The sequence below is a fragment of the Helianthus annuus genome, chromosome 16 (genome assembly GCF_002127325.2).
Source record: "Helianthus annuus cultivar XRQ/B chromosome 16, HanXRQr2.0-SUNRISE, whole genome shotgun sequence".
NCBI lineage: Eukaryota > Viridiplantae > Streptophyta > Magnoliopsida > Asterales > Asteraceae > Helianthus > Helianthus annuus.
In genome coordinates, this window is record NC_035448.2 from 87,711,521 (window position 1) to 87,783,609 (window position 72,089).

General features: G+C 41.1%; 1 protein-coding gene and 2 long non-coding RNA genes across 3 annotated transcripts; 1 reads left to right on the plus strand and 2 right to left on the minus strand.

Annotated features, from left to right (window-relative positions):
• Positions 1-20,348: 20,348 nt before the first annotated feature.
• Positions 20,349-24,132, minus strand: LOC110905876. The gene is made up of 3 exons (XR_002573499.2): positions 22,453-24,132; positions 21,358-21,446; positions 20,349-20,410 (listed from the first exon to the last, which is right to left on the minus strand). It is a non-coding gene; the product is annotated as an uncharacterized LOC110905876 (long non-coding RNA).
• Positions 24,133-26,715: 2,583 nt separating this feature from the next.
• LOC110903674 lies at positions 26,716-29,857 on the minus strand. Its single transcript, XR_002572097.2, has 3 exons — positions 28,812-29,857; positions 27,721-27,809; positions 26,716-26,773 (listed from the first exon to the last, which is right to left on the minus strand). It is a non-coding gene; the product is annotated as an uncharacterized LOC110903674 (long non-coding RNA).
• Positions 29,858-49,756: 19,899 nt separating this feature from the next.
• On the plus strand, positions 49,757-51,109 carry LOC118488401 (protein LURP-one-related 5-like). Its single transcript, XM_035985937.1, has 2 exons — positions 49,757-49,993; positions 50,637-51,109. The coding sequence occupies exons 1-2, from the start codon at positions 49,820-49,822 to the stop codon at positions 51,069-51,071; spliced, it is 609 nt and encodes a 202-aa protein (XP_035841830.1). The 5' UTR covers positions 49,757-49,819; the 3' UTR covers positions 51,072-51,109.
• The last annotated feature ends 20,980 nt before the right edge of the window (positions 51,110-72,089 follow it).

The following is a 72,089-nucleotide window of genomic DNA, read 5'->3' on the forward strand; positions in this document are numbered from 1 at the left end:
TCACCATATGACGGAGAACATCTCAGATCTAGAAGGAAATAAAAAGAGAAGAAGTGAAACCAGGTCTTACCCGAAAACTTTTGTCGAACCATAGCACTACCACCGACGTAGACGGTGCTGCTTCCGTCTTCCGACGCCGGCTTCGCCGCGTCGCTGACCGGCTCCGTCGTTGTTGCTCCTCTCCGACTCCTCTATCTTCGTTTTGTCATCGCACCACCACCGTGACGGTGGTGGTGGCCGGCCGATTAAACAGCTCGATGGAAGGGGGTGGGGTTACAGGTGAGATAGGTGTCGGTGGAGGTGAGAGGGGGCAGCTGGTCGCCAGAATCGGAGGTGAGAGGGAACGAGACCGAGAGGTTAGGTGAGAGTGTGTTGTGATGAGAAGGTGGCTTCATCTATTTGTTTGTTTGTGTGAGTATTAGGGTTTTATTGAAAGGATATTGAAGGAGATGATGATGAGCAGATGAATAAGATGAGGGTGTGCGTGTGATCTGAGTTTTCAACAAAATGAGAGGATAAGTGTATTACTACACTTATATACCTAGGGTTGGGTTAATGGGCTTGGGCCTCAGGCCCACAAGCCCAATCCCGATGGTTAAGTGGCCCAATCACACTAACAAACCCGTTAACAAAGCCCGAACTCTCCGTAACGTCTTAAACTAAAATTTTAGTGTTAAAACGCGTAAAACATGATCGGTAGTCGTTGTTGGTGCGCTCGAACGTCGATTACGGTAAAATCGCGTAACATTGCGTCGTTCGCTGTTTCAATTCGTTTTTCGATTCGGTTTCGACTATGGATATAATATTTAAAAACGAAGCTAAATATATCAAAACATTTCAGTTTTTAAGTTAATACGCGTGTCTGATGCTTTCGTTTCGTCGTTGATTGTCGGTGTGTTACTGTTTCTGCGTTTTCCGTTCTCGTTTGCGTTTTGTATCGTTCGAAAGCATGAAAGTTTCGCAAAACTAAATTTATAAATATAAAATACGTGTATAAAATTCATATTCGTCGGTGTTGTCAGTATTTTGTTCGGTTTCAGCGCGTTATCGTTTAATATTATGTAGTTTCTCCGCGGATCGTCATACGCGCACTGTAAAGTCGAATAGGCGTTCGCAGGCATTCAAATATGTGACAACCCAAGTTTCAAGGTCCTCGCTAGACACGTTACTTGTCTCATAGCTGTGTTTTCACAATCTGTGGCGTCGTAATACATGCACCCTTGCTAATGGATTGATTACTAGACTGTTTAATTGTTTGGTTTAATTGTCAAAATTCTGATATGTGTCAAAGTTATAACACAACCTATGCAACCTTATACCCACTCGACGAAACTTAGAAGTTCGCTATAACCGTACTCGACAAAACCCTTGCGTTTCGTCGGAGTCCTGTTTCGCCAGTCAGGGTCTCGGCCCGGTTAGTCTGCGGCCCAGATCCTTAATTATATATGCAAACTCTTGTTACATAAGACAAACCCTAATTCTCTCACTTGTTTTGGCGACGGCTGTGGACACCTCCTTCCCCAACGGCTCAACCTCCCATTCAAATAACATCTTGTCTAGTCAAGCTCTAGGTGAGTGGATTTATGTTTCGTAATTCTTAGTTCATGGTTAAGGATATTGTCATATGCGATTTGGATTAACAAAAGTGTATGTGAATATATTAAAAAAAAGACATAACGTGATGACCTCGATTACATAGTGTTGATTAGATTACGATTTGTGAATGCTCTGTGACTTGGTAGAATCTAATTATTGCCGATTGTTTTGGGAATTGAATGCATGTGATTTGTACAGAAAGTGCAGCCAATTGAATAGGAATTTATTGAGGTGGTCGGCCATTGTGCCATATGTATGTATATATTCAGTTGCACCACACAATTGTAGGTGATAAAATGTAATTGGACCTCTTATTTGATTTGATCACTCATGGCCGACAAACCCTAGCTATTACCTCACATGCAATAGTGACTTGATGATATATGTTGATTGTTTGCATATGAGTGGGTCGCACATGTTGATATGCATAGGGTTTCTGGTTGTAACTGTTGATGGACATTAGGTCCGACTTTTGTAACAAGGACCCTATGTCCGACTTTTTAATGAAATAAGGGGGTCCGAGCTTATGATACGTAGAGGTACGACATCTAAGAGAGAATGATGAGTCCAAGTTTAAGCTAGGTGGCCTTGTCCGACTTTTGATGTGTTGTGTAGGTCCGATTTTTGTTAAGATTATCTTGTCCGAGTTTTTGCTATGTATACACATGGTCCGAGCTTTGAACCTATGATACCCTTGTCCGAATTTTGAATGCTTAAACATGTCCGAACTATGTAAAGGGTAATCATGGGGTCCGAGGTTGTGGTTGTGTAATCCGAATTGGATGTTTCTACTTGATTGTTATCTGATAATTCGTTGTGATGATTTAATCACTAGATTTACGTTTATGACTTGAGTGTTATGTTGACTGCACGAAGGATAGTACCTGGTTATGTTAACAAGATCGTGATAATTACTGTTCACATAGCACAACTTGGTTCCTTGAGTTTCACACTTAACTGTTTAAGCATTGATATGAGTCGTGCATGGGAATTATGAGTTCTGAATGAGTTTGTACAACTTTTATATACTATGTGATGACTTCTGATTGATTACACATTACACTCTATGACTTTAATTGATACGGAGATATTGTGAATAAAACTGATTTCGTATGTATGAACACAATAGGACTTGATTGTTTGTTTACGAGCGCGTTGTATAGCATACCGAGCAAACCAAGGTGAGTTCACACTCTTACTAAGGCATGGGATTCCCCAGGGCTTGGGAATGGGATTGAAGGAATGAGATTGACTAGATTCGTACATACACTGTTACTAGACTACCATACCAGCGTCCTCGGTTGTGCAGGACACATACGTAAACCTACGTATGCTTATACTACTTACTGTCCTCGGTTGTGCAGGACACGTGCGTAAAGCCCACATATGCATATGCTTCTTACTGTCCTCGGTTGTGCAGGACCCCTACGTAAAATCTACGTATACCTATACTTACTACTATCCTCGGTTGTGAAGGATACTCACGTAAAACCTACGTGTATTTATACTTACTACTATCCTCGGTTGTGAAGGATACTTACGTAATCCTACGTAAAGCTTGTACGTACTACTGTTCTCGGTTGTGAAGAACACTTATGGTTACGAAATGTCTAGTGGTTATACAACATGGGAAGCCCCCACCAATAGAACGTACCATCGGCCCAGTAGAGCCACATGTTACAAACGAACTTACTATTACGCATTTACTTTCTGTGAACTCGCTCAACTAGTTGTTGATCCTCTGTTACATGCCTTGCAGGTCGTTAGATACATGGAGCTTGCACAGGGAGGAGCTGGTCGTTGTGGGCTTGGATCGTGATTGTCTTGTTAAATACTTACGACATTTGATACTTTATTGTGATGGGTTTTAATTATACGCTTCCGCTAAACAACGATAACTTACTTATGTTTTGGAACACCTTTCATATGGATTTGGTTTGGTTTATTGGCAATTACTTTTACTATATATATTGTTCTATATGATTGGTGGCTTGATCCTGGTCAGTCACGCTCCCAAGCGGTGATACTCCGCAGGTGGATTTTGGGGGTGTGACAGATTGGTATCAGAGCCATTGGTTATAGAGAACTTGGTTTTAATATGGGAAAACGTTTTTATTAAAACCAGACTATAACCAGAACAGTGCTCTCAACGATCCACAACGACGCTTCGCTCCACGTGCAAGACTCAACATCTTAGGTAATAAGGTTTATGTTTATTGCCTACTTGCTAGAATTGCATAGAATTTTGCTCGTGGTATGCTTAGATTACATTGCTCACTATTTGTTATTCCTTGAGAACACCTACGTGCTTACACTCTTCTGTCATCGCACTATTCGCGAACCTCTCTCACTTACGTTACATTTGCTATGAAGATCATGGCCGGACATATCAACATGACACAAGCCCAGTTGACGGCTCTCATTAACGAACGAATTGCTGCGGCACTTGCAGCCATACAAGCAGGAGGTCAACACGCTCAGTCACCTGCTTGCACCTTCAAAAATCTCAAGGGTTGCCAACCTAGTACCTTCAGTGGAACTGAGGGGGTTGAAGGCCTCCTCCACTGGTTCGAAAGGCTCGAAACGGACTTCGAGGTGTGTGATTGCCCTGAGTCTCGTAGGGTAAAGTTTGCTTCTAGAACACTCGAAGGTGCTGCATTAACCTGGCGGGAAGCACATGTTTAAATGTTAGGACTGGCAGCTGCTAATGCCACTCCCTGGAACGAGTTCAAGGACCTAATTAAGGAAGAGTTTTGCAGTCGAGATGACATCCACAAACTAGAGGTAGAGTTCCTCAACCTACAGATGGTAGGGTCTGAAATTGAAGTTTATACGAGGAGATCAAACGAGTTAGCCACATTTTGTCCTACTATGGTAGACTCTCCCACCAAACGCATCCAACTGTATCTCAAGGGGCTGGTGCCCGAAATTCAGAGTCATGTGACCGCAGCTAACCTTGGCACTATCCAGCAAGCCACTAGACTGGCTCATCGTCTCACAGACCAGGCTGTAAAACAAAACAAACTACCGAAACGTGTTAAAGCTGATACTACATGCGTTTCTAGTGATAACAAACGCAAGTGGGATGAAAGCTTGAGCAAGGAATTAATTTTGATCCAGCCTGTGACGCAGCAGCAAGAGATAGATAACTACCAGAGCCCCAGACATCAGTTTTCTAGTAGTCATGGGCAGAAAAGATATCGAGGAATTCACCCATGGTGCAACAATTGTAACAGACACCACGGTGGCCAATGCAACAAGGGTCATTGCCAGCGGTGTCTCAAGATTGGTCATGAAGCTAAGGATTGTCGAAACTCACGTCCTGTAACTCAAGAACAACAACGACCGCCTCAATCTTTACAGAACCAGCAACTGCAACTACCAGCTCCACTGAACACACAGCAGCAGCCACAGCGTGGAAACCGGGGATGTTTCCAGTGTGGGGCTGAAGGTCATTTTAAACGCGATTGCCCTCAATTAAACTAGGACCAGACTCAGAACCACGACCATGGGAACAGGGACGACAACGGGGATAGCGTTGGGGAAAGCAATGGAAACAAGGACGCCGGGGCAGCGTGTACATGATTGGTCAGGGTGACGCAAGGAACGATCTTATCGTAATAATGGGTAAATTCCTTCTTGTCGACTTCTATGTTACTATATTGTCTGATTCGGGTGTGAATACCAATTATATGTCTTTGAAAGTTAGTCGAATGTTAAAACGTACACCAACCCCCTTGAACACCCAACGTGTCGTAGTGTTAGTTAATGGTAAAGGTCTAGAGGCCATTCATAGTTCGGGAATGTAATCTTATCCTCGCTGGTCAGACGTATCTTATCGACTTCATTCCTACAGTTCTGGACAGCACTTATATCTCACGCACCATATCGATTAGCTCCAATTGAATTGGAAGAACTTTCAAAGCAACTACAAGAGCTCTTGGATAAGGGCTTTATTCGTCCAAACTCTTCGCCTTGGGGAGCTCCAGTACTATTTGTGAAAAAGAAGAATGGCACTTTCAGGATGTGCATCGATTACCGCGAACTGAACAAGGTCACAGTGAAGAACCGCTATCCTCTACCACGCATAGACGACTTATTCGACCAGTTGCAAGGGTCGAGCTACTACTCCAAGATTGATATAAGGTCTGGTTATCATCAGCTGAGAGTCCGGGATGAGGACGTCTCCAAGACAGCATTCAGAACTCGCTACGGTCACTACGAGTTTCTAGTCATGCCTTTCGGGCTTACGAACGCGCCTGCAGTTTTCATGGATCTTATGAACAGGGTGTGCAAACCCTATCTTGACAAGTTCGTCATTTTTTTCATCGACGACAACCTGATCTACTCCAAGAGCCAGGAGGAACACGAGCAGCACTTACGTCTTATCTTGGAACTCCTTCGGAAGGAACAATTGTACACCAAGTTTTCAAAATGCGACTTCTGGCTTCGTGAAGTCCACTTCTTAGGCCATGTGGTGAACAGGGATGGGATTCATGTCGATCCATCCAAGGTAGATTCGATCAGGAACTGGCCTGCACCGCGTACACCAACAGAAATACGCCAATTCTTGGGTTTGGCGGGGTATTACAGACGATTCATCAAAGACTTCTCGAAGATCGCACAGCCGCTTACAATGCTGACACAGAAAGGTGTTACCTATCGTTGGGGTAATACACAAGAAACTGCTTTTCAGTACCTGAAGGATAGATTATGCAGCGCACCTATTCTCTCATTGCCAGAGGACACGGACGATTTTGTGGTCTATTGTGACGCATCGATACAGGGGCTTGGTTGTGTATTGATGCAGCGGTATAAAGTTATTGCCTACGCTTCTCGTCAACTCAAAGTTCACGAACGGAACTACACGACGCACGATTTAGAGCTGGGAGCTGTTGTTTTTGCGCTTAAGATATGGCGACACTACCTGTACGGTACCAAGTGCACTATTTACACCGATCACAGGAGTCTCGAGCATATCTTCAAGCAGAAGGAATTGAACATGCGTCAACGACGATGAGTCGAGCTACTTAATGATTACGAATGCGCCATCAAGTATCATCCAAGCAAGGCCAATGTTGTGGCGGACGCTCTCAGTCGAAAGGATACTTTGCCTAGGCGTGTGCAAGCTTTGCAGCTCACTATCCAGTCCAGTCTTCCTGCACAGATACGTGATGCTCAGGTGGAAGCATTAAAACCAGAAAACGTTAAGGCTGAAGCCTTGCGCGGCTCAAGGCAACGATTAGAACAGAAGGAAGACGGTGCTTACTATGTAACGGGGCGCATTTGGGTCCCACTTTATGGCGGCTTACGAGAGCTTGTAATGGACGAAGCTCACAAGTCTCGATACTCGGTACATCCAGGGTCGGATAAAATGTACCACGACATCAGAACTACATACTGGTGGCCTAGCATGAAGGCCCACATTGCATCCTACGTCGGCAAATGTTTGACATGTGCAAAAGTCAAAGTGGAGTATCAGAAACCAGCGGGCCTACTTCAGCAACCCAAGATACCGCAATGGAAATGGGAAGAAATTTCCATGGATTTTGTTACAGGCCTACCTAGATCCCAGCGTGGGAATGATACCATATGGGTGATCGTGGATCGACTCACCAAGTCTGCACACTTCCTGGCTATTAAGGAAACGGATAAGTTCTCCACCCTCGCAGATGTTTATCTTAAAGAAGTTGTTTCGAGGCACGTAGTGCCCATCTCCATCAATTCGGATCGGGATGCACGATTCACTTCAGAACTATGGCAAACGATGCAACTTAACTAGCTTCCTCAGTAACCGCATGCTAAATTTCGGGACGAAATTTTTTTCAAGTTGGGGATAATGTGACAACCCAAGTTTCAAGGTCCTCGCTAGACACGTTACTTGTCTCATAGCTGTGTTTTCACAATCTGTGGCGTCGTAATACATGCACCCTTGCTAATGGATTGATTACTAGACTGTTTAATTGTTTGGTTTAATTGTCAAAATTCTGATATGTGTCAAAGTTATAACACAACCTGTGCAACCTTATACCCACTCGACGAAACTTAGAAGTTCGCTATAACCGTACTCGACAAAACCCTTGGCGTTTCGTCGGAGTCCTGTTTCGCCAGTCAGGGTCTCGGCCTGGTTAGTCTGCGGCCCAGATCCTTAATTATATATGCAAACTCTTGTTACGTAAGACAAACCCTAATTCTCTCACTTGTTTTGGCGACGGCTGTGGACACCTCCTTCCCCAACGGCTCAACCTCCCATTCAACGAACATCTTGTCTAATCAAGCTCTAGGTGAGTGGATTTATGTTTCGTAATTCTTAGTTCATGGTTAAGGATATTGTCATATGCGATTTGGATTAACAAAAGTGTATGTGAATATATTAAAAAAAAGACATAACGTGATGACCTCGATTACATAGTGTTGATTAGATTATGATTTGTGAATGCTCTGTGACTTGGTAGAATCTAATTATTGCCGATTGTTTTGGGAATTGAATGCATGTGATTTGTACAGAAAGTGCAGCCAATTGAATAGGAATTTATTGAGGTGGTCGGCCATTGTGCCATATGTATGTATATATTCAGTTGCACCACACAATTGTAGGTGATAAAATGTAATTGGACCTCTTATTTGATTTGACCACTCATGGCCGACAAACCCTAGCTATTACCTCACATGCAATAGTGACTTGATGATATATGTTGATTGTTTGCATATGAGTGGGTCGCACATGTTGATATGCATAGGGTTTCTGGTTGTAACTGTTGATGGACATTAGGTCCGACTTTTGTAACAAGGACCCTATGTCCAACTTTTTAATGAAATAAGGGGGTCCGAGCTTATGATACGTAGAGGTACGACATCTAAGAGAGAATGATGAGTCCGAGTTTAAGCTAGGTGGCCTTGTCCGACTTTTGATGTGTTGTGTAGGTCCGATTTTTGTTAAGATTATCTTGTCCGAGTTTTTGCTACGTATACACATGGTCCGAGCTTTGAACCTATGATACCCTTGTCCGAATTTTGAATGCTTAAACATGTCCGAACTATGTAAAGGGTAATCATGGGGTCCGAGGTTGTGGTTGTGTAATCCGAATTGGATGTTTCTACTTGATTGTTATCTGATAATTCGTTGTGATGAATTAGGTTATTAGTAATGCTTTGACCTAGTCTATAACCTTCCTAGGAACCTAACGCGAGTTTACTTGCGTTTAGTCACAAAACAATACCGTCACCTACCCTTAGGCGACGACCACAACAAGAACATAAATTTCAAAACCGCCTTGAAAGCTAATCATCTGTTCTAGGATGATTGATTACTAGGTTTTGAACCCTCTATTGTAAGGTTTTGAACCCTTTGTTATAAGGTTTTGAACCCCTTTGAATTTTCAAAACTCCCGTCAAAGTTTTGGGTCCTAAATAGTGTGAACACGTGCGAACTGGAAGGGTGAATGCCTGTACCCTGGGTTTTCTGTCTAAGGTTAGAGTGTTCATACAAATCTGCATAATCGGACCAGTCACTCTTACCTGGGAACTCTTGGGGTGAGTGTCCACTTATAGGCGAGCATGTCTTCGCGATACACTATGAGGATCTATTTGCTTTGATTCAGCCCTGGTGTTGTTTGTTTGCTTCATGATTCAAACAAGTGACCATCAACCGTGATTATGGTCAGTGATTGTAACATCCTATTCTTACCCAATACCATTTTATTTGTTTCCTTTCATGTTTTCCTCTTTTAGAATGCCTCCTCGACGCGAACACCAGATAGCAACTGCCGAGCTGGCAGAAATTATTGCGCAGCAGATGGCTGCTCAATTCCCAAATCTCTTTGCTCAATGGAACCAAGCCAACAATAACAACAATGGTACATGCAATTTCAAGAACTTTAACTCGGCTAAACCACTCAAGTTTAGTGGTTCTGAGGGAGCAACTGGGCTTCTCTAATGGTTCGAGAGCATCGAGAATACCTTTCGCCACGTGCAGTGTCCGGAAAATCGCAAGGTCGAGTTTTCTTCGAGTGTGTTTCAGAAGAGGGCTCTTACATGGTGGAACGGGGTAATGAGAGACCGTGGTGCAGATGTTGCTCTAGCACAAACATGGGCTGAACTGAGGGCACTTATGATGAGAGAGTTTTGTCCTCGTCATGAACAACGAGCGTTGGAGAAGGAGTTTGATGATTTGAAACAAGATAGTGGCGAACACAGGGCATATACTGATAGGTTTGAGGAGTTGAGTCTACTTTGCCCGACTATGGTCGCCCCACTCGACAAGGCTATCGAAAGGTACATCGACGGCCTGCCTGACTCGGTACAAGACATTGTCACTGGTAGCAACCCTACCACACTCCGTCAGGCCATTGAGCTATCTGCAACCTTGACTGAATCGCAGATCAGAAAGCATAAACTTTTTCAAAAAGGTGACAAGAAATCAGCCGGGGAATCGAACCCAATCGAGGAATCAAAGACCATGGATGAACAGACTGAATCTCCTAAGAAGTCAAGGAAGCGAAAGGCTTCTCAGAACTTCGCCGTGGTCGCTCACAATGGTCAAGCCGTCCCCAACCAACCAGCTCAACCCCCTGCTAGAAAACCATACAATGGAACTGCACCCTTGTGCAACCAATGTAGCCTCCATCATCACGCCAATGTACAGTGCCGCAAATGCCAAACTTGTGGACTCATAGGCCATACATTACCCCTAAAATTCTCCCATTCTATAATCGCTTGCGTCTTCCACGGAATTCCTAAGTACCCGTTTATCCTAAGGAAACGAAGTACAAGGCGCAGGTTACAACACAAGACGAATACCCAAGGTACCACTATAAATCCTTAATAGGGTACCTAGGAATTTCCCGTAAGTCTTTAATTGTTGTATACCTTCATTCGAATGTGGTGATTCCTTGTAATCAAAAATTGAATTTTGGGAGATCTTTCTATCTTCTTAGATAGATTCCAGTGAACATTGAGATCCGTCGACAGGTTTCCATATCCGTATTCAATCGATAACAAGTTAATAACAAATTATGATCAAATTAAACAATTATGTGACTATGTGCTTATGTGTTTCCTTATGTATTGTTGTGTGATCCAAATTATGTTATCCAAATCTTCGTAGAATCTTACATATCCGTGTACAAGAGATTCATAGTAGGATGCCCAAAGGTATTACTTAAAATCCTCAATGGACTTCTATGTTATAGTTAAGTCCCTCGGATTATAAAGTACTACTTCATAATTAGACCCCTTGAGTGGTCTAGCTAAACAGATTCATCCAAAAATCTGGTTAGGGATATCATGTGATGATATAGCTGAAAGGACTCCTTGGTGGCCTAACCAAGAGGATCCCCTGTCGATCTAACTTAAATAACCTTTACATAACTTAGAAATAAGTTTTGAAGGCTTGGGTATAGCAAAAACAAGTTAATTCGCTTACAGGGACTAAACTTGACAAACTGCGAAAGTATGCCAATTTGAACTGTAACGAACATTCCGGAACATGTTCATAAGTTAAACATACCCTAAATATCCTCTACATAGCTTAGAAATAGGCTTTGAGTTGTTTGGTATGCTAAAACAAACTTTTGGATCATTCAGGGACTAAAAGTGTCAAAAAGTGCACAAGTTTGCACTTTCGTGCATAACTTACGTTCTGAATACATCCGGACATCCAAAAATTTATGTAAGCATCCTTATATTATGCCTTAGTGTTGGGCATGAGAAAAATCCATTCGTCGCGTCATTTGGATCGTCTTTCGCGCTTATGCGCATTCCGTCGTAATTAAGCGAACATCGCAATTGTACGGCCAAACGAACCGACATCCGGAATATTTTTGAGCATATTTCATGTCCCCTACACTTTAACTTCATCTTAGAGCCTTGAAATGAGGTTAACGGGGCTTAAACGTGCCAAAAATGGGCCAAAATACGTGTTTCTGAAGTGCAGGGACCAAAATTGTAAATTCTGATCTGGGAACCTTAGGCGGGGCGCGTAAGGGTTTACCAAATCCTTAAGCGGGGAGCGTGAGACTGTCAGACAGAAAAATCTTTGCATTTAATGCAGTTTGGCCTTTCGTTCGATCAAGGGGCAATGCCCTTTCACCCAATCAGGAGCCAAGGGCCAAGTTCTGACTTACCACAAGAATTTGACAAGTGTACGCTCGAGATCGCGGCACGATATTCGATAAACGATCCTAACGGTTCCACTTTTCCTATAAATACCCCCCCCCTTTGTTCCAAAAACCCACAAAATCTGATCTTAAGGCTCTAAGTTGGAACCATTGTTCCATACCTGAGCTATTTGATCTAGATTAGCACTCGGGGACCTTCCGTAAGTCTTCTTTCGCTCTTTTATCGCTTTTCGAGTCCGAAAGTCAACATTTTGTTGACTTTCTGCATTGACCAGCTTATGGTCGATGCGAAGTTCATGGAACTTCATAACGTGAGCGTGATCACGATGGTTATAGTCCGTAGTGACTATACCTACTGATCACCACGTTAACTAGGCTCAGTGACGGGTCGTAGTTTCGGCCAAAATGTGCATTCTTGCATATTTTGTAACCAAACTACTCGTGAGCATCAAAGCCGTTTGTTTTGATGTCAAACCTGTTTTCTAAACTTAGTTAAGCATGTTCTAACATGCTTAGCTCGTCACTTTTAGTTTAGTGCTTATACAGGGTCGTAAGGTAAGCGATCTAAACCATCGCTTATACTTTCGAACCCGACCCATTTGGTCGATCTTTAGGATCCGACCAAACACTTTAGGTGACCATAGCTATAACCTTCCGAGGTTATACCTTGTGGTCACGATGTTAGGCGTTCCAGACGCGTTCTACGCGAACGACGCGTTAGGGTAGCCTAAGCTACCTAAACGGGTCATGATGGGGCGTAAGCACTTAGGTTAGGTTTCATTTTAGTATGTAGGCTTTGTTAAACCATATTACACGAGTCTCCATACTCGTTTGGTTTACGAACCCGCATACTATCCGACCCTCCGATTTTGGTCTGGTATATTAATATAGCTACCTATTAGGTGCCGTTTGATATCCCGTGACCTCTAGCATTATCTGGTTATTATACAAGGAATTCAAAGCAATCTCAGGTGAGTACATTGAACCCCTCTTTTACTGTTTTCCAAACTGTTTTGGGGTGAAACACATGTGCCTACTTGCTACTTTCATGCTTTCCGGTTTTCACATCATATACTGCTATGTTCGATAGTACATATATAGTACATGATTTCATTGTGTTTATGCTATGTATGCCCATTGTGTGCGTACTTAGTACATTGCTTTACATCACATTTATGCTACGTACGCCCATTGTGTGCATACGTAGTACATTGTTTCACATTGCATTTCTGTTGCATATGCTCATCCAGCATATGAACACAGTATACTACATTTTGAACCGTTGTACTCTACAATACATTTCATGCTACGTACGCCCATTGTGTGCATACGTAGTACATTGTTTCACATTGCATTTCTGATGCATATGCTCATCCAGCATATGAACACATTACCCTACATTTTGAACCGTTGTACTCCACAATACATTTCATGCTACGTACGCCCATTGTGTGCATACGTAGTACATTATTTCACATTGCATATCTGTTGCATATGCTCATCCAGCATATGAACACATTACACTACATTTTGAACCGTTGTAACCATTTGACTATGTGAACCGTCTTACCCCTTTGATTTTATGAACCATCTGTAACCATTGAACCATGTAAACCAGTTGTATCCGTTGATATGAATTACATTTGAGAATAGACATTTGACTATACATGAACATTTCTACCGTTGTTAAACATTTCATCTTGATGGTTTGGTTTGAGTAAGTGATTAAGTAACGAGGCGTGTGTAATATGATACAAGCATGGTGGATACGCCGCTGGTACTTCCTATATATAAGTGTTTGTATGGTATTACATATCGTAGCGTTATTTAAATCATTTCAATTTGAGACATAGAACATTTTATACAAATAACACGCTTTTCACAAGACATTGATTTACAAACAACATATCTTATACAAACTCTTTTTACATGGTTATTCAGTTAACCATGCATTGTTCTCTTATTTATACATATCATTTGATCTTACCGTTTTTCAAATGATTTACAAGACAAAGCAAAATACGAGGTTCATGACTAAACATTTTCTCAAACTCAAGTCATGAATTCCGTTTTCACAAAACCAATGTATCTCACAGGCATTTTTATGCTGACGTACCTATTTTCACATGTGTTTTCAAGAGATGATGCATAGGACTTATCAAGACATACTTAGGCGGACCTGTGCCTTAGTGACTTAAAACGAGACAGGAACTAGTTAAATTATGTTATGTATTCTTTGGTTCTTGTTTAAAGAAATGTAAACTTTCATGTTTGATTAATGAAACGAAACTTTAATTTCCATGGATTTGAAACAATTGATTCTGTTACAACACTCCCCGACGTTTCCGCCACGTTTTGTATGTTCTACGTGGTCAGGGTGTGACAGAAAAGATGGTATCAGAGCCAATGGTTATAGGGAATTAGGTTATTAGTAATGCTTTGACCTAGTCTATAACCTTCCTAGGAACCTAACGCGAGTTTACTTGCGTTTAGTCACAAAACAATACCGTCACCTACCCTTAGGCGACGACCACAACAAGAACATAAATTTCAAAACCGCCTTGAAAGCTAATCATCTGTTCTAGGATGATTGATTACTAGGTTTTGAACCCTCTATTGTAAGGTTTTGAACCCTTTGTTATAAGGTTTTAAACCCCTTTGAATTTTCAAAACTCCCGTCAAAGTTTTGGGTCCTAAATAGTGTGAACACGTGCGAACTGGAAGGGTGAATGCCTGTACCCTGGGTTTTCTGTCTAAGGTTAGAGTGTTCATACAAATCTGCATAATCGGACCAGTCACTCTTACCTGGGAACTCTTGGGGTGAGTGTCCACTTATAGGCGAGCATGTCTTCGCGATACACTATGAGGATCTATTTGCTTTGATTCAGCCCTGGTGTTGTTTGTTTGCTTCATGATTCAAACAAGTGACCATCAACCGTGATTATGGTCAGTGATTGTAACATCCTATTCTTACCCAATACCATTTTATTTGTTTCCTTTCATGTTTTCCTCTTTTAGAATGCCTCCTCGACGCGAACACCAGATAGCAACTGCCGAGCTGGCAGAAATTATTGCGCAGCAGATGGCTGCTCAATTCCCAAATCTCTTTGCTCAATGGAACCAAGCCAACAATAACAACAATGGTACATGCAATTTCAAGAACTTTAACTCGGCTAAACCACTCAAGTTTAGTGGTTCTGAGGGAGCAACTGGGCTTCTCTAATGGTTCGAGAGCATCGAGAATACCTTTCGCCACGTGCAGTGTCCGGAAAATCGCAAGGTCGAGTTTTCTTCGAGTGTGTTTCAGAAGAGGGCTCTTACATGGTGGAACGGGGTAATGAGAGACCGTGGTGCAGATGTTGCTCTAGCACAAACATGGGCTGAACTGAGGGCACTTATGATGAGAGAGTTTTGTCCTCGTCATGAACAACGAGCGTTGGAGAAGGAGTTTGATGATTTGAAACAAGATAGTGGCGAACACAGGGCATATACTGATAGGTTTGAGGAGTTGAGTCTACTTTGCCCGACTATGGTCGCCCCACTCGACAAGGCTATCGAAAGGTACATCGACGGCCTGCCTGACTCGGTACAAGACATTGTCACTGGTAGCAACCCTACCACACTCCGTCAGGCCATTGAGCTATCTGCAACCTTGACTGAATCGCAGATCAGAAAGCATAAACTTTTTCAAAAAGGTGACAAGAAATCAGCCGGGGAATCGAACCCAATCGAGGAATCAAAGACCATGGATGAACAGACTGAATCTCCTAAGAAGTCAAGGAAGCGAAAGGCTTCTCAGAACTTCGCCGTGGTCGCTCACAATGGTCAAGCCGTCCCCAACCAACCAGCTCAACCCCCTGCTAGAAAACCATACAATGGAACTGCACCCTTGTGCAACCAATGTAGCCTCCATCATCACGCCAATGTACAGTGCCGCAAATGCCAAACTTGTGGACTCATAGGCCATACAACAAGAATCTGCCCAGCTGCAGCTGCACCAAACCAAGCTGGCAACAATCCCGCTCAAGGTCGTTTCCTACCAGGTTCTTGTTTCAACTGTGGCGAGATGGGTCATTTCCGAAGAAATTGCCCAAAGCTTGCTAATGCAAATCCAGCACAAGGATGATCACCCGACTGACTAGAAGACAACATCGTTTAGAAATAATCATGTCTTATGTATTAAGTTTCTTTTGTTGTCAAGATCCAAGGAACAGTTGATATCGTTGTTTATAAATAAATCTTTCATTTACATTGCAATGTATTTCGATGGGTGCATGTATAATCGACATATCCCTTGCAATACCGACAATCAAGGAACCGTATTCCTTGAAGAACAAATTACCCCCAAAATTCTCCCATTCTATAATCGCTTGCGTCTTCCACGGAATTCCTAAGTACCCGTTTATCCTAAGGAAACGAAGTACAAGGCGCAGGTTACAACACAAGACGAATACCCAAGGTACCACTATAAATCCTTAATAGGGTACCTAGGAATTTCCCGTAAGTCTTTAATTGTTGTATACCTTCATTCGAATGTGGTGATTCCTTGTAATCAAAAATTGAATTTTGGGAGATCTTTCTATCTTCTCAGATAGATTCCAGTGAACATTGAGATCCGTCGACAGGTTTCCATATCCGTATTCAATCGATAACAAGTTAATAACAAATTATGATCAAATTAAACAATTATGTGACTATGTGCTTATGTGTTTCCTTATGTATTGTTGTGTGATCCAAATTATGTTATCCAAATCTTCGTAGAATCTTACATATCCGTGTACAAGAGATTCATAGTAGGATGCCCAAAGGTATTACTTAAAATCCTCAATGGACTTCTATGTTATAGTTAAGTCCCTCGGATTATAAAGTACTACTTCATAATTAGACCCCTTGAGTGGTCTAGCTAAACAGATTCATCCAAAAATCTGGTTAGGGATATCATGTGATGATATAGCTGAAAGGACTCCTTGGTGGCCTAACCAAGAGGATCCCCTGTCGATCTAATTAAAAGGAACCGATGAAAGTCTAGTCACCCTCGTCACAAGTTTGATATCCTTCCCCAAAACATTACAAAACAAACTGTGCGGACTGTGCAAGGGATTACGTAATTATGGATGCATACATAATTATGGAATTTAGTGCACAGAAATCACAGCAAGTTCTGTCATGTGTCTAGAGTTAACCCTATTCATTTCCAATTCTGATGAAGCATCCGTTGAGGAAAAATGAACTAGCTATTCATTTTTCACTTCTGAAGAATATCCGTTGAGGAAATGAATATCCGTTTATCCTTCATTTCCAAATCTGAAGAATACCCGTCGAGGAAAATGACTCCGTTTGTTCATTTTCGTTCTGAAGATTTATCCGTTGAGGAAATGAATATCCGTTTATCCTTCATTTCCAAATCTGAAGAATACCCGTTGAAGATGACCCCGTTTGCTCATTTTCGTTTCTGAAGATTTATCCGTTGAGGAAATGAATATCCGTTGTGTAATCCTTCATTTCCAATTCTGATGAAGCAACCATTGAAAATGACCCGTCTGTTCATTTTCGTTTCGGAAGAATGACCGTTAAGGAAATGACAAGATATTGCCTTACATATCATTGGTGGTTATTTGGCAAATTCACAAATAGACTCCTACGAATAAATTTCGGGACGAAATTTCCTAAAGTAGGGGAGACTGTGACACCTGTGTCACCGCGACCATCAAACAAATACCAAGCCGATGAAATATTGTATTTCATACTTGGGATCTTGTATAAATATGTGTATGTTTTGCACATATCAATTATTGTTCAATTTCAAACTCTACATTGCTTTCTAGAGCATTATACGCAAACTGGTGCATAAACGTACTCAGTTTAATGCGACAAATACTCCGGAACATCAACATATACTCAACATACCTTAAATAACCTTTACATAACTTAGAAATAAGTTTTGAAGGCTTGGGTATAGCAAAAACAAGTTAATTCGCTTACAGGGACTAAACTTGACAAACTGCGAAAGTATGCCAATTTGAACTGTAACGAACATTCCGGAACATGTTCATAAGTTAAACATACCCTAAATATCCTCTACATAGCTTAGAAATAGGCTTTGAGGTGTTTGGTATGCTAAAACAAACTTTTGGATCATTCAGGGACTAAAAGTGTCAAAAAGTGCACAAGTTTGCACTTTCGTGCATAACTTACGTTCTGAATACATCCGGACATCCAAAAATTTATGTAAGCATCCTTATATTATGCCTTAGTGTTGGGCATGAGAAAAATCCATTCGTCGCGTCATTTGGATCGTCTTTCGCGCTTATGCGCATTCCGTCGTAATTAAGCGAACATCGCAATTGTACGGCCAAACGAACCGACATCCGGAATATTTTTGAGCATATTTCATGTCCCCTACACTTTAACTTCATCTTAGAGCCTTGAAATGAGGTTAACGGGGCTTAAACGTGCCAAAAATGGGCCAAAATACGTGTTTCTGAAGTGCAGGGACCAAAATTGTAAATTCTGATCTGGGAACCTTAGGCGGGGCGCGTAAGGGTTTACCAAATCCTTACGCGGGGAGCGTGAGACTGTCAGACAGAAAAATCTTTGCATTTAATGCAGTTTGGCCTTTCGTTCGATCAAGGGGCAATGCCATTTCACCCAATCAGGAGCCAAGGGCCAAGTTCTGACTTACCACAAGAATTTGACAAGTGTACGCTCGAGATCGCGGCACGATATTCGATAAACGATCCTAACGGTTCCACTTTTCCTATAAATACCCCCCCTTTGTTCCAAAAACCCACAAAATCTGATCTTAAGGCTCTAAGTTGGAACCATTGTTCCATACCTGAGCTATTTGATCTAGATTAGCACTCGGGGACCTTCCGTAAGTCTTCTTTCGCTCTTTTATCGCTTTTCGAGTCCGAAAGTCAACATTTTGTTGACTTTCTGCATTGACCAGCTTATGGTCGATGCGAAGTTCATGGAACTTAATAACGTGAGCGTGATCACGATGGTTATAGTCCGTAGTGACTATACCTACTGATCACCACGTTAACTAGGCTCAGTGACGGGTCGTAGTTTCGGCCAAAATGTGCATTCTTGCATATTTTGTAACCAAACTACTCGTGAGCATCAAAGCCGTTTGTTTTGATGTCAAACCTGTTTTCTAAACTTAGTTAAGCATGTTCTAACATGCTTAGCTCGTCACTTTTAGTTTAGTGCTTATACAGGGTCGTAAGGTAAGCGATCTAAACCATCGCTTATACTTTCGAACCCGACCCATTTGGTCGATCTTTAGGATCCGACCAAACACTTTAGGTGACCATAGCTATAACCTTCCGAGGTTATACCTTGTGGTCACGATGTTAGGCGTTCCAGACGCGTTCTACGCGAACGACGCGTTAGGGTAGCCTAAGCTACCTAAACGGGTCATGATGGGGCGTAAGCACTTAGGTTAGGTTTCATTTTAGTATGTAGGCTTTGTTAAACCATATTACACGAGTCTCCATACTCGTTTGGTTTACGAACCCGCATACTATCCGACCCTCCGATTTTGGTCTGGTATATTAATATAGCTACCTATTAGGTGCCGTTTGATATCCCGTGACCTCTAGCATTATCTGGTTATTATACAAGGAATTCAAAGCAATCTCAGGTGAGTACATTGAACCCCTCTTTTACTGTTTTCCAAACTGTTTTGGGGTGAAACACATGTGCCTACTTGCTACTTTCATGCTTTCCGGTTTTCACATCATATACTGCTATGTTCGATAGTACATATATAGTACATGATTTCATTGTGTTTATGCTATGTATGCCCATTGTGTGCGTACTTAGTACATTGCTTTACATCACATTTATGCTACGTACGCCCATTGTGTGCATACGTAGTACATTGTTTCACATTGCATTTCTGTTGCATATGCTCATCCAGCATATGAACACAGTATACTACATTTTGAACCGTTGTACTCTACAATACATTTCATGCTACGTACGCCCATTGTGTGCATACGTAGTACATTGTTTCACATTGCATTTCTGATGCATATGCTCATCCAGCATATGAACACATTACCCTACATTTTGAACCGTTGTACTCCACAATACATTTCATGCTACGTACGCCCATTGTGTGCATACGTAGTACATTATTTCACATTGCATATCTGTTGCATATGCTCATCCAGCATATGAACACATTACACTACATTTTGAACCGTTGTAACCATTTGACTATGTGAACCGTCTTACCCCTTTGATTTTATGAACCATCTGTAACCATTGAACCATGTAAACCAGTTGTATCCGTTGATATGAATTACATTTGAGAATAGACATTTGACTATACATGAACATTTCTACCGTTGTTAAACATTTCATCTTGATGGTTTGGTTTGAGTAAGTGATTAAGTAACGAGGCGTGTGTAATATGATACAAGCATGGTGGATACGCCGCTGGTACTTCCTATATATAAGTGTTTGTATGGTATTACATATCGTAGCGTTATTTAAATCATTTCAATTTGACTGGACCGGTATCTTCATTGCACCCCGAAATTCTCAGAGCATGGCGTGACTGGACCGGTATCTTCATTGCACAGCGGAAGCAATTAGCTAAGACTTCTAGAAAATGAACGCCGCTAAGTACTTGAATTCCCATGGGTTCTCCTATTCCAACCATTCCATAGTTTTGAAAATGCAACCTGAGAAAGAACATGCGAAAAAGTCAACATAAAGTTGAGCGAGTTCATAGTTTGTTTTGAAAAGATTTAAAATAAATCTTTATGATAACCGGTTTTAAAGTTGCTGAGAAAATATAGTAAAATCATTTTCTTGGCATGATATATGAAAACTGTGAGTCTAGCCCACGAGAGTCTTTGTGCATTGCACGAGAGAGAATGGGCCGAGCCCAAACGAACCTTTGTAAGCAGGATCAGCGTGTCCTCTTACTTAGGTATAGTTTGAAAAACGTTACCAAAGTTTGTAAATCCATGTATTTGTGAGTTTACTTCAAATGAATCTTAAAAACATTTGAAAATCTGAGTATTAAAACTGGTATGTAAGCGTCTATGAACAGATCATTAATGTTTTGCAAGGACATTAATATGTGTGGCGACATAGGAAGCACTCAACCCTAGCGGATTTCCCCCGGTCCAACCGGTTAGAACAACAAAAGCACTACATGGGCCACACAAGGACCCAAGAGTGGGGCTCGCTACACCCGATAGATCTACCACTTTTGCCCTCGGTCTTATACAAGATTAATGGCACTTAAGAGAGATTACTATTCGCTCACCTGATCTAACAGTTCATTCCCTAGCTTAACCATACCCTAGTTAACGTATAATGTGAGAGTTATTCATGTCCTTGGGCCTCTGCCCATGTCCTTGGGCCTTTGCCCACGCCATTCGTGTTATTAAAACTCATGCATGTTTTGAAAAACACTAATGTTTTTATAAACCGGTATGTTTAGCATAATCTTTTCGTAAACCATTTGAGTTTGTTAAAATCATGTCGCAAAATGGTTTATAAATATGCAATATTCATTTATCGAAACCTTGTGTGATTTTGCAAAACTTGCATGTCTTTCCACCCCCGAAAACATTTTATAAAAATGTAAAACAGTAAAAAGTGGGGGTTATGAACTCACCTTGACCTTCCTGTGCAATGCTAGCCTAGCGTGATTCCGTAGTGTCGTTCCAAGAACATGTATTTAGCTAGCGTGCAACTATGACATTCCTACGAAAGAATACTTATGAGTGTCTAAATGAAACAACGTAGCTAAACTACGTGTCCGAGCTCTACCGAGTCGTAAATAAAACGACTCTACGAAGGTGTTGATACTTTGTTTTGGAGTAACCGAACAATGGTTATTTGATCCCATTGATAATCAAGATAAAAGTAATTTTCGAAAACAAATTAGTTCTCGAGTGTTTTAGAAAATATGTACATGTATGTATATAATCATATATATATATATGTGTGTGTGTGTGTGTACGAAGCCGTGTTAGTCGTCGCGAATAGAAAGCGTAAATGAAATGGGATGTATTCGAAATATCGTATATGATACGGTAATATACCGTTGTAGTTTTCGTAGGACGGTAATAAATAAATATATACTCAAAAACTTGGCGGGTGAAATAAATATTCAAATTCACGATATTTAAAATAAATATAAACTATTATACTTATTTTATAAATACGCTCGGATTATAGATGTTCGAAATAACATATCTAATTATAATAGTTTTAGAAAGGAAATTCCGCGTCTTTGTTATTTGAAAATGATTACGAATGATATTTATCTCGTAAAAAGGTTTTCGAGTTTTATGCGTTTGAAATAAATAGAAATAATTATATTTATTTCAACTAAATATCGGTTTTTCGTTACTTATAACGTCGTAAAAATAACTACGAATTTTTATTTATTCTATAAGAAAACTCGGATTTCAAAAAGTGTCGTTTAAACAATAGAATTATGTTTTGTATTTTCGGATTTTTACGGAAAACGGACAAAGTTTCCTTTGTTTTTAGGATAACCTCGACATCCAAAATGTCGATATTTTGATTAAAACACAACAATTTTCCAATAATATAAACACTATATAGATATAATTTTCGCCAAGAATATAATAAGTCGCTAATGTGTAAGCGGGAACTAATCGGGTCGAGCTCGGTTCGCGTAACTAACTAAAATCTATATTAACGTATATATATGAAAGTTCCACGTGTTGTTAAACTTTACCGGGTCTTGCATCGACTGAGTTTGACCGTCTGTTGACCTGTTGACCAACGTTGACTGACTTTGACCGTAGTTGACCACGTTTGACCCGAACCCAAACTCGAACCTGTGACTGGCCAGTTGCTTCTAACACCCATTCTGAACCGAGACCCAAAACCGCACTGCCGTTGACCATTCTTGTCCACTGTTGACCCGGATCTGAACCAGGTTGAACCAGATCTTGCACACACCGACCCGAAGCTCGAACTGAAAGTCAAGATGAACTAAAACTCACACCAAACTACCAAACTTAAAACTGATAGCACATAACCACCTCTTCTACCGCCGCCGGTGTCACCCGCGCCGCTCGCGGCCACCATCAGCCAACATAATCATCGTTATTCTTCGGAAAATAAAGAGAATTAGGAGCGGAACTAGTTTACTGTTCAGAAACCAAAGAGAAAAAAAAACAGATGTTCTTACCCCGGAGTCACGGCTATCGGAGCTGAGGTGTCGCCGTCTCCAACCACCCGAAGCCACCACCGAACCGCCGTTCTCCTCCTCTGTCGCCGCCATCAGCGGCGGCGCCGCTCCACCTCATCTCTCTCACTCTCTCTCTCTCCTCCTGTCTCTCTCTCTCTGCTCGAACCTTCAGCCGGCACCACCCGAGGCGGCGCTGCCATTTCCGTCACCTGACGGTGTAGCAGGGGAGTAGAGGTGGTAGCAGGTCGAGGGGGGGTGTCATCCGCTAAACTGCTGTCAAAATCCATCGCCACCTCCACCGTGAGTAGCGGCGTAGCCGCGTCACCACCACCGGCTGCTGTCGTTGTGGAGATGTCGGTTGTGATGGTCGACCATGTGGCACTCCATCTCGGATCTCTCTCTACGCCCTCTTCTCTCTTCACAAGTGCAGATGGTTTGCAAATTATGAGAACAACTTGATGGGAGCTAGGGTTTTGTGTTAGAGAGGATATGATGAAGATGAAAGGAAAATTATTTGGGAGAGAAAGGTAAAGTGTGTGTGTCGGCTGAAAAGAAATCAAATGGCATTAGGGTTTTGATTTTTTTTTTGTAGGGTATGTATACAAGATTTTTAAGTGGGCTTGGGCCCAGGCCCACAAGCCCGTCTCGCATGGCTTGATAGGTTTACGAAACCTAGTTCTGAACTCGATCGTCGTAAATTGTCGGATAATAAAGTTTTAGAGTCGAAAGTTCGTGAAATTATGTCGTACGTTGTTATTAAACGCATATGTTTTTCAGTCGCATTAAGTCGCGTATAACACTTCATCCGTCGTTTCTAACCCGTTTTCAACTACGGATAATAAAATTTGAAAACAAAGCTAAATAATCACAAAACTTTGGTGTTGTAGGTAATACGCATGTCTGGGGTCTCCGTTTCGTTGTCGGTGCATTCTTACTATTGTATTTTTCGTTCGCGTTTACATTTTGTGGCGTTTGAAAGCGTGTTATTTCCACAAAAATCACATTCACATGTATAAGTTATACGTAAAAACTTTGTACTTGTCGGCGTTGTCAGTATTTTGTGCGGTATTAGTCAGTTATCGCTTATCGTTCAGCAGAATTTCCCAAAATCACCATACGTGCGAATGTCGACTAGGCGCTCCTAGACGCTCCAAGGGCCTAATTAAGTTAATCTACATCTTAAACACTATTTATTATCGCTTTAATCACATGTTAATCACGTAATTAAAGGCCGTTAATTACAGGTTGTCACATTCTCCCCCTGTTACAGAAATTTCGTCCTCGAAATTTAGTCTATGTTATCTCCTTAGAGTTGTGTCGTTCCTAGGTAAGTCCGAATAATACCAAGTGAATGACCGCGTAATCGAATCAAGACTTATTCAAATTACGTGGGTATAAAGACATTTTGCATCAATAAGAACCCAATGGTTTAACTGATTTTGTTCTAGAAATCGATGTCAAGTGAATGAGATGTTGTGATACTATCACCAATGTGACTAGGTTTACTGGGTTCAACAAAAGAGGAAATTCAACCAATGGAATTCCAAATGAACGTTCACAAACTGCAAAATCAATTTTTGAAACAACAGAATTTACTACCAACGGAATCTTGTGTTGGTTGTTGTATAAATGAAACTCGAATTCAACAAACTCAAATAAATAGAATCATAAAAATGTTGAACCAATAATTGTCAACTATTGAACCAATAATTGAATAAGATAAAATCAACGTGTTGACATTGCTGAGTTGCAAGGATACACCGAAATGAAATACAACCGAACCTGGTGTATCATCGTCTTAATACATAGTTGCATTAAGACTGTTTGAATGAGTAGTCAAACCAAAAGCATACGTTGTTTTGCATGAAACAGCTGATTTGATTAGCACAAGCTACAAGTTTATCCCAACACCACAAGGTGTCACAGTGATTGGAATAATACAATAATAGCGGTGACCGAACAAGTTCACCGTGTTTGAAATCAGATGAAAAGTTCAGCGAAGTAAATCCGAATGTCTGTTTCAAACAAATCTCATAGGATTTGCGATTAAAAATGAAACAAATAAATAATGTTTTTGAGCGGAGATGGAAGAGCATTAAATATCACAAAATGTTCGATCGATGCTGAAGGAACCGTTAAGAAGTACACTGGAAAATGAAATAAATTTGTGTACCATTATCTTAACACACGATTGTGTTAAGACTACTTTAATATCATAAACCAACAATGCGGATTTAATATCAATAACAAATAAATAAATAATTAAATCCGTACATAATGTGAGCAACGAGATTAGCGCAAGCTTCAGACTTGTGAAAAACGTCACCACAAGGTGATCGTGATCAAAGAAACGATACAATGAAGTCGAAGACCAAACAAGCATGTTATGGTTCAAAGCAAATGAAGTGCTTGTCGGGATTATTTCGAATATGATGGCCTCAATCCATCATATGGAATCTTAAATCAAATATATATTACGAGCAAGTTCAACAATTGAACTTGGTTTAGTCACATTCCAACGATGAATGCATGTGTTAAAGAGAGATTTCGACATGGCTACAATGAACAAACCATGTAATGTATTCAAAATAAAAGAGTTTCAACTAGTTCGTTGACTCGATATCAAAAAGTCAACACTTTGCAATAAGGCGGGTCGTCTAGATTACAATGCAAAGATCAAGTATAGCGAAATGATATTTGAGCTTTGATAAAACAACAATTTTAAGTGAAACCACATGCGTAACAAACAAAGCATGTGTAGCGTACGAATTTGTCAAGAAATAAGCAATGAGTATTCGCTATCATGAAATAAATTCTTGGTGATGCAATGACCATTAGGCGGAGTAGAAATGCAAAAATCTACTCACTATATGCAAGAAGTTGAAATTTCAACAAAAGAAATTTAAGGACTTTACCTGGAAGTTCGTGTGAGGACTAGTTGTTAGGTGACATTACCATGGAATGTCGAACATAGCGTATTTGCTATAGATGAAATAGGGGGAATGCGAAGATGTGTAACTTCTTTTGCAGCGCCAACCATTGTAAGTCTCTTCAGACTAAGCATCGATCGTTATGAAGTCTTGTTTAAGCGTACCTCAGCGTGATTCGTGTCATTAGCAGGGTCACTTGCAAATTTGCCGCTTTCGACCAGTAGTTCTCCCGCTGACGGGGTTAGCATCGTTATTGGCATGCTCAATCATGTTTTCCAAAGGCCTTGCCTCGAAAGTTGCGTGTGATGTATTTCAACGTCCGTTGACATTTAGTTTAAGTTTCACGTATAGTTGTGCAATAGCGTTTCCTTCCACGTAGGTTATCTGCTCGGGTATTTAAAATAGCAATAATGGTGTTTGCCCGAGTTGTTAGTCACGGTTTCTAAGTGAGGACCTTTAATGAGTTTCGACATAAGTTTCTCATCAAGAGTTTTCCAAAGGTCCTATATGCGTGTTATCAAAACTCTCAAAGTTTTGATTTTCGTGTGTAATCGCTTCGTGTATCGTGTATCAACTCAACACTAGTGTATGTTTAAAATCAAAACAGTTGACTCACTGTTCTTGGAAACGGTTGGAACCCATATTCGAGTCTTAGGCGTTCTGTATGTGCTCAAGTCTTAATAATCTAAGTCCCCAGAGAAAAGTGAGGTTAAAGCCTAGGTATCTCTACAGAAACCTAATTCGCTGAAACCTATAGCTCTGATACCAATCTGTCACACCCCGAAATTATCAGAGCATGGCGTGACTGGACCGGTATCTTCATTGCACAGCGGAAGCAATTAGCTAAGACTTCTAGAAAATGAACGCCGCTAAGTACTTGAATTCCCATGGGTTCTCCTATTCCAACCGTTCCATAGTTTTGAAAATGCAACCTGAGAAAGAACATGCGAAAAAGTCAACATAAAGTTGAGCGAGTTCATAGTTTGTTTTGAAAAGATTTAAAATAAATCTTTTTGATAACCGGTTTTAAAGTTGCTGAGAAAATATAGTAAAATCATTTTCTTGGCATGATATATGAAAACTGTGAGTCTAGCCCACGAGAGTCTTTGTGCATTGCACGAGAGAGAATGGGCCGAGCCCAAACGAACCTTTGTAAGCAGGATCAGCGTGTCCTCTTACTTAGGTATAGTTTGAAAAACGTTACCAAAGTTTGTAAATCCATGTATTTGTGAGTTTACTTCAAATGAATCTTAAAAACATTTGAAAATCTGAGTATTAAAACTGGTATGTAAGCGTCTATGAACAGATCATTAATGTTTTGCAAGGACATTAATATGTGTGGCGACATAGGAAGCACTCAACCCTAGCGGATTTTCCCCGGTCCAACCGGTTAGAACAACAAAAGCACTACATGGGCCACACAAGGACCCAAGAGTGGGGCTCGCTACACCCGATAGATCTACCACTTTCGCCCTCGGTCTTATACAAGATTAATGGCACTTAAGAGAGATTACTATTCGCTCACCTGATCTAACAGTTCATTCCCTAGCTTAACCATACCCTAGTTAACGTATAATGTGAGAGTTATTCATGTCCTTGGGCCTCTGCCCATGTCCTTGGGCCTTTGCCCACGCCATTCGTGTTATTAAAACTCATGCATGTTTCGAAAAACACTAATGTTTTTATAAACCGGTATGTTTAGCATAATCTTTTTGTAAACCATTTGAGTTTGTTAAAATCATGTCGCAAAATGGTTTATAAATATGCAATATTCATTTATCGAAACCTTGTGTGATTTTGCAAAACTTGCATGTCTTTCCACCCCCGAAAACATTTTATAAAAATGTAAAACAGTAAAAAGTGGGGGTTATGAACTCACCTTGACCTTCCTGTGCAATGCTAGCCTAGCGTGATTCCGTAGTGTCGTTCCAAGAACATGTATTTAGCTAGCGTGCAACTATGACATTCCTACGAAAGAATACTTATGAGTGTCTAAATGAAACAACGTAGCTAAACTACGTGTCCGAGCTCTACCGAGTCGTAAATAAAACGACTCTACGAAGGTGTTGATACTTTGTTTTGGAGTAACCGAACAATGGTTATTTGATCCCATTGATAATCAAGATAAAAGTAATTTTCGAAAACAAATTAGTTCTCGAGTGTTTTAGAAAATATGTACATGTATGTATATAATCATATATATATATATATGTGTGTGTGTACGAAGCCGTGTTAGTCGTCGCGAATAGAAAGCGTAAATGAAATGGAATGTATTCGAAATATCGTATATGATACGGTAATATACCGTTGTAGTTTTCGTAGGACGGTAATAAATAAATATATACTCAAAAACTTGGCGTGTGAAATAAATATTCAAATTCACGATATTTAAAATAAATATAAACTATTATACTTATTTTATAAATACGCTCGGATTATAGATGTTCGAAATAACATATCTAATTATAATAGTTTTAGAAAGGAAATTCCGCGTCTTTGTTATTTGAAAATGATTACGAATGATATTTATCTCGTAAAAAGGTTTTCGAGTTTTATGCGTTTGAAATAAATAGAAATAATTATATTTATTTCAACTAAATATCGGTTTTTCGTTACTTATAACGTCGTAAAAATAACTACGAATTTTTATTTATTCTATAAGAAAACTCGGATTTCAAAAAGTGTCGTTTAAACAATAGAATTATGTTTTGTATTTTCGGATTTTTACGGAAAACGGACAAAGTTTCCTTTGTTTTTAGGATAACCTCGACATCCAAAATGTCGATATTTTGATTAAAACACAACAATTTTCCAATAATATAAACACTATATAGATATAATTTTCGCCAAGAATATAATAAGTCGCTAATGTGTAAGCGGGAACTAATCGGGTCAAGCTCGGTTCGCGTAACTAACTAAAATCTATATTAACGTATATATATGAAAGTTCCACGTGTTGTTAAACTTTACCGGGTCTTGCATCGACTGAGTTTGACCGTCTGTTGACCTGTTGACCAACGTTGACTGACTTTGACCGTAGTTGACCACGTTTGACCCGAACCCAAACTCGAACCTGTGACTGGCCAGTTGCTTCTAACACCCATTCTGAACCGAGACCCAAAACCGCACTGCCGTTGACCATTCTTGTCCACTGTTGACCCGGATCTGAACCGGGTTGAACCAGATCTCGCACACACCGACCCGAAGCTCGAATTGAGAGTCAAGATGAACTAACTCACACCAAACTACCAAACTTAAAACTGATAGCACATAACCACCTCTTCTACCGCCGCCGGTGTCACCCGCGCCGCTCGCGGCCACCATCAGCCACCATAATCATCGTTATTCATCGGAAAATAAAGAGAATTAGGAGCGGAACTAGTTTACTGTTCAGAAACCAAAGAGAAAAAAAAAACAGATGTTCTTACCCCGGAGTCACGGCTGTCGGAGCTGAGGTGTCGCCGTCTCCAACCACCCGAAGCCACAACCGAACCGCCGTTCTCCTCCTCTGTCGCCACCATCAGCGGCGGCGCCGCTCCACCTCATCTCTCTCACACTCTCTCTCTCCTCCTGTCTCTCTCTCTCTCTGCTCGAACCTTCAGCCGGCACCACCCGAGGCGGCGCTGCCATTTCCGTCACCTGACGGTGTAGCAGGGGAGTAGAGGTGGTAGCAGGTCGAGGGGGGGTGTCATCCGCTAAACTGCTGTCAAAAATCCATCGCCACCTCCACCGTGAGTAGCGGCGTAGCCGCGTCACCACCACCGGCTGCTGTCGTTGTGGAGATGTCGGTTGTGATGGTCGACCATGTGGCACTCCATCTCGGATCTCTCTCTACGCCCTCCTCTCTCTTCACAAGTGCAGATGGTTTGCAAATTATGAGAACAACTTGATGGGAGCTAGGGTTTTGTGTTAGAGAGGATATGATGAAGATGAAAGGAAAATTATTTGGGAGAGAAAGGTAAAGTGTGTGTGTCGGCTGAAAAGAAATCAAATGGCATTAGGGTTTTGATTTTTTTTTGTAGGGTATGTATACAAGATTTTTAAGTGGGCTTGGGCCCAGGCCCACAAGCCCGTCTCGCATGGCTTGATAGGTTCACGAAACCTAGTTCTGAACTCGATCGTCGTAAATTGTCGGATAATAAAGTTTTAGAGTCGAAAGTTCGTGAAATTATGTCGTACGTTGTTATTAAACGCATATGTTTTTCAGTCGCATTAAGTCGCGTATAACACTTCATCCGTCGTTTCTAACCCGTTTTCAACTACGGATAATAAAATTTGAAAACAAAGCTAAATAATCACAAAACTTTGGTGTTGTAGGTAATACGCATGTCTGGGGTCTCCGTTTCGTTGTCGGTGCATTCTTACTATTGTATTTTTCGTTCGCGTTTACATTTTGTGGCGTTTGAAAGCGTGTTATTTCCACAAAAATCACATTCACATGTATAAGTTATACGTAAAAACTTTGTACTTGTCGGCGTTGTCAGTATTTTGTGCGGTATTAGTCAGTTATCGCTTATCGTTCAGCAGAATTTCCCAAAATCACCATACGTGCGAATGTCGACTAGGCGCTCCTAGACGCTCCAAGGGCCTAATTAAGTTAATCTACATCTTAAACACTATTTATTATCGCTTTAATCACATGTTAATCACGTAATTAAAGGCCGTTAATTACAGGTTGTCACATTTACAGTACAAATTATGATTGTTCTGAGCTCAAAAAATATTAATTTAGGCGGATGGCTCAAAAAAATTGGTTTTTTGAGCTGTTGTAATTATAGCTCAAAAAAATAGCTTTTTTTTTGTTATGGCGTTTTAACTGGGAGCTATGTGTGTCTTCATTGGAGTATGAATTCTTTTATTTCCAATCACATTCCCCCAAAGCTGCGTGTATGATGAAGCTAATTAAATACTTGTGTTCACACTTGTTTACATTTGTTCACTCTATAAGTTACACTTTGGACCCTGAAAATATAGCTTTGTTATGGCATTTTAACTAGGAGCTGGCTCAAAAAATGGTTTTTTAGTGTTTTAAATACTTGTGTTCACACTTGTTCACACTATAAGTTACACTTTGGACCCTGAAAATATAGCTTTTGAGTGTTTTATGGCGTTAAAAAAATGGTTTTTTTGAGCTGTTGCAAATTATAGCTTAAAAAATAGCTTTTGAGTGTTTGGCGTTTTTCTGAATTGGGTGTTTTTATGGCGTTTTATTTGAACACGCAGTTCATGTGAGTGGGTTTTTGACAATATTACCCCTTAGTGTAATTTAACATCAATGCCACATGTCACCACCAAAATCGTTCTCACCGTTCTCACACTTTTCACCGTTCTCTCTAAATCCTGACCCTATATATATATATATATATATATATATATATATATATATATATATATATATATATATATATATATATATTTAGGGCAAAATATATATTTGGTCACCATTCAAATATGTGCTTATGTGTATTGTGTATTTAGTGTAGTTGTAGGGATTTATATTGCACTAAATACACACAAGAAATACATATACAAGAATACACCAAAATACATTGTAAAGTAACCAAGTATAAAATAAATATACTTACCCATACATGGGTGTAAAGACCAAGAATACAAGGAGTACATATTTATATATAAGTATATAAATAATCCCTTATAAAAAAATAGACAAATTGTCAGACAAATGGACTTGGGACAAATTATATAAATATATATGTTAAAAAGGCAATATATATATATATATATATATATATATATATATATATATATATATATATAGGACAAAGATCCGTTAGGAACCACCCTTTATTGCGAGAACCGCGAGAACCAGTGTGAACACAAACAGTAATAGCTAAAAAAATCTAAAAAACACCCAAAAATTTTTTTTTTATTTTTTTACTATTTTTTATATAAAAATCGCTACTTTTAGTATCCAAAAAAAAAAAATTTTTTTTTTTTAAATTTTTTTTTTTTTAAAAAAAAATTTTTTTTTTTTTTTTTAAAAAAAATTTTTTTTTGGCTACAAAAAGTAGCGATTTGAACATAAAAAATAGTAAAAAAATAAAAAAAAAATTTTAGATTTTTTTTGATTTTTTTAGATTTTTTAGGTTTTTTGGGGGTTTAGTTTTTAGCATTTTAGCTTGGGGGGGGGGGGGTGGGGGGGGGGGGGTTTAGGTTTTTGGGTGGTGGGGGAGGGGGGTTTAGGTTTTTGGGGGGGGGGGGGTGGGGGTGGGGGGGTTAGGTTTTTTTTTAGGTTTTTTGAGGGTTTTAGTTTTTAGCATTTAGCTTGGGGGGGGGGGGGTTAGGTTTTTTTGGGGGGGGGGGGGTGGGGGGTTTAGGTTTTTGGGGGGTGGGGGGTGGGGGTTAGGTTTTTTTTAGGTTTTTTGAGGGTTTTAGTTTTTAGCATTTAGCTTGGGGGGGGAGGGTTAGGTTTTTTGGGGGGGGGGGGGTTAGGTTTTTTTTTTGGGGGGGGGGGTGGGTGGGGGGTTTAGGTTTTTGGGGGGTGGGGGTTAGGTTTTTTTTAGGGTTTTTTTAGGTTTTTTTAGCTATTTTAGCTTGTGTTCACATTGGTTCTCGCGGTTCTCGCAATAAAGGTGGTTCTCGCATGAACCTTACCCTATATATATATATATATATATATATATATATATATATATATATGGGAAGGTTTAAAGGAGAACGCTAAATATTGTGAGAACCGTGAGAACAAATGGAAAAACCGCGAGAACTTGGTAAAAAACAATTCAAATTCAAAATTTTTTTCTACACTTATCATTATTATTTGAATACAATGTTAGAAATTTAATTTACACGTTTAAATTTACGTGAATTCGTAAATAAAGAAAATTTACACATGTGTAAAAAATCTAAAAAGAGTGATTTTGAAAGGAGAAATAAATTATTTGATGTTTTAAATTCTTTTTTTGATGTTGTATCTTAATGTATTATATAATGTGTTTTATTCTGATTGTAGAGTATTAATCGTTCTTTTGTTCATCACAAGATGTAAACGCTATTCCTTCATATCCGGTTCTTATTAAAGGATCTGGAAACCAGAACTGGTCTGTACGGATGGAAGATATCAACAATGAACTTTACATAACTACCGGATGGAAGGAGATAAAGAATGAGTTGTCATTAACTACTGATCATCTCATTGTCTTTGAGATGATAGATCTTCAGACTTTTCATATCACGGTTTTCAATTGTGCTACCAGCGATTTAGTGCTTCCACCGGAGGTCTGTGCTGTTGTTAAAGAAAAGGTGATAGAAGAGATTGTCTTGAGTTCAGATACTGAAGCTGTACAGGACATCGTTAATGTCAATGAAGGTGGTATGGTTGTTGTGAATGAAGATAATCAAATCGTACCTATTTCTTTCCGTGTGGATGGTCATTTTGTAAGTTTGTGATGATGAGTTTACTAATATATAATACTTTAGTCAGATTTTAAAGATGTGTTAATTCTTTGTTTATTAAATTGTTCGTTGTTTGTTACAACGCCTTTTTAAAAAACAGGCCGAAGATCTTGGACTGAATCGTAAGATGGGTTTGAAGATTGTGGACGTGGCAGGTGATGTTTGGAATGTTCAAGCTGCTATAGGTTCATCTCGAGGTCAACCAAGATATTATCTGCAAGGAATGAGAAAGTTTGTGAAGGATAAAGGCATGGCTCCAGGTCAAGCATTTACACTTAACTTTGTGAAAGGTAAAAAGCTTTTTATGTTCGGATGAATGTTCATGGGATTGAAGAAGGCAAATGCAGAAGGATACATGGAACCAAGTTTTTGGGTTGTAGTTCTTTGCTTTTAGAAACTGATGGTAGACTTGTTTGTTTAGTTTTGAAGTTGTGATTCTAAAACTATATATGTAGATGTAAATTATTGGGTCCATGTCTAACGGAAACAATGCGGAGATGTAAGCTAAAGACAGTATACTCGGTTACTCGCTCGAAACGATTCCTTAATGAAAAATGTAGTACAAACTAATAGAAAATCATGTTCAAAGTTATAAGCGCTATTCTTTGACAATGATAAGCTTGTTAATTATGCCATTAAAGGAATAAAAACATCAAGTTCTATTCTTTGATAATCATTTCAAGAAACATATCGCCTTTTGCTGGGACTGGTGTCCACAATTTCCAAACTAAAACTGAAATTGATCAAATGAGACATGTTAAATATGTATAAGAAATCATGTATGGGTCACTTCGTTTGACTTTTGGTGAACATCTGCTTGACTTTTGGTGAACATCTGATTGACTTTTGGTCAACATCTCATTTAGTATTCAACAGACGTTTGAATAACTCAAACAGTGGTTTTAACATCTGTTTGATTTTTGGTCAACAGTTGATGGAAACCCATGTTAGGTTGAACAGTGTTTTGAAGAGGAAAACAGTGCTAGAATATAAGAAGATAGTGGATCTGGTTAAACATCTGTTTCACTTTTGGTCAACAACTATTTGAATTTTGGTCAACATCTGTTTTTTTTTTGGAATGGCAAATTTCTTTTTATTCCTGTCGTCTGTGGGATTCGAACTCAAGCTGTCACACCCTGGCTTTGCGGAAGCGTGGTTAATTTGTGTGACTTCTTAATACCATAGCTTAATCATAACAAAGCTATATGAATTTAAAAACCATGCAAGTCATCCATTAAGTTTTTGAAAACATCATACAATACCATTGTTTTTAACATGCAACCATAACCTTGTTCAGTAACATTACAACTTATAACAAAACATAAACGTGATTTAGGGATTGTGTCTTGTCCAGGTAAGAGACACAACCCTAAACCCTGATGACTTCATGACCAGTGCAGCGGAAAACGTTCCATACCGTGCCAGATCCGTTTAATTTCCTGAAATACATGTGAGTTGAAAAATCAACAATAATGTTGAGCGAGTTCACGTGTAGGTGAGTATGTAAAACATTTGTGAGTATAAAAATAGTTGTGGTATGTAGCAGTGTAAGAGGACTTGTGATCATCAATGGTTTGCAAGGCCACTGACATATGTGTAGTGCAAATAGGGAGACTCAAACCTAGCAGATTTCGCCACGGCAAAGTATGTGGACAAAGTCACCCCACGGTCCGTTTCTAGTTTGGCCGGGGGCTGGGCTCGCTACACCCAGATAGATCTACCGCTCCTGTCCCTCGGTCCCTCCATGAGGACTAATGGCCCCATGTTGTTCCTATCCACTCACATGATCGTATAACACCTCCTTACGTTAAACATACCGTTGTAAAGTACTCGTAAATCATAGTAACATGTATTTCACCCCCGCAGTTAAGTAAACTGAAAACAGTTAGAGAAAAGGGGGACATGAACTCACAGTGAGTGCGTCTCAATACCAAGTAATCCAAACGTCCGAAAGCTGTGCAACGACCTACATGTGTTAATTCTATTAGACGGATGGCCGTGCCTTAGCTTTATAGTTTATATTTTCGGGAAACAGTTAGACAACCGTTCCGTGTATATACTTGGTAATTTACTTTCCTTCCCAAGGATGGGGGAATTAATACATGTGCGCTTATAACATTAAGTCTCACTTAATATATTTTATTTCTCATTCCAAAATATAATTATTTTTCTCAAAAATAATATATTTTCTCTTTACATAATACTTTCCAAAATAATACGTTGACAACATATGCGTTTATGAATATTCTCGCATAGTGCGTAAGTTACGTTTTGGCGTTTAAGTGGTAATAGTACTTACCGTTGTAACTTATATGTTTGTCGTATAAGCGTTGGTATTATTTTGAGTTCGACAAAGTTAGTAAATATTATTTTTACTCTAAAATAATATTTATACATTTTCACAAAATAATCATAAACAGTGTGGTGACGAAATATATTTACCGAACATATATTTATCACGTTTAGTTTTGTGAAAACCCTACCTCCGAATATTTGTAAATAAGTCATGGCGAGATATATTTTGTAAACATTTCAAAAATAACTCTAACACTTGTAAAAATTCTAAGTGTTAGATCCTAGAAAAATTTCGCCAGAGTTTCCCCTACTGGAGGTGGCCACGCTTTCAAGCGTATCATTTTCTTTTACAAAAACACTTCAACAATTTCTTTTAAATTAACCAATCAATTTTCAACCCATAAACAAGTTTCAACACTACAAACTTGTAGACTAGTATGTAAAATCGCATTATTACATGAACTTGTAATTTTTCTAAAACTATTGTGTAGATCTCGTTATTTTTAGTGGATCTATGTGTAAAATAGTTTAGTCTTGCAAAAACCCCGTTTTTGGAACAAATCACTCTTTACAACTTCCCGACAATTTTTATAAAAATTGTTATTTTGTCGGATCTTTCGTTTCACAAGTATTTATACACTTGTAGTTTGTAAAAATCATATTTATTAGTATATTATCCAGCTTCTATAAAACATGATTTTCTTGACACTTGGTTCTACGAATATACCACTTGTTCATACGTAGATCGGCTCGTTTTAAACACTATTTTACATGTCAAAATACTTTTACACAAGTTCATGTTTCCCGTGTGGTGGAGTTTCACCTTTTAACCCTTGTACCGTTAGAAAGAAGCTTATGTTAAGATACATGATCTTAACAAAGTCGGGTTAAACGATGATGAGAGCCACCACATCGTAGATCGGGCCTCAATAACCAACATACTTGAATACTACGACTTTTACACGCGTTATATGCTTTTAACCAACAATATTCGAGTTTTTGTAGACTTTTTAGATTCAAAAGATGGGTTACCGACTTTTAACCGTTAAAAATCCTTTTAACCACTTTAGATACGTTCAAGAACAAGTTTTAAACATTATACCTCTAGCTCGGGGCTAGGGAAGATCTTTGGCGAAAATGGCGTGGATAAAAGCAAATGAGCGAGGTCCTTCAACTTCCGTTTGCTTCAAGCTTCCTCGTACGTGATCCCCGACACTAGTATATGCTTGGAATGGAGAGATCGAAAGCCGACAATGGGTGTGTGTGGGTGGGGATTCTCGGCCGAGAGGAAGCAAGAGGGAGAGAGAGAGAGATGGTGAAATGTGTGTGTTCTTGTGTGTGTGAGTGTGTGTAGTATTTATAGGAAAAATCAAGATTATCGTCCATCGGTCGCTAGGTCGTCTAGATATCCACGTAATCTAATTAAATAATAAAAAGTTGTACTCTTTATGTCACATCATAGTGACCGATTCCATTAGAGAGAAATGCCATCCGGTTCGATCTCGATTGTTCAGTTAGAGTTCAGTTTAGTTAAGTGGGTTAACTTTAAGTGTTAACTCCGTTAGTTGTTTAACGCGTTATAAGGCGGGTGTTAGGGTAATCAGGGACCCTAACTGGCTCAGAAAAATACCAATAATATTTTTGGCAATATTTTTATGTTCCGGGTATAGTCCGGTTGTTCGGTTGGATAGTAATCCGTTAAAGCGCTTAAGTAATCCTTTAAGCGTTGTAAATAATATTTTAGCGGCACAATTTATTCTGCAAAGTGTCAGGAATATTTCCTCATATTTTGGCACTTTATTAATTAGCTAGAAGCTAGTATGTTGATAAAAGTGCTGTGTTTCGTGCTTAAAGTACGTTTTAGGCACATCCAATCTCTATATCTTATTCCTAGAGACGCAAATATACAACCCTTGTATCCCTACACACACTATGGGTGTAGTAAAATAATTCTGGCTCATACAGGCCTTTAGAGGCAGTGTTTGCCTGATGCTGGCTATATCAGCATGTTCAACAGGTTATCCGTTCAAATGCTACTGTGCTTTTGTGCATCATGTTTGTCACTAGAGTTCAGTAAATAAATAATGTAGTGACGGAAAAATCAAAGTATGATGCAGATATGTACAAATATCAACAATCAAGTAGCAGTCTATCAGAAATCTCAGTTAAGCACAGTAATTCGGCAACAATCAATAATTAATTAAGTCGTACGGATACCTGGTTTAATGAGGGTTGTCACATTCTCCCCCCGTTAAATAAATTTCGTCCCGAAATTTTAAATTCTGCTCGTAGAAGCAGGGTTCTCAGGAAATAAGTGGGGGTATTTCTCTTTCATTTGGTCTTCACGCTCCCAGGTGAACTCAGGACCATGTCTAGCATTCCAGCGAACTTTGACGAGCTTGACACTGCTCCGGCGGGTCTTGTTAACTTTCCAATCCGTGACCTCGACAGGTTCTTCAACGAAGTGGAGCGTGTCATCAATATGAATTTCGTCGGTAGGAATGGCAACGTTAACTTGAGTTGGACTTCTCTTCAGATTGGATACATGAAATGTATCGTGAACATTATTCAGTTCGGCAGGTAGATCCAACTTGTATGCTACGGTCCCAATTCTTTCCAAAACCTTGAAAGGACCAATGTAGCGCGGATTCAACTTCCCACGCTTCCCAAAGCGTGCCACACCCTTCCAGGGTGATACCTTCAACAAAACCATATCCCCAACCTCAAACTCCTGAGGTTTCCTTTTCAGATCTGCGTAGGTCTTCTGACGGTCACGAGCCGCGCTAATGCGATCTCGGATTTGCGCAATCTTATCTGTAGTTTCCTGAACTACATCGGGACCTACTAATTGTCTATCGCCTGCGTCAGACCAATAAAGCGGCGACCTGCACTTGCGCCCATATAACGCTTTGAATGGCGCGGCACCAATACTGGTGTGGTAGCTGTTGTTGTATGAAAACTCAACCAGGGGTAAATGCTTATCCCAGCTACCGCCTAAATCCATCACACATGCTCTCAGCATGTCCTCCAATGTCTGAATCGTCCGCTCGCTTTGACCGTCGGTCTGCGGGTGAAAAGCTGTGCTCATATTCAGCTTTGAGCCAAAAGCTTCCTGGAAGGATTGCCATATCCTCGATACGAACCTCCCGTCTCTATCAGAAATAATCGAGAGAGGTACTCCATGGCGTGTAACAATCTCTCTCATGTAGATTTCAGCCAATTTGCTTGTATGATCCTTCTCGCGGATAGGTAAGAAGTGTGCTGACTTCGTTAAGCGATCCACTATCACCCAGATAGTGTCATGGCCTCTTGGCGTCCTTGGCAACTTCGTAATAAAATCCATGGAGATTTCTTCCCACTTCCACTGGGGAATTTTTGGTTGCTGCAGAAGTCCTGAAGGCTTCTGGTATTCCGCCTTAACTTTGGCGCAAGTTAGACATTTGCTCACGTAAATAGCAACATCGCCTTTCATCCTAGGCCACCAGTAGTAATCTTTAAGATCCTGGTACATCTTATCCGCTCCAGGGTGGATAGAGTACCGTGACTTGTGAGCTTCTTCAAAGATAACCTCTCTTAAACCACCAAACAGAGGAACCCAAATCCTTTTCCCAAACACAATGTTCCTTCCTTGTTTGGCACCAATATCTTCTCCATCCCACGGAGATATTCTTTCTCAAGGTTTCCCTCCTTGAGAGCTTCCTTCTGTGCTGCACGAACACGCGCGGAAAGGCCGGTTTGAATTATCATTTCCATAGCCCTAACCCTTATGGGATTGATTCTCTCTTTACGACTTAGGGCATCAGCGACCACATTCGCCTTCCCTGGATGATACTTGATCTCGCAGTCGTAATCGTTCAACAACTCGACCCATCGCCTTTGCCTCATATTCAACTCCTTCTTGGTTGAATATATGCTGGAGGCTGTTGTGATCTGTGAAGATTGTACACTTCGTACCGTAAAGGTAGTGTCTCCAGATCTTCAAAGCAAAAACCACTGCGCCTAGCTCCAGATCATGAGTGGTATAGTTCTTTTCGTGCACCTTCAGTCGGCGTGATGCGTAGGCGATAACCTTTTGACGTTGCATCAACACACAACCCAATCCTTGACGCGATGCGTCGCAGTATACCACAAAATCGTCGGTACCTTCCGGTAGAGCTAAGATTGGCGCGTTACAAAGCTTATCCTTCAATGTCTGAAACGCCTCATCCTGTTTGATTCCCCAATCAAACTTCTTATCTTTTTGCGTGAGGAGCGTTAACGGTTGAGCGATCTTAGAAAAGTTCTTGATGAACCTTCGATAATAGCCTGCCAAACCCAAGAATTGCCGAATCTCGGTTGGCGTTTTTGGCGTTTCCCAATCTTTGATCGCCTCAATCTTAGTGGGATCCACATGGATTCCATCTCCATTCACCACGTGCCCAAGGAATTGCACTTCTCTTAGCCAAAACTCACACTTAGAGAACTTGGCGTACAACTGTTCCTTCTTCAGCAACTCTAGAATAGCTCTAAGATGTTGCTCGTGCTCAGCCTTCGTCTTTGAATAAATCAAGATGTCGTCGATGAATACAATCACGAACTTATCCAGGTATGGCTTACAAACTCGGTTCATCAAGTCCATGAACACAGCAGGTGCGTTTGTCAACCCAAACGGCATAACGAGGAACTCGTAGTGTCCATATCGAGTTCTGAAGGCTGTCTTCGGAATACTCTCTTCCTGTATCCGTAGTTGATGGTATCCAGATCGAAGATCGATCTTTGAATAGAAGCTTGAACCTTGAAGCTGGTCGAATAGGTCATTGATTCTTGGCAAAGGATACCTATTCTTGATCGTCAGCTTGTTCAATTCTCTGTAGTCAATGCACATACGGAAACTACCGTCCTTCTTCTTCATAAACAAAACTGGAGCTCCCCAAGGCGAGAAGCTTGGTCGGATAAAACCCTTGTCTAACAACTCTTGAAGTTGTGTCGACAGCTCTTGCATCTCAGACGGAGCAAGTCTGTAGGGTGCCTTAGCCACAGGCGCGGCGCCTGGAACTAAGTCGATGCGAAACTCCACTTGCCTTTGAGGCGGCAATCCAGGCAAGTCCTCTGGGAAGACTTCTGGATATTCCTTCACGACACGGATGTCTTCGATTCTCGGTTCTGCAACCTTCTTATCTACAATGTGTGCCAGAAAGGCAGCACATCCCTTCTGCAAACTCTTTCGCGCTTTGAGGCAGCTGATAATCCTTAACGGCATATCACGCTTCTCTTCGTGAACCACAATTGTTTCACCATCTTCGGTTGGGATACGAACAACCTTTTCGTGACAAACTATTTCTGCCTTGTTGCCTGATAACCAATCCATTCCTACCACCACGTCGAAGCATCCCAACTGGACTAGTAGTAGATCCAAAGCAAACTCATGCTCTCCCAATTCGGTTACACAACCTCTGACAACCTCATTGGTTTCTACCAACTTTCCATTAGCCAATTCGATTGAGTACGGAATATCTAACTTACTAGCGGCTAACTCAAGCATATTCTTAAATTCTAATGATACGAAGCTATAATCGGCACCAGTATCAAACAAGATAGATGCGAAAGTTTTGGTTGTTAAAGAACGTACCAGTAATCATGCCTGGATCCTGGCATGCTTCACAAACTCCGATGCTGGGTGTTCTCTCACGGTCTTGTTTCAACTCCGGGCATTCTCTCTTAAGATGTCCAATGTCCCCACAATGGAAGCATCCTATCACTCGGCCATTTCCTTTCTTGCTTCCACCTTGAGCGTTGTTACGGTTTTCTCCTTGTTTGGGACTCTTCATCCCACAACCATCCTTGTTGTGCCTTTTCCTCCCGCACCTAGGCTTCCGACATCCACATTCATGGTGATACTTGCACCCAGCACGTCTTGCTTTAGTTTCTAAGCAAATCTTATCATTGGCATGTCTGTTGTTAGGGCAATCTTTCTTGAAATGCCCTTTGTCTCCGCAGTCAAAACAACCTCGAATAGATCTTTGTTCATCATTATTTGTTCGGGTATCTTCGGTAAGCTTCCTTTTGTTCTTTCCAGATGACTCTACCTGAGTCTCCCTATCAGGGTTTGCAAGTTTTTCTAGTCTAATGGCTTCCGTAATGAGTGCCAAACCCATCTTGCTTGCAGCAATAGTTGTTGGTGGCGTAGATGCTGCCATTAAGCTCATGACTTGTGGTGCCAGTTCCCAAATGAACTGTCCCAATTTCCTCATTTCTGGTTCCGCTAAGTGGGGAATAACTCGTGCCAAGTCATGAAGTCTTTGCATGTATCCCAACATTTTTGGACCTTCCATTATCAGGCTCTGGAATTCCCCTTCCAACTTCTGGGTTTCCTCTTGAGAGCAATACTTCTCATGCATCATTCCCTTCAATTCATCCCATGATAATGCATATGCTGCGGTTTCGCCCTTCATTTGAACCTGAAGGTACCACCATAGTCGAGCTCCATCTTGAAACAACCCAGAAACGTATAGGACTTGTTGTTCTGGCGTACAACCACTCATTCGGAAGATGGAATCCATACTTTCAATCCATTTCACAAAAGCTATGGCACCTCCAGTGCCGTCGAACTTCGGAGGCTTGTAGTTGAGGAAGTGCCAGTAGGGACAACCGTTATTTTCCGAGGTACCTCCGTTGCGCTCGGAGTGATGGGCCTCGTATTGTGCGATGACTGCAGCAATGATTTCCTGAAGTTCCGCCTCGTTGGTGGGTATGCGCATTTCGCGTCTTGGTGGCATCTTCTAAAAGATGTTTCACATAGGTTAGGTCGTAGCAGGTAAAATGTACGTATGTATTCAACAATATCGGCACAAAACAGCTCATGCTATCAATAAATCAGCCACATAACATCTCATGTCATAGAACATAAACCATAGATCAAACATCACAAGTGATGAGAATACTGCGATTGCATTACCACAAATCGAGACCACAATGTAAAGCTTATATGTACATAACTGTATCATACAACAATAATGACTTAGTAGGGGACGACCCTAGGCAAATCGTGCGATTTCTAGACATGTTAAGGAATCTCGGGTCTCTCCATTTTCAAATTCCAGAACTCCACCTTAAGCTTCTGAATTCCAGTCCTAGACAACATTTCTTCTCAATCATTTCCTTGAGCTCGTCCCAGCTCAGTGCATAAGTAGCATCCGTGCTAAGGGCCTGAACATGATGATCCCACCATGAGAGTGTGCCGTCTAGTAATGACCTTGAGGTAAAGGTATCACTCCATTTGGGGCGAACAGTTTGTCTTTCTTAGAATGGAGTCAATCTGTTCGGGCCAACGAACAAATGCAATGGCGCTTTCTGTTTCGTCGAAGTTCAGAGGCTTGCAGTTTAGGAACTGCTTATAGGTGCGGTCAGCTAGGGATTATTTCCAATAGTGCCATTGTTGTGCTAAAAGTGGAGACTTCCTGTTGTGCAATTGCCTGTGAGTTGCGTTTTTGCAGCTTGTCTCCTATCCTTGGCAACATACTGGTGTTTCTGTCACGCCTGGGTGGCATTCTCTTCTGCCAGAATGGCATGAAGTGGGTTAGACAACTTTCCAATTGTCTTATGAGATACATAGCACCGTCAGCCATCATGTACTCACCCAATTTTACACATAAATATACTCAATGTATGGGTGGGGAAAATAAATTTTCTGAGCCCTCACATAGGCTTGCCAATTTGGCTTGTTGCTTGAAATAGAATGAAGTTGAGGCTTCATCGCCTTGGTCATTCGTGTTCGAGTTATTTCCTGCTACATTGGTTTTCATTAGCTTGGCCCGCAGAGTCCACCAGGATTTCTGTGCACTACAAGTCGTTATTACGTGGGCCCCCGTAATAATAAATTGTCTTGCACAGTTACCCCAAATTTTCCCTCGTCCAAGCAGATGATCAATCAAGGAGCAACAGCAGGTGCATCGGCATGAACAGGGTCATGCTCCAATACGGGGTCAAGAGCAACGCCTGGCTCAGGGGCCACGGCTGGCTCCGGATCAACAAACTCCATCTCAAAATCAGCTGGATCAACCATCACAGGGGTTACAGGATCCTCCAAGGGCTGGTCTAAGTGTATGAACTCAAGGTCATGGTCTGGACCAAAACCAGGTGGAAAAACATGATCATCCTCAATATTGTGATCAAACTCAAAGCTGTGTGCGGGAACCGGTGCAGCTGATGACACCGTATCAGGGTCGGCGTCGTGTGAATGGTGCTGCACTCCCTGTATATGCGAAAATGCGGATGTCAGAAACTCAAATGAGTCTGGGACAGGGAATGGGCAGGAGTTTCCCCTGCAGGAGCGTCCGCAAGCAGTAGGCTATTACCAGCAGCAATAGGGCCTCGCCCTCGAATGGGTCCTCCTCTAGTTAGATCGTTATCGTCGTCAGAGGCCACGTCGGGGGGGGGGGGCATATCAACAACAGGATAAGCGGCAAGGGGCACAGGAACAGGGATCACCACGAGTGGCAAATTCCCAACAAGATGGCCATCAGTAGACTCTGCTACGACATCAGGCAGCGCGAAAGGGGCTGAAAGTCGTCATCGTCTATGCCGGTAGTATCGGAAATGTACACCTCGTGCTCCGCTGCAACTATGTCGTCCGATACTATGGCCATGGGATTCGTAGTGTCCATCCTTCTAGTACATGGTGAAATCATGACGTTTGTAACACAAACACATATACGTATAAAAATCAATCATATATTCATGTAAACATGTAAGTCAACAATAAACAATCAAATAATTCTCCTAGTCCCACTAGCCTCCCAGTCTCCTAGACTGACATTCCTAGTCCCACTAGCCAAATTCCTCCCAGTCTCTAAGACTGCTCTATCATCTACCTCGACCTCTTAGATCGAGCCTCGGCCTCCAAGACCGAGCCTCAGCCTCCAAGACTGAGCCTAAAACAACAAACATCTACCTCGATCTCTAAGATCGAGCCTCGGCCTCCAAGACCGAGCCTCAGCCTCCAAGACTGAGCCTAACATAAATAACATCTACCTCGATCTCTAAGATCGAGCCTCGGCCTCCAAGACCGAGCCTCAGTCTTCAGGACTGAGCCTAATAATGAATAAATGAAATGTGCTCAACATTTGTTTATAAAAAGGTTTTGGATCTGGACTTAAGTGGTATGCAGTAAAAATGTTTTCGTGAGAGCCCTAGTGATCATAGTCTAGACTCGAGAAGGAATCCTAGTTCGCTATGATCAGAGCTCTGATACCAAGCTGTCACACCCTGGCTTTGCGGAAGCGTGGTTAATTTGTGTGACTTCTTAATACCATAGCTTAATCATAACAAAGCTATATGAATTTAAAAACCATGCAAGTCATCCATTAAGTTTTTGAAAACATCATACAATACCATTGTTTTTAACATGCAACCATAACCTTGTTCAGTAACATTACAACTTATAACAAAACATAAACGTGATTTAGGGATTGTGTCTTGTCCAGGTAAGAGACACAACCCTAAACCCTGATGACTTCATGACCAGTGCAGCGGAAAACGTTCCATACCGTGCCAGATCCGTTTAATTTCCTGAAATACATGTGAGTTGAAAAATCAACAATAATGTTGAGCGAGTTCACGTGTAGGTGAGTATGTAAAACATTTGTGAGTATAAAAATAGTTGTGGTATGTAGCAGTGTAAGAGGACTTGTGATCATCAATGGTTTGCAAGGCCACTGACATATGTGTAGTGCAAATAGGGAGACTCAAACCTAGCAGATTTCGCCACGGCAAAGTATGTGGACAAAGTCACCCCACGGTCCGTTTCTAGTTTGGCCGGGGGCTGGGCTCGCTACACCCAGATAGATCTACCGCTCCTGTCCCTCGGTCCCTCCATGAGGACTAATGGCCCCATGTTGTTCCTATCCACTCACATGATCGTATAACACCTCCTTACGTTAAACATACCGTTGTAAAGTACTCGTAAATCATAGTAACATGTATTTCACCCCCGCAGTTAAGTAAACTGAAAACAGTTAGAGAAAAGGGGGACATGAACTCACAGTGAGTGCGTCTCAATACCAAGTAATCCAAACGTCCGAAAGCTGTGCAACGACCTACATGTGCTAATTCTATTAGACGGATGGCCGTGCCTTAGCTTTATAGTTTATATTTTCGGGAAACAGTTAGACAACCGTTCCGTGTATATACTTGGTAATTTACTTTCCTTCCCAAGGATGGGGGAATTAATACATGTGCGCTTATAACATTAAGTCTCACTTAATATATTTTATTTCTCATTCCAAAATATAATTATTTTTCTCAAAAATAATATATTTTCTCTTTACATAATACTTTCCAAAATAATACGTTGACAACATATGCGTTTATGAATATTCTCGCATAGTGCGTAAGTTACGTTTTGGCGTTTAAGTGGTAATAGTACTTACCGTTGTAACTTATATGTTTGTCGTATAAGCGTTGGTATTATTTTGAGTTCGACAAAGTTAGTAAATATTATTTTTACTCTAAAATAATATTTATACATTTTCACAAAATAATCATAAACAGTGTGTTGACGAAATATATTTACCGAACATATATTTATCACGTTTAGTTTTGTGAAAACCCTACCTCCGAATATTTGTAAATAAGTCATGGCGAGATATATTTTGTAAACATTTCAAAAATAACTCTAACACTTGTAAAAATTCTAAGTGTTAGATCCTAGAAAAATTTCGCCAGAGTTTCAAGCGTATCATTCTAAGTGTAACTGGAGGTGGCCACGCTTTCAAGCGTATCATTTTCTTTTACAAAAACACTTCAACAATTTCTTTTAAATTAACCAATCAATTTTCAACCCATAAACAAGTTTCAACACTACAAACTTGTAGACTAGTATGTAAAATCGCATTATTACATGAACTTGTAATTTTTCTAAAACTATTGTGTAGATCTCGTTATTTTTAGTGGATCTATGTGTAAAATAGTTTAGTCTTGCAAAAACCCCGTTTTTGGAACAAATCACTCTTTACAACTTCCCGACAATTTTTATAAAAATTGTTATTTTGTCGGATCTTTCGTTTCACAAGTAATTATACACTTGTAGTTTGTAAAAATCATATTTATTAGTATATTATCCAGCTTCTATAAAACATGATTTTCTTGACACTTGGTTCTACGAATATACCACTTGTTCATACGTAGATCGGCTCGTTTTAAACACTATTTTACATGTCAAAATACTTTTACACAAGTTCATGTTTCCCGTGTGGTGGAGTTTCACCTTTTAACCCTTGTACCGTTAGAAAGAAGCTTATGTTAAGATACATGATCTTAACAAAGTCGGGTTAAACGATGATGAGAGCCACCACATCGTAGATCGGGCCTCAATAACCAACATACTTGAATACTACGACTTTTACACGCGTTATATGCTTTTAACCAACAATATTCGAGTTTTTGTAGACTTTTTAGATTCAAAAGATGGGTTACCGACTTTTAACCGTTAAAAATCCTTTTAACCACTTTAGATACGTTCAAGAACAAGTTTTAAACATTATACCTCTAGCTCGGGGCTAGGGAAGATCTTTGGCGAAAATGGCGTGGATAAAAGCAAATGAGCGAGGTCCTTCAACTTCCGTTTGCTTCAAGCTTCCTCGTACGTGATCCCCGACACTAGTATATGCTTGGAATGGAGAGATCGAAAGCCGACAATGGGTGTGTGTGGGTGGGGATTCTCGGCCGAGAGGAAGCAAGAGGGAGAGAGAGAGAGATGGTGAAATGTGTGTGTTCTTGTGTGTGTGAGTGTGTGTAGTATTTATAGGAAAAATCAAGATTATCGTCCATCGGTCGCTAGGTCGTCTAGATATCCACGTAATCTAATTAAATAATAAAAAGTTGTACTCTTTATGTCACATCATAGTGACCGATTCCATTAGAGAGAAATGCCATCCGGTTCGATCTCGATTGTTCAGTTAGAGTTCAGTTTAGTTAAGTGGGTTAACTTTAAGTGTTAACTCCGTTAGTTGTTTAACGCGTTATAAGGCGGGTGTTAGGGTAATCAGGGACCCTAACTGGCTCAGAAAAATACCAATAATATTTTTGGCAATATTTTTATGTTCCGGGTATAGTCCGGTTGTTCGGTTGGATAGTAATCCGTTAAAGCGCTTAAGTAATCCTTTAAGCGTTGTAAATAATATTTTAGCGGCACAATTTATTCTGCAAAGTGTCAGGAATATTTCCTCATATTTTGGCACTTTATTAATTAGCTAGAAGCTAGTATGTTGATAAAAGTGCTGTGTTTCGTGCTTAAAGTACGTTTTAGGCACATCCAATCTCTATATCTTATTCCTAGAGACGCAAATATACAACCCTTGTATCCCTACACACACTATGGGTGTAGTAAAATAATTCTGGCTCATACAGGCCTTTAGAGGCAGTGTTTGCCTGATGCTGGCTATATCAGCATGTTCAATAGGTTATCCGTTCAAATGCTACTGTGCTTTTGTGCATCATGTTTGTCACTAGAGTTCAGTAAATAAATAATGTAGTGACGGAAAAATCAAAGTATGATGCAGATATGTACAAATATCAACAATCAAGTAGCAGTCTATCAGAAATCTCAGTTAAGCACAGTAATTCGGCAACAATCAATAATTAATTAAGTCGTACGGATACCTGGTTTAATGAGGGTTGTCACACAAGACCTCCTTCTCCCAAAATGTTTAAAGGCTTTATCTTTGCCAATGGACCACCACCCCATTAGTGTCAACATCTGTTTGCCCGATCAGATTGGGTGTTAAATTATAGTTCTTTAAGTCATTGTTTTGTTTTCTTGAATTCTATGTAATTTTGTTAAGAAGTACAAGAACAAACATTTTTACAAAATCCCAAATCACCCGATCACGTAAGTGCATTGAAGTAAAAGTGCAAATAATGTTATTCATGTGGTCCTGTTGTGCTTTTGTTTGACCTATAATATGGGTTCATGATCTAATCCGGTGATGTGAAGACATTATTGTTGAATCCAATGAGATGCTTGATGTAATGGGATCGTATTAATAACAAATAATAATTAATATTACTAAATTTCCCGAGCCCGGGAAGCAATCCCGGGTAATAACCTAGTCACTTCATAAATCATTATTTTCATTAACTATTTCACCAAATATTCAATATCGTATTTGGCTAAACCGCAAATTGCCAACATAATATATAACAATTAAATATTATTTACTTGTTTGTCATCCAAAGTGTAACATTTTGGATCATACCTTTTTAGCAATGTTAATTAATCAACTTATCGGAAATCTCATATCCAACAATCTCCCACTTAGATGATTCATCAATTAACTGACTTAGCATTGACAATGGTGGACGCCTAGTTGCATCTCACTGCCCCTAGCAAGGAATGACGTATCATATTCATCAACTAGCTCCTTATGTTCAAGTAACTCATTGCTAACCAAGTACTATAGCCATAGTAATCTTATCATGAGACATTCTTGTTCTCGTTCTCATATAACCCAAAATGCCCGACCCCCCATGAGAATCTCCAAGCCCCCAAAGGGCAATGCCGGGTTGGCTTAGAGGGAAGGTGTGTCACATTCCTAAGGGCTTAACATTCTTCACATCTACAACATAAAATTTTCCTTTTCTCAGTTGTGAGAAAGACGTTGTCAATTGACAAAACTTTGAAACAGTGTTTTGTTAAAAGAACATCAAAGTCTTTGTCACAAATACGAAGTTTTTATACTATTGGGACCTAGTTGCTACTGACTAGCAATTGCTGCTTAAACATAGAAGTCGTGAACACACTTATTATAGGATTCTTATTTTATATTGTGAAATTCAGTTCCCATGTATTGATGTATTCATCGATTCCACTATTAGATTCATTAAACCTTTGTGTATTATTAAGTTACAAATGCACTTAATTTGGTCTTTTAATTTAGTGTATTCACTAGTGAACACATTATGTATTGGATGTATATTTCAACGTTTATTTATTGTGTTATTACATATAAAAAAGATTTGTATGTAACGCACATCTATTATATGTATTTGTTACTAAAAGTTAACATTGTCGATGTATAAGAGAAATAGGATCCAACTAGACTGGACTGCATCGAATTCAGCTCCCAGAAATAGTTAACTTACAATAATTGGTACCTGAGAACAAAAGCAGAGAAATAAGGATGTCTAGGATTCATCCATCATCATCTTCTGAGAACAAAATTAGCAATGATCCAGTTAAAGTTTCTTCAAGTCCAAAACTCACGACACTTACAGTATGGAAAAGATCAAGCATGAGCTTCCAAGGCACCGATGGGTTCACAGTGTATGATGGCCATGGACGGCTCGCTTTTCGCGTTGACAACTACTCCAGGAACAACGGCTGGTCCTGTGCCACTAACGAGGCTGCCACCGCCCTGGTCCTCATGGATGGATCCGGCAGACCTTTGTTAACGCTCAAACCCCAGGTCCGTCCCTTGATCGACTATAATATATAGTCATGAAAATCTTCATAATAAAACTGTAATCCTAATTGATAACTAAGGGGAGGAGGGGTGGTTCACTAGTGATAGTTTCTATCACTCACAAGCACCAATCAAGTTTCGCCATGTCATCAACCATTTTTCCATCACTCACAACCTTTTTTAGTGGGGGTGGTCATCACTCACCACCATACCCAACAATTTCCCCCCAACCAACAATTCCACTCACAAAACAAAACCATCACGTGTTGAAAAAATAAAGAAAATGGATTTTCGTTAATATATAACGCGTTATCTAAATGAGGCGGGGTGGGAGAAATAAAATACCACGCGTTATACTTTTGCCATCACTCGTTATAATACTACCGCCCCGTGTGGCCTGATAATCTAAGATACAACCTGAAAAGGCCATTGATTAATCAACTTTGATACTTACTATTTTGCTTTTTCACGTACTTTGTGTTTCAAATGCAACATGTATAGGTTGATATTTCTAAGTAAGTTGAAAAATCCTGGATTCGGTTGACTGTTTTAATTTTATTTTATTTTTCATTTAGGAACTTACAATAGAGTGGTAGTGGTAGGTATTTCCTTCCTATGCATGATGAAAGTACGTCTATATATTCAGATTTTCAGTTTTCAAAGTCAGTGGAATGGTTGTGCATATAGAGAAGACCACAAGGGATCATCAAACAAGGACAGGACAATATTTCTTATGCGGAGACCATCATCAACTTTCTTCGGCCGAACCCGAAACCAAGAATCACAATGCGAGGCAGAAGTCTTCTTCAGTCATCATACAGAACCAGAGTACCGAATAGAGGGTTCATTTTGGAATCGTAATAGCAGGATCAGGAGCATCGCTAGAGGAGAAGTGGTGGCCAAAATTATCAGGAAGCGGGCGAGTGGTGGTAGTTCTAGTAGAACTATGGTTTTGAGCGAAGAAGTGTTCAGCCTGGTGGTGAGCCCTGGTTTTGACCCTCAACTCATTATGGCTTTTGTTGTCATTCTGGATCGCATTTGTTATAAGCCGTCGTTATTCACCCCTCTCATGTGTTCTTAAATAAATTGTTACAGACCTTTGTTGGTTGTCATGTTACTAAAAAGGCACTTCTCAAATCAGTTCAAGACTGTTTTTCTTTCGTTTCTTTTTTTGTGTGTGTGAGGCAGTCCAGTTTTGTAGGTTCACATGAACCCACTCGGTTTGAAAAGCTAGTGAGAACTTTGTATGATTTGGAAAAAATAGTGAAAATCTACCAAACGAACCCAATGAAAGAAGTTCTTGGATCCGCCACTAGTGTGAGGCTGGCTAATCCAAAATTTCCAACGGATGGCTTTGGTTAGGGGATAAAAAGAAATTGCTGATGAGTTAGTTCTGCCAGAGATGGGAAAAAACCAGCCCCAACAGAAATCGAAAATCAAAGCGGATTGAGTGGAACTAGTTTGCAACCGCTATGTTTGAGACCAGGTTATGGATTCCCTTCACTGAACCGAGCCCACTGAAACAAGTCCATACACCGGTAAAGACCTGTTTGGAAGCAAACCATCATTTTATGAAAAAGTCCAATGAAAGCCAAGACGAGACCCAGAAAAATTGATAATAGAAAAGTAGACATAGATAATCAATGAAAGCTAAGACTATGTAGTAAATGAAGATAACTAATAATACAACCCCGCGCTTCGAGGAACACGGTTCTACACAAACATAGATACATAAGTTTTCTGCGTTGCGATGGGCTCTTGTTATATGTATATTTCAAACCTGTTTGCGACTCGGGTAGGAGCTTGTTGCGTTTTTTGGGTCCAAACTGGTTATAACTTACAACTTTGTGCAGGTAATTGTGTTGAACCATTCCAACATACAAAGGGGAAATTTAGGTCCAAATTAAATCTATCTATACTATATAATAAAAAAACCATGTTAGGGAGCTCTATGAAGCTCTTTAATTATTTTTCTAAATATTTATTATGGAAAGTCAATTATTGATAATATTAAATTTAAAATTTGTAGAAGAGATTTAATAATAAAGATAAAAGATAACTGATAATAATATATTAATTATTATAATCATATATTAATTATTAAAATCTAAAAAATATATGATTATAATAATTAATATATTATTATCAGGTATTTCTATTTGTTCTATTCATTATATCCTAGAAGTGGTATTATATATCCTCTCATAACACAATATTCCAGTAAAGATAATTAAAAACCATTTGAGTTTTACATGTATGACAACATCAAGAACTGTTACAGACCTAGCAAACGCACTACCACCAAGTAGCAATATACCACTAGTTAAATTTCCACTCATTTACTTATGAAGTTAAATTCTAGCGAGCTAATATTGAGTAGCTTACATGTGACAACCCGAGATCCCAAGATCCTTCCTATGCGTATTATTTGTTTTGCAATCCTGTTCTTATTATGTACAATCATCCGAATGATCAATGTTTATGTGTAATGTTTGGTTGCTTATTATGTATGAGTAAGTTTGGTTGTTAAAGTGTTGTGTTAAACAAGATTCTTCGTCACAAGTCCATCCCGACGAAAAATAGGACTTTCGCCACATGTAACTTCGACGAAAGATGGATCTTTCGTCGAGGATCGTTTTTCGCTATAGCGGGTCTCGGCTCAATGTATTTCGTGGCCGAATAGTTGATGATTATAAAACCCTTATAACCGTAAGACGTAAACGTGAAACGCTAAAAACTCTTTCTTCCTCCCCTTACTGTTCGACGACATTTGTGAGTTTCGAAACTTGTATCTCGATCGGATTAATCCTCTTCGTATCACGGTTAGTGTCTTCTTGTTAATGGTGTGTTATGATTCTGAGGATGCTTTGCTATGATTTTATGCGATTAGGGTCTGTTAATGATTATGTTAACATAGATGTATGCTTAATGATTATTGATTATCCAGAACTGTTGCACATCAAGTCTTGATGATTAGAGAGTGTACACGGATTGTTGTGGTTTTGAATGTAACGCAAAAACAAGGGTTTCGTGTAAAGGATCATAGGACTAGAATATGTGTTTAATCATGATATGAAACTATGGTTGATTGTGATGATGAACAATGATTAAGATTACTATGAACATAATAATGTAACTGTCGTTTGATCCTTTGATTATGCTGTATATGTGTGTAACTGATGATTCTGTGGCCAAGGGGCTGTTAACTGATCTCGACGAAACATTGTTGATGTTTTGTCATAGTTGACCCCGACGAAAGATCGGTATTTCGTCACCTGGGATGTTGACGAAAGTTAGGTATTTCGTCATCTGGGATGTTGACGAAAGATGGGTATTTCGTCGGAATTGTTTATGACGAAAGAGAGGGGACTTTCGTCGGTGGGGACTTTTGTCGGAGGGGTTATTCGCCGAAGGAAACAGATTGGGGTTGGGCTTTTATAGATAGCCTAGTTAACTGTTGTGTGCTATTGCATGTTATACATGGGATGTGAACATGTATAGAGCAGGGTATTTGTTATATGATATTCGGTAGATGCAAACTGTATGTGAATACGTGATTTACTGTATATGAATACGTGACTTATTGTGTACAAATACGTGACTCATTTGATTGTGTAACTAATGATGATTGGTAACCACGGTAGGGTTCGGGTTGACCAACTTGGACGGGTAATTTAACATACTGAGCAAATCAAAGGTGAGTTCATTCCTCTTGAGCATGCGTCCCGGTGGTTGGGACAGTCACTGGGTATCCCTGAGAGGGATTGGTTTTTGGGTAAATCAATTGGGTATTCCTGAGAGGAATACGTCTTGTGGGAAAAATCGGGAATGTTGGATAATACACTCATCCTATCACCCTTAAGTCCCATCTTGTTTGTTACCTGAGAGGTAACGGAGTATTAGTTGGTAGCGCTATCTAGGTTTGGCACCCTCACCTCGTACTTGAGAGGACAGGTTTGTTACCTGAGAGGTAACGGAGTATTAGTTGGTAGCGCTATCTAGGTTTGGCACCCTCACCTCGTACTTGAGAGGACAGGTGTGAACTAATGACTCAGTCATGCCCAATGCTTTGATAGGAGCATTGGGGAACGGGCAAAAATCAATCAGGAGCCGTCTTGTATTCGGGTATTCGGGGTATTATCAACATTAAATCAATGAACTAAACTAAACACTTGGTAATCAACGTTTTCGTAAAACTATGAACTCACCAGCTTTGTCTGATACACATGTCGCATGCTCGCAGGTCGTTAGGTACTATGGGAAAGGAACTTGCTGTCTGGATGGCTGGAGTGGTCATGGGTCGCAGTGCTTGGATACGCGTGTCTTGTTTATGGAATTCTTATACATTAGGTTTTGAAACATTTAAACAATGAATTATTATTTGCTTCTGTTGTCACTAATTAACTTGGATTATGTTCTATGAATGTTTTATTTAATGAACGGGAATTTTGTTAAACATCTTATGGTTAGTTCAATGTGATTGGTGGCTAGATCCTGGTACGTCACACGCCTAGCGGGGTTACCGCATGTGGTATTTGGGGGGGGGGGGTTGTGACAGTTTGGTATCAGAGCCACTTATTATAGTGAACTAGGTTTTAGAACGTTTTTATAAAACCAGACTATAACCGAACAGTTCAGAAAGCGACCATGACACTCAGCTCCAGATTGCAAGGTTCGTCTCTCGTTTATTTATTGTCTAGTATATCTAGTATACCCTTATATATGATGTTGCATGCGATTGCAGACACTTAGCATTTCAGACTAGATTCATGTGTATTTACCTGAGTTATGTGATTGATAGAGTCACAGTGCGATATCCCGTTAGCTTTTCATGGTTTATGTTTGTGGTGCTTTGTCTTGTTGCGAGAACTTGAGGAACCTTTTAGCATGAGTTGGGAGGAGCTGAGATAAACATGCAAATCGCATTATTATTATGGGTGCACACATAATAATAATGTGGGGTGCATGCGAGTCCCAGTGAGATCTAACAAGTGTGAAAGGGGTTCTGCTTTATTGTCTGATGTATTTTGTTATCCGTAGAAGTTGTTGTGAGTTTGACTCCTACCTTATCTCGACTCTTAACCCTTCTCCTTAATCATGAGCGGACGAGGTCATGGACGTGGTCACATTGCGATGACAAATTTGATTAACACACGTGTAGCTGAGGCTTTGGCAGCCTACCAAGCTGGTACAATATGTGCCAATTACCCTTTATTCTTGTGTCACGTACACAACTCTTACCCGTGTGTTATGTTTATTTCCGCCTTTAGGTCAGCAAGCTAATCCGAATCAAAACAATCCACCTGCTTGCACGTTTAAGACATTCATGGATTGTAGGCCACAAACGTTCAGTGGGACTGAAGGGGCTATGGGGCTACTGCATTGGTTTGAGAAGGCGGAGTCAGTATTCGCGATGTGTAACTATCCTGCTGGGGACAGAGTGAAGTATGCTGCAGGCACACTCGAGGATGGTGCCTTGACCTGGTAGAATGCCCAAGTCCAGATGCTGGGCATTGAGATGGCAAATGCCACTACTTGGGACGATTTTAAGGAGTTGATGTGGGAAGAATACTGTCCTCGCGACGAGATTCAGAAACTCGAGAACGAATACTACAATTTGAAGATGGAGGGGTCCGAGATCGAGGCTTTCATGAAACGATCACATGAGCTAGCAAATTTGTGCCCCAACTTATCTCGACCCCCCACGTCGGAGAATTGAGTTGTATATCAAGGGTCTAGCACCAGCAGTAAAGAGTTTGGTCACTGCTGCAAACCTCAACAACTTAGCTCAGATCATCCGCTTAGCCCACAAGATTACAGATCAAGAGGTGGAGCGTGGCTCGCTACCATCGCGTGTTTCTACTACTGCTACTACTGCCACAGCTAGTACTCCTGCCACTGATAGTAAGCGCAAATGGAATGATGTGGACAAGGTGTCCAATCCGAATCAGCCCCAGAAGAAGCCAGACAACAGCAGTCATCGCAGTTTTAGCCAGACATCCTCAGTCAATCAGAATCAAAGCAACAACTCAAGTCAGGGCTCATACGCAGGGAAGCAGCCTAAGTGTAACAAGTGCAACTTCCACCATCGCGGGCCGTGCACCCGAGTCTATCAGGTGCAATAAGGTGGGCCACATGGCTAGAGACTGCAGAGTCTCACTCCCAGGGCAGCAGCAGCAGCACCCTCCACAGCAGCAGCAACCACAACAACAGGGGAGGCAGCAGCCTCAGCAGAATCAGGGAAATCGTAAGGGGTGCTTTCAGTGTGGTGATGAGGGTCATTTTAAGCGGGATTGCCCTGAACTAAATCAGAATGCGGGTAACAACAACAACGCGGGGAATAACAATAATGGGAACAATGGTGGGAACGGGGCGTGGAAGAGTATTTACTGTTGGTGTTGGGGAAGCTCTCAATGATGGCAACGTTGTGACCGGTACGTTTTCTGTGAACGATCTTTTTGCTTCTGTTTTATTCAACTCTGGTGCCGATTGGAGTTATGTGTCTTTGGGGTTCAGTCGACAGTTAGGGTTGACTCCCACACCTCTTGTAAATAAGCATGTAGTAGAATTAGCTGATGGTAAATCAATTGAATCTTCTCATGTCCTTTTTGGTTGTAAACTTGATCTTATGGGTCAAGTGTTAGACATTGACTTACTCCCCATTACTCTTAGAAGTTTTGATGTGGTCGTTGGCAAGGATTGGTTGTTGAAGCACCAAGAAAAAATCTCTGTAAAGAGAAAATCGTGTGTATCCCTCTCCCTAGTGGAAAATCCTTGTCGGTTCAGGGTCATCATAGTGGTGCGATGGTTGGTATCATCTCAGCTATGCAAGCTTAAAAGTGTCTACGAAAGGGCTACCCTGCTATTTTAGCTCCTAAAGAGTTGCTTGGATTACATCCACATCGCCAAGTGGAATTTCATATTGACCTTATGCCAGGAGCAGCTCCGATTGCCTGTGCTCCTTATCGTCTTGCACTAGGAGAGTTGCAAGAGCTGTCAAATCAACTTCAAGAACTGTTGGATAGAGGTTTTATCTGACCCAGCTCTTCGCCTTGGGGAGCCCCAGTTTTGTTTGTGAAGAAGAAGGACAGGTCCTTTCGTATGTGTATAGATTATCGGGAACTCAACAAGGTGACAGTCAAGAACCGTTATCCCTTACCACGTATCGACGACTTGTTTGACCAGTTGCAAGGGTCAAGTTTCTACTCGAAGATCGATTGAAGATCAGGCTATCATCAAGTGAGAGTCTGAGAAGAGGATGTTCCAAAAACAGCTTTTCGGACGCGATATGGACATTATGAGTTTTTGGTTATGCCATTCGGGTTGACAAACGCACCAGCAGTCTTCATGGACCTTATGAACCATGTGTGCAAGCCGTATCTTGACGATTTCGTTATTGTGTTTATTGACGACATCTTGATCTACTCTAAGAGCAAGGAGGACCACGAGCGACACTTGCGCCTTATTTTGGAAGTCCCGAGAAAAGAGCAGCTCTACGCGAAGTTTTCTAAGTGTGACTTCTGGATACGAGAAGTGCACTTCCTTGGCCACATTGTTAATGAATCAGGGATACATGTGGATCCTGCTAAGATTGATGCTATCAGGAATTGGGCGGCACCAAAGAATCCTTCGGAGGTGCGACAATTTCTTGGTCTCGCTGGGTATTATCGAAGATCGCTCAACCTCTTACCTCGTTGACACATAAAGGCGTTGTATATTCTTGGGGAAATAAGCAGGAGGATGCTTCCAACTTTTGAAACAGAAAATCTACAATGCACCAATCTTGTCTCTACCTAAAGGTACCGAGGATTTCATGGTATATTGCGATGCTTCTATTCAGGGTCTCGGTTGCGTGTTGATGCAACACAAGAAGGTAATAGCCTATGCTTCTCGACAACTAAAGGTGCACGAGAAGAACTACACAACTCACGATTTGGAGCTGGGAGCCGTAGTTTTCGCGTTAAAAATCTGGAGGCACTATCTGTACGGTACCAAATGCACTATCTACACCGACCATAGGAGCCTCCCGCATATTTTCGACCAGAAGGAATTGAATATGCGACAGCGTCGCTGGGTAGAATTATTAAACAACTACGATTGTGCCATTAAGTATCACCCAGGTAAAGCTAACGTTGTAGCTGATGCCCTTAGCCGAAAGGAGATGAAACCTAAGCGTGTGCGAGCATTACAGCTCACTATTCACACAAATCTTCCTGATCAGATTCGTTCGGCTCAGATAGAAGCGTTGAAGGAAGAAAATATTACAGCTGAGTATTAGCGGGGCATGGAGAAACGACTGGTGGAAAGATCTGACGGCATATACTATTTTATGGAATGGATTTGGATTCCTCTGTTTGGTAACCTTAGAGACCTTGTGATGGACGAAGCGCACAAGTCTCGATATTCTGTTCACCCGGGTTCGGATAAGATGTATCAAGACCTCAAAGTTATGTATTGGTGGCCGTAGATGAAAGCTAACATCGCGACGTATGTGAGTAAATGTCTGACTTGTGCGAAAGTCAAAGTGGAGTATCAGAAACCCTCAGGCCTGCTTCAACAACCAGAGATACCCATGTGGAAGTGGGAGCAGATTGCTATGGATTTCGTCACTGGTTTGCCAAGAACTCAAAACGGAAACGATACCATCTGGGTGATCGTTGATCGCCTCACGAAATCTGCGCACTTTCTTGCGATCAAGGAAACGGATAAGTTCTCTCAACTTGCTGCTGTTTATCTGAAGGAAGTGGTTTCTAGGCACGGGGTGCCAACTTCTATTATCTCTGATCGTGATCCGCGTTTCATATCTAATTTGTGGCAATCTATGCATAAATCTTTCAGCTCACGTCTCGACATAAGCACTACTTATCACCCACAAACGGATGGTCAAAGCGAACGAACCATCCAGACACTTGAAGACATGCTGCGAGCATGTGTGATCGATTTTGGTAAGGGCTGGGAGAAACACTTGCCGCTGATCGAGTTCTCTTACAACAACAGTTACCACACTAGCATCCAGGCAGCTCCGTTTGAAGCGTTGTATGGCCGGAAATGTCGTTCTCCACTTTGTTGGGCTGAAGTGGGTGACAGCCAGGTCACAGGTCCAGAACTTGTTCTTGAAACTTCAGAAAAGATTGTCCAGCTCAGAAATCGTATGGCGGCGGTGCGCGACCGTTAGAAAAGTTACGCTAACAAGCGTAGGAAACCCTTGGAGTTCGCTGTAGGCGATCGCGTTATGCTGAAAGTCTCACCCTGGAAGGGTGTGGTGTGCTTTGGGAAGCGCGGCAAGCTTAATCCACGTTATGTAGGGCCATTCAAGATTCTTGAGCGTATTGGTAAAGTGGCCTACAAACTCGAGTTACCTGCTGAGTTGGGTAACGTTCATGATGTCTTCCATGTTTCACAACTAAAGAAGTGTTTGTCTGATGAAACACAGGTGGTGCCACTCCAAGAGCTGAGAATTGACGACAAATTGCAGTTTGTCGAGGAACCAATAGAAATTATGGATCCGGAAGTCAAGGTCCGTAAGCATAGTCGGATTCCAATTGTGAGAGTTCGTTGGAACTCAAGACGTGGACCGGAGTTCACGTGGGAACGCAAGGATCAGATGAAGCTCAAGTACCCTTACTTATTCCCAACTGATCAATCTAAATCTGATGCAACTGGTGATCTTCAGGACGAAATTCCCTTTCAAGTTGGGGATGATGTTGTAAGACCCCGTGTTTTCAAATGTCAAAGTCAAAGTCAAAGTCCAAGTCAACCTTGACTTCTTTGACTGTAATTAGTCTATTTTATGTTTTATTTGTATTATGTGGAGTAAGTGTTGTTAATCAAGAATCGAAGTAATCGAATGTTTAATCAACGCGAAACGATTTATGACTGTGTATAGTAGGAAGTAACAATGCGATAAAGTTAATCAATCAATAATCACGCTAATCGAATCATCAATCGAACTCGAACCTCGAATTACGTGAACTTTGGTTGTTATACGTGTGTGTGTGCCTTATGTGTTACTTGTGCATGTTTACTTTATGTTATGTATGGTGACCAGTCGAATCAATCGAAACTCGAATCGAAACTCGAAACTCAATCGAATGCAATCGAAATCGAATCATGGTAGTTAGTGGAAAAGAGACTATGCGAGATGTAGATGCTTGTATGTAGATATAGTGGTTGGGATTAAAAGTAACTTGAATAGAAACTCTATCGTACTCGTATCATCTTCAATCGAAATCGAAACATCAAGAATCGTCGCACCGAACACTCGAAATAGGCTGTGGATCGATCAGGCTGTCAGCCGATCGAAAAGCCCAGCCGATCGGACAGACTGTCCGATCGAGCAGGCTGTCCGATCGGGATGCCTGGCCGATCGGCCAGCCCTTTCCCCTTTGGGAAGCCTATAAATAGGGATGTCATTGTCATTCTTTCCACTTTTGGAAACTCTCTGACCGACCAGCTCGTGCTCCCCTTCTTTTCTCAGATTTCTTCCGATTCCGGTAAGTTTTCATCCTAAATCTTGTACTTTCTTGATCAATGCACGTTCCTACACCTTTCTATCTTTCAAATCTTGATTTCTAACCGTGAAATCATCAAGATCTAAGCATTCTAGGATGATGTCATCATGGTGTTCTTCAAGAACATCATGTTTTGGCCTCATTCCACCGTGAATAGCTTGGATCTAACCGGTTTCCACAATAATAAACTAAGATCTATCACAGATCTGAACATCTACTTAGTGTAAAGGATAGAAAGAAGGATTTCCAACTTTCTTTCAACTCTTTTACACTCAAAGCCTTCAAAGCCAGTAGAAACGGAGCTTGAGTCAATTCACCAATCATTCTAATGGGTGAGAGGTTCAAGATTCGGATTCTATCTACGAGGTTCACCGATTTCGGGTTAAACGTTGAACTACCGTTCCGAACAGTTCACCGGCCGGACTTGGGTGATTCCTGTCCGAGCAGGGGAAACAAGTAAGAACGAAGGTTCCCTGGTTCAGCTCGTTGTCAAACTACCTCGATATAACGTCAAATAATCAGAACAGCCAAGTGTTAGACGAACAGGCCGACCAGGTCAGGATGCTGACCGAACGGTTAGGCTGTCCGAACGGACAACCCAACCGATCGGACATGTCAGCCGATCGACCAGGCCAGCCGATCGGCTAGCATGTGGCCCCACATTTTGACAATTTCATGAAGTATGGTATTGAACGAAGTAATGCCCGATCGAACGACTGATTGGTAAACATTACTCTTCGGATCATGAGATTCTATGCTTCAACCCTTAATCGATTTTCAACTCGTTCGTCGTATTGAAGTGCCGCCCGATCGAACATGTCGTCCGATCAGGTGACATCTCATTGAGAACCCAGCCAGAAATGTCTAACCGATCGGTTAAGCCGGCCGATCGAACAGGCTGTTCGATCGATCGACCTGAAAGGTAAGAACACTTCAGTGTTCTCAAATACTACAATGAAAACTTCAAAAGGTCAAACCATCATACACAAACACATCCTACTCAAAGGAAGAAACAATCCACTCGAACAGTCTAGCCGATCGAACAGACTGTCCGAACGGACTGCCTAATCGAACGAACAACCCGTCCGATCGGACCTACCGTCCGATCGACCAGGCTGTTCGACCCCCTAACCCTTGTTTCCATTTTACGTGTTATTCATCATTATGCTATCGAACTATTCAGGCTAACCCTACTCTCAAGCGCTCCCTTCAATCCATCAATCAATCGCTGTGAGTATACTCGATCCCTTTTTGCTTTTAGCACTTTTGGGTGTTACATACGTTACTTATTTCAAAACACAATCAAACACACTACTCAATTATTTGAACGCTAACCGATTCGCATGTATTACATGACTAAATGAATGCTTGTTGTTATGTTTACACATGGAATGCTGTCTACCTGCCTTAACGACGTAGTACTATAGTTTGGACTCAGCACCCGTTCACATGGGGGTTGTTAAGGACAATTACTTGCATGGATTACGGTGGTAATCATGTATTGCGAACTGTCTCGGACAGTCAACCCGCAGTCATTGGTATCGATAGATCCATGTCGATAATTAACATGCTTCGTTTTTCCTCTGTGTACGTGTTGGTTATGCGTAAACTATTTCGAACTCTATATCCTATTATCAAACTTGTATGCTCACCTTTACATTATATGTATTGACTTTATTTTAACGTATGTGACAGGTGTTTAATATGTTTGCTTGCTAGGAAAGCAAGGCTAGAATAAAGCTCTCGAGCCCCCCAACAAATAGTTGTCTGTCAGGAACAAGCAACTAGAGCATAGTTGTCTGTAGATCTTGTCAGACTGGGTCTTTAGGAGCATTTGAACAATATTTTATTTGTTTTAATTAAATCTCAGTTGTCGGAACAGAATACTTGACTGGTTGTTATTGTAATAATTTATTGTATTATTTGGGACACGGTATGGGATGTGTCATTAAACTGAATAGTATTAATAGTTGTTGTGGAAACTTCTGGACAATCTGTTTCGCTTAGTGCCATGCCCTGATGATTCCGCCCTCGGTTGGGGTGTGACAGTTTGGTATCAGAGCCATAACTATAGGGAATTAGGCTAGACACGACCTAGTCCGGGTCGCTGTCTTAGAGACCTAGACTATAGTTAGGAACCAATAGACCAAGTTTAGGTGCTATAACCAGCTAGTCTTCACTATCACTGCACTCAAGTTTTCAAATAGAATCAAGCAATTTAGTCAGGATTAGGTGTGAAAACCGCAAACTCCCGACTAGGTTACCTGATTAATGCCGATTTTATCAATTTATCTATGATTTCCTCATTATTTTCCAAAACAAACGAGGAGAATTATACCAAATCAGGAGTGAAAGCCATATTTTGACAAATAATCTCCTCAATTTTACTAAAACAAGGAAGAAGTTGCTAAGCTAGGGGTGAAGCCCTAACCTTGACAACTTACTCCAACTTATACTCATCTCACAAAGCCTCGACGGACTCCAACGACCTGAACTCACGAGTATGACCTAGGTAATACGTGTTGAATGCCCAAGAATCGAGGCAGCAACACGGCCCCGAAAGTTGAAAAGTGACGACAAGTCTATTGTGAATAGTCGAATCGCTTTGGGTAGTCAATGTCTAGTAGCCGCAGACAATCTATCTCTCGATTTTATGTGTTTCGATTCTGAGCCCGCAGTTGCGACTCTGATGACTCGTTGGTTTTATGTGTTATATGTGTTTAACCGTTTATATGTTTAGGATTTTGAGGATTTATTCGATTTTTGCTATCACTTTGATCGACACACACGATCCGCATTGCTCTCTTTTGCCTCAAAACGCTAACAAATCGTTACGAACTTAGACGATACTACGCTATGATATACGCTATACTATACTCGACATGCTACACTATTATACGATACTATTTGATATACTATACGCGATCGCTATATACGAACGACCCGCGAGCTTTGAATGATAGGTTTCTGTATTCTGACTGCATATGTGATTGAATGTGTATGTGCTTCTATGCTTATGTGTCTCTGTGCTCTACGTGTTTATGTGCTTATATGCTTCTGTGATTACGTGAATCTGCGACTTTGTGTCATGAGTTATGTGATGCGTGTATAGACGTGTTCCGAAGCTTTAGTTAGAACTAGACGTGTGAGGTGAGATTCAATCATGTTGTGTTGAGTCCTGTGACGATGTCTGTTGCAGACAATGTCGTCTGGATCCTGACACCATCTTACTCGCCAAGAGAAGAGAGACAAGCGTCTCGCTGCTATCATCGCCAAGCAAGTGGCAAAAGCTGTGAGCGAGGTGTATGAAAATGTCAGCAAATCGTCTAAGGAATCGCGAACTGAAGCTCCTAAGGATGCCAACAAGACTGGTTTCAGCTTCAAACAGTTTAAAGCATGCGGACCCAAAGAATTCACCGGAGAAGATGGCCCTACCGCCATGTTTCAATGGTTTGATTCAGTCGAAGTCACTCTGCGCCAAAACGGCTGTCCTGAGAATCTCCGCACCCTCAATGCTACCGGCGTCTTCCAGTCCTGAGCTCTAGACTGGTGGACGGCCGAACGAAACAAGCGCGGAAATGATGCAGCTTATGAGCTGACTTGGGAAGAGTTGAAGGCCATCATGATGGACGAGTTCTGCCCTCCCTATGAACGCCAAAAGCTGGAGGATGAGTTTTGGAATATCAAGCAGAAGGACGGAGACAATGCTGCTTTAACTGCACACTTCAAGCAGCTTAGCATCATCTGTCCCGATCAAGTCAAGACACCAGACATGGCCATCAAGAAGTATATTCGAGCCCTACCCGACTGTGTTGCCGATTTTGTTCATGCTGCCAAGACATCATCGATCGAAGAGACTTACCTACTTTCCGCAGAGTTCAATGACAAGCGGGTGAAGTCTAGTTTTTGGGATAAGCATACCAAGTCTCTGCATCAAGCCACCACTACATCGACCGTCGACACCACCACTGCTCACCCCTCTAAGTCGTCAAGAAGAAAGAAGAAGCACAACAACAACAGCTCCAACAACAAGAACTGTGCTGTGACAACAACTGCTGCCCCTCTGCAAGCTGTACCGGCTCAGCAGCAGTCTCACCACCGACAAGCTCCAGTGACCAATGCGCCGCCAGCCAAGCGCGCTTACACAGGTCCCCACCCGCGCTGCCCTACATGCTCATACCATCACCCGGTGGGAATCGCCTGTCGTTTCTAAGCCCACTGCAACCTCTACGGGCATTTCACTGCAAACTGTCGCTATGGTCCCCGTCAAGCCGCAGTTCAAGTCGCCGCTCATCAAGCCCTACTCCCAGCCCCTCAAGGCCAACCTGCAGCTCAAGCACCTGTGATCAATGCTCGAGTCTGCTTTGCATGTGGTGATCCTAACCACTTTGCAAACATGTGCCTGAACAGGGTTGTGAAACAAGAGCCCCAACAGCAACAGCAACAGCAGCAGCCTCAACAGCAACAGCAAGCAGCCCGTGCCAGAACCTTTAACATCAACGCCCGTCAAGCCCAGGCTGACAACAACGTGGTTAATGGTACGTTCCGTGTGAATGGTATTTATGCATCATGTTTGTTTGATACTGGAGCCGTTAACTGCTTTGTGTCGTTTGAATTCGAGAAGCTCCTTAGTCATAAGCGCTCTTATCTTCCCTCGCCATTCGAATTCGAAGTTGCTACTGGAAGAACCGTCGTCGTTAACTCTGTTCTTCGTGATTGTACCCTCGAGCTCAACAATCACATCTTCCCAATCGATCTCATTCTAATGCAGCTCGGAAGTTTTGACGTCATAGTAGGCATGGACTTTCTACGCGAAAACCATGCCGAAGTTGTGTGTTTCGAGAAGATGATTCGATTCTCGCTCGCGAGTGGTGATCTACTATGTGTGTACGGTGAAACCGCTTCAAAAGGTCTCAAACTCATGTCATGCGTCCAAGCTAGCAAGTATCTCCGCAAGGAATACAGCGCTTTCTTGGCCAACATCGTAGTAGCGGAGAAGGAAAAGAAAAAGAAGGCCGAAGTCAAAGACGTTCCAGTGGTTCGTGAATTTCCTCAGGTGTTCCCTGATGATCTTCCCGGGCTACCGCCAGTCATGATATCGACTTTCGTATCGAGCATATTCCTGGAACTAACCCTGTTGCCAAAGCCCCTTATCGACTCGCGCCATCCGAAATGAGGGAACTCTCAAACCAACTCCAGGAGTTACTTGAAAAAGGCTTTATTCGCCCGAGCACCTCTCCTTGGGGCGCACCAGTCCTTTTCGTCAAAAAGAAGGATGGGTCGTTCCGGATGTGTATCGACTACTGGGAATTGAATAAGCTGACCATCAAGAACCGTTATCCTTTACCCCGAATCGACGATTTGTTTGATCAGCTACAGGGTGCATCGTGTTTCTCAAAGATCGATTTACGCTCAGGTTATCATCAGTTACGCATACAAGAGGAAGATATACCTAAAACCGCTTTCCGAACTCGTTATGGCCATTATGAATTCGTTGTAATGCCTTTTGGTCTAACCAACGCACCTGCGGTTTTTATGAATCTGATGAATCGCGTGTGTAAGCCTTATCTTGACCGGTTCGTCATCGTATTCATCGACGATGTCTTGATTTATTCTAAGTCGAAAGCCGAACACGCGCAACATCTACGTTTGGTTCTCGAGTTACTCCAGGGGAACCAACTCTATGCCAAGTTCTCCAAGTGCGAATTCTGGTTGGAGGAGGTTCAGTTTCTGGGTCACATCGTGAATAGTCAGGGTATTCATGTCAATCCCACGAAGATTGAAGCAGTTAAGAGCTGGATTACGCCAAAGAACCCGTCCGAAGTTCGTTCTTTCCTCGGATTAGTGGGTTATTATCGACGATTTATCGAAGGATTCTCTAAGATCTCTGTGCCGCTTACCACACTTACCCAAAAAGACAGGTCTTTTGTTTGGGGAACTAAACAAGAGTCTGCTTTTCAAGCCCTTAAACGAAAGCTCTGCAACGCTCCTGTTCTCACGTTGCCGGACGGAAACAACGATTTCATTGTCTATTGTGATGCTTCCAACCTTGGTCTTGGCTGTGTTCTCATGCAGCGGGACAAGGTTATAGCTTACGCATCTCGTCGGCTCAAAATCCACGAGAAGAACTATACAACCCACGATCTCGAGCTAGGCGCAGTTGTTTTTGCATTGAAGATTTGGCGACACTACCTGTATGGTACCAAGTGTACGATCTTCACCGATCACAGGAGTTTACAACACATCTTTAATCAGAAAGAACTTAACATGCGTCAACGCCGATGGGTAGAACTTCTTAACGATTACGACTGTGAGATTCGTTATCACCCGGGCAAGGCAAATGTTGTTGCCGACGCATTCAGCAGACGGAGTTATTTGCTCAGTATTCGTAATACCCAAGCCCAGCATAATCTCGAAACACTCATCCGCGAAGCCCAGCATGCTTGTTTTAACGAACGCACCTTGAAGAAAGAGAGGATTTATCACGATGGAGCTCAGCTTGTAAGCAAAGCGAATGGGATTTTCTATTATCTGGACCGAATTTGGATCCCTAAGCGGACCGATTTGCGAAAGATTATAATGGACGAAGCCCACAAATCCCGCTATTCTATTCATCTCGGTGCCGATAAAATGTACCAGGACCTTCGTTATAAGTACTGGTGGCCGGGTATGAAACGGGATATTGCCCTCTATGTTGGAAGTTGCCTGACTTGTGCGAGAGTTAAGGCTGAACATCAAGGACCTTCTGGCTTGCTCGAACAACCTCCAATCCCTATATGGAAGTGGGAGAGTATAGCCATGGATTTCATAACCAAACTTCCGCCCACGCCATCAGGTCACAACAGCATTTGGGTTATAGTTGATCGTCTGACCAAATCAGCCCACTTTTTACCAATACGGGAAGACTACAAGGTAGAACGACTAGCCCTAATCTGCACCGACGAGATCATTTGTAATCATGGTACGCCTCGTGACATCATTTTAGACCGTGACGCTCGGTTTACTTCGCGATTGTGGGAAACGTTTCAAGCGGCTCTTGGTACGTCGCTTAACCTGAGTACTGCATTCCATCCTCAAACTGACGGACATACTGAAAGAACGATCTGTACTCTTGAGGACATGCTCTCTGCGTGTGTCATAGACTTCGGTGGTAATTGGAACAAGTACCTACCGTTAGTCGAATTCTCATACAAAAACAGCTATCATGCCAGCATACAAATGGCACCATTCGAGGCCTTATATGGAAGAAGATGTCGTTCGCCTATTGTATGGCACGAGATCGGTCATTCGCAACTAACCGGTCCCGAGCTATTACAAGAAACGACTGACAAAATCCTCCAGATTCGAGACAACTTGTCGAAAGCCAGGGATAGACAGAAAAGTTACGCCGATAGAAGACGCAAGCCCCTTGAATTTGACGTTGGCGACTACGTACTCCTAAAGGTATCACCTTGGAAGGGTGTGGTCAGATTCGGCAAGAAAGGGAAACTAGCGCCTCGATATGTTGGACCTTTTAAGATTCTGGAGAGAATCGGAAAAGTCGCCTACAGACTCGAACTACCGGAGGAACTTAGTAACGTCCACCCGACTTTCCATGTGTCGAACCTCCGAAAGTGTCTAGCTGATCATGATCTAATTGTACCGCTCGACGACCTTCAAGTAAACGAAACGCTACACTTTGTGGAAAGGCCTGTCGAAATCATGGATCGCCAAACCAAGCAACTCAGACGCTCGCGCATTCCTATCGTAAAAGTCCGATGGGAAGGCAAACGAGGCGCGGAGTTCACTTGGGAACTCGAAAGCGACATGAAGGCTAAGTACCCGCAGTTGTTCAAATGAAGATCTGAAGCGTGAAATTGGTAATCATGCATGGTGCTGTGCAGCTTCGAGCCTAATTTCAGGACGAAATTCCCTAGGTGTAACACCCCGTGTTTTCGAATGTCAAAGTCAAAGTCAAAGTCCAAGTCAACTTTGACTTCTTTGACTGTAATTAGTCTATTTTATGTTTTATTAGTATTATGTGGAGTAAGTCTTGTTAATCAAGAATCGAAGTAATCGAATGTTTAGTCAACGCGAAACGATTTACGACTGTGTATAGTATGAAGTAACAATGCGATAAAGTTAATCAATCAATAATCACGCTAATCGAATCATGAATCGAACTCAAACCTCGAATTACGCGAACTTTGGTTGTTATACGTATGTGTGTGCCTTATGTGTTACTTGTGCATGTTTACTTTATGTTATGTGTGGTGACCATTCGAATCAATCAAAACTCGAATCGAAACTCAAAACTCAATCGAATGCAATGGAAATCGAATCATGGTAGTTAGTGGAAAAGAGACTATGCGAGATATAGATGCTTGTATGTAGATATAGTGGTTGGGATTAAAAGTAATTTGAATAGAAACTCTATCGTACTCGTATCATCTTCAATCGAAATCGAAACGTCAAGAATCGTCGCACCGAACACTCGAAACAGGCTGTGGATCGATCAGGCTGTCAACCGATCGAACAGCCCAGCCGATCGGACGAACTGTCCGATCAAGCAGGTTGTCCGATCGGGATGCCTGGCCGATCGGCCAGCCCTTTCCTCTTTGGGAAGCCTATAAATAGGGCTGTCATTGTCATTCTTTCCACTTTTGGAAACTCTCTGATCGACCAGCTCGTGCTCCCCTTCTTTTCTCAGATTTCTTCCGATTCCGGTAAGTTTTCATCCTAAATCTTGTACTTTCTTGATCAATACACGCTCCTACACCTTTCTATCTTCCAAATCTTGATTTCTAACCGTGAAATCATCAAGATCTAAGCATTCTAGGATGATGTCATCATGGTGTTCTTCAAGAACATCATGTTTTGGCCTTATTCCACTGTGAATAGCTTGGATCTAACCGGTTTCCACAATAATAAACTAAGATCTATCACAGATCTGAACATCTACTTGGTGTAAAGGATTGAAAGAAGGATTTCCAATTTTCTTTCAACTCTTTTACACTCAAAGCCTTCAAAGCCGGTAGAAACGGAGCTTGAGTCAATTCACCAATCATTCTAATAGGTGAGAGGTTCAAGATTCGGATTCTATCTACGAGGTTCACCGATTTCGGGTTAAACGTTGAACTACCATTCCGAACAGTTCACCGGCCGGACTTGGGTGATTCCTGTCCGAGCATGGGAAACAAGTAAGAACGAAGGTTCCCTGGTTCAGCTCGTTGTCACACTACCTCGATATAACGTCAAATAATCTGAACAGCCAAGTGTTAGACGAACAGGCCGACCAGGTCAGGATGCTGACCGAATGGTTAGGCTGTCCGAACGGACAACCCAACCGATCGGACATGTCAGCCGATCGACCAGGCAAGCCGATCGGCTAGCATGTGACCCCACATTTTGACAATTTCATGAAGTATGGTATTGAACGAAGTAATGCCCGATCGAACGACTGATTGGTAAACATTACTCTTCGGATCATGAGATACCATGCTTCAACCCTTAATCGATTTTCAACTCGTTCGTCGTATTGAAGTGCCGCCCGATCGAACATGACATTCGATCAGGTGACATCTCATTGAGAACCCAGCCAGAAGTGTCTAACCGATCGGTTAAGCCGGCCGATCGAACAGGCTGTTCGATCGATCGACCTGAAAGGTAAGAACACTTCAGTGTTCTCAAATACTACAACGAAAACTTCAAAAGGTCAAACCATCATACACAAACACATCTTACTCAAAGGAAGAAACAATCCACTCGAACAGTCCAGCCGATCGAGCCTACCGGCCGATCGAACAGACTGTCCGAACGGACTGCCTAATCGAACGAACAACCCGTCCGATCGGACCTACCGTCCGATCGACCAGGCTGTTCGACCCCCTAACCCTTGTTTCCATTTTACATGTTATTCATCATTATGCTATCGAACTATTCAGGCTAACCCTACTCTCAAGCGCTCCTTTCAATCCATCAATCAATCGCTGTGAGTATACTCGATCCCTTTTTGCTTTTAGCACTTTTGGGTGTTACATACGTTACTTATTTCAAAACACAATCAAACACACTACTCAATTATTTGAACGCTAACCGATTCGCATGTATTACGTGACTAAATGAATGCTTGTTGTTATGTTTACACGTGGAATGCTGTCTACCTGCCTTAACGACGTAGTACTATAGTTTGGACTCAGCACCCGTTCACACGGGGGTTGTTAAGGACAATTACTTGCATGGATTACGGTGGTAATCATGTATTGCGAACTGTCTCGGACAGTCAACCCGCAGTCATTGGTATCGATAGATCCATGTCGATAATTAACATGCTTCGTTTTTCCTCTGTGGACGTGCTGGTTATGCGTAAACTATTTCGAACTCTATATGCTATTATCAAACTTGTATGCTCACCTTTACATTATATGTATTGACTTTATTTTAACGTATGTGACAGGTGTTTAAGATGTTTGCTTGCTAGGAAAGCGAGGCTAGAATAAAGCTCTAGAGCCCCCCAACAAATAGTTGTCTGTCAGGAACAAGCAACTAGAGCATTGTTGTCTGTAGATCTTGTCAGGCTGGGTCTTTAGGAGCATTAGAACAATATTTTATTTGTTTTTAATTAAATCTGAGTTGTCGGAATAGAATACTTGACTGGTTGTTATCTGTAATAATTTATTGTATTATTTGGGACACGGTATGGGACGTGTCATTAAACTGAATAGTATTAATAGTTGTTGTGGAAACTTCTGGACAATCTGTTTCGCTCAGTGCCATGCCCTGATGATTCCGCCATCGGTTGGGGTGTGACAGATGTGGTACCCGCGGAAAATCCACAGTCATCCTGAGTTAACATCTTTCTGTTTTGGATTACTTGTCAAATTTCGGGACGAAATTTCTTTCAAGTTGGGGATGATGTGACAACCCGAGATCCCAAGGTCCTTCCTATACGTATTATTTGTTTTGCAATCCTGTTCTTATTATGTACAATTATCCGGATGACCAATGTTTATGTGTAATGTTTGGTTGCTTATTATGTATGAGTAAGTTTGGTTGTTAAAGTGTTGTGTTAAATAAGATTCTTCGTCACAAGTCCATCCCGACGAAAAATAGGACTTTCGCCACATGTAACTTCGACGAAAGATGGATCTTTCGTCGAGGATGGTTTTTCACCATATTACCGTAAGACGTAAACGTGAAACCCTAAAAACTCGTGGCATTTCGTGGCCCAACTGTTGATGATTATAAAACCCTTATAACCGTAAGACGTAAACGTGAAACCCTAAAAACTCTTTCTTCCTCCCCTTACTGTGCGACGGCATTCGTGAGTTTCGAGACCTTTATCTCGATCGGATTAATCCTCTTCGTATCACGGTTAGTGTCTTCTTGTTAATGGTGTGTTATGATTCTGAGGATGCTTTGTTATGATTTTATGCGATTAGGGTCTGTTAATGATTATGTTAACATAAATGTATGCTTAATGATTATTGATTATCCAAAACTGTTGCACATCAAGTCTTGATGATTAGAGAGTGTACACGGATTGTTGTGGTTTTGAACGTAACGCAAAAACTAGGGTTTCGTGTAAAGGATCATAGGACTTGAATATG

What these genes read in the sequence shown, in the direction of transcription:
- LOC118488401 (XM_035985937.1), top strand. Translation starts at nt 49,820, where the DNA reads ATGAGCTTCCAAGGCACCGATGGGTTCACAGTGTATGATGGCCATGGA. An exon ending in TGTTAACGCTCAAACCCCAG is followed by an intron (nt 49,994 to 50,636) that starts GTCCGTCCCTTG and finishes CTATATATTCAG; the next exon opens with ATTTTCAGTTTTCAAAGTCA.